A 68,845-nucleotide genomic window follows, 5' to 3' on the forward strand; every position below is an offset into this window, starting at 1 on the left:
CTTTCTAGAGAAGGAGTTTCTCTCAAAAGAAGTGAGTGGGAGGAAAGTAGAACTTGATGAGGTAACTGTACATGCTCCCTTATTGGAAAGTAGTTCATCACAGAAACCGGTTCCTGTGACACCTACACCAATTAGTGAGGAAGCTAATGATATTGATCATGAAACTTCAGAGCAAGTTACTACTGAACCTCGTAGGTCAACCAGAGTAAGATCCACACCAGAGTGGTACGGTAATTCTATTCTGGAGGTCATGTTACTTGACCAAGGCGAACCTACGAACTATGAAGAAGCGATGGTGAGCCCAGATTCCGCAAAATGGCTTGAGGCCATGAAATCTGAGATGGGATCCATGTATTAGAACAAAGTGTGGACTTTGGTTGACTTGCCCGATGATCGGCAAGCCATTGAGAATAAATGGATCTTCAAGAAGAAGACTGACGCTGACGGTAATGTTACTGTCTATAAAGCTCGACTTGTTGCGGAAGGTTTTCGACAAGTTCAAGGGATTGACTACGATGAGACTTTCTCACCCGTAGCGATGCTTAAGTCTGTCCGAATCATGTTAGCAATTGCTGCATTTTATGATTATGAAATTTGGCAAATGGATGTCAAAACTGCATTCCTGAATGGATTTCTGGAAGAAGAGTTGTATACGATGCAACCAGAAGGTTTTGTCGATCCAAAGGGAGCTAACAAAGTGTGCAAGCTCCAGCGATCCATTTATGGACTGGTGCAAGCCTCTCGGAGTTGGAATAAACGTTTTGATAGTGTGATCAAAGCATATGGTTTTATACAGACTTTTGGAGAAGCCTGTATTTACAAGAAAGTGAGTGGGAGCTCTGTAGCATTTCTGATATTATATGTGGATGACATATTGCTGATTGGAAATGATATAGAATTTCTGGATAGCATAAAAGGATACTTGAATAAAAGTTTTTTCAATGAAAGACCTCGGTGAAGCTGCTTACATATTAGGCATCAAGATCTATAGAGATAGATCAAGACGCTTGATAGGACTTTCACAAAGCACATACCTTGACAAAGTTTTGAAGAAGTTCAAAATGGATCAAGCAAAGAAAGGGTTCTTGCCTGTATTACAAGGTGTGAAGTTGAGTCAGACTCAATGCCCGACCACTGCAGAAGATAGAGAGAAAATGAAAGATGTTCCCTATGCTTCAGCCATAGGCTCTATCATGTATGCAATGCTGTGTACCAGACCTGATGTGTGTCTTGCTATTAGCCTAGCAGGGAGGTACCAAAGTAATCCAGGAGTAGATCACTGGACAGCGGTCAAGAACATCCTGAAATACCTGAAAAGGACTAAGGATATGTTTCTCGTTTATGGAGGTGACAAAGAGCTAGTCGTAAATGTTTACGTCGATGCAAGCTTTGACACTGATCCGGACGATTCTAAATCGCAAACCGGATACGTGTTTACATTGAACGATGGAGCTGTCAGTTGGTGCAGTTCTAAACAAAGCGTCGTGGCGGGATCTACGTGTGAAGCGGAGTACATAGCTGCTTCGGAAGCAGCAAATGAAGGGGTCTGGATGAAGGAGTTCATATCCGATCTAGGTGTCATACCTAGTGCATCGGGTCCAATGAAAATCTTTTGTGACAATACTGGTGCAATTGCCTTGGCAAAGGAATCCAGATTTCACAAGAGGACCAAGCACATCAAGAGACGCTTCAATTCCATCCGGGACCAAGTCCAGGTGGGAGACATAGAGATTTGCAAGATACACACGGATCTGAATGTTGCAGACCCGTTGACTAAGCCTCTTCCACGAGCAAAACATGATCAGCACCGAAACTCCATGGGTGTTAGAATCATTACTGTGTAATCTAGATTATTGACTCTAGTGCAACTGGGAGACTGATGGAAATATGCCCTAGAGGAAATAATAAAGTTATTATTTATTTCCTCATATCATGATAAATGTTTATTATTCATGCTAGAATTGTATTAACCGGAAACATAATACATGTGTGAATACATAGACAAACATAGTGTCACTAGTATGCCTCTACTTGACTAGCTCATTAATCGAAGATGGTTGAGTTTCCTAGCCATGGACATGAGTTGTCATTTGATTAACGGGATCACATCATTAGGAGAATGATGTGATTGACTTGACCCATTTCGTTAGCTTAGCACTTGATCGTTTAGTATGTTGCTATTGCTTTCTTCATGACTTATACATGTTCCTATGACTATGAGATTATGCAACTCCTGTTTACCGGAGGAACACTTTGTGTGCTACCAAACATCACAACGTAACTGGGTGATTATAAAGGTGCTCTACAGGTGTCTCCGAAGGTACTTGTTGAGTTGGCGTATTTCGAGATTAGAATTTGTCACTCCGATTGTCGGAGAGGTATCTCTGGGCCCTCTCGGTAATGCACATCACTATAAAGCCTTGCAAGCAATGTGACTAATGAGTTAGTTGCGAGATGATGCATTACAGAACGAGCAAAGAGACTTGCCGGTAACGAGATTGAACTAGGTATTGAGATGTCGACGATCGAATCTCGGGCAAGTAACATACCGATGACAAAGGGAACAACGTATGTTGTTATGCGGTTTGACCGATAAAGATCTTCGTAGAATATGTAGGAGCCAATATGAGCATCCAGGTTCCGCTATTGGTTATTGACCGAAGACGTGTCTCGGTCATGTCTACATAGTTCTCAAACCCGTAGGGTCCGCACGCTTAAAGTTTGGTGACGATCGGTATTATGAGTTTTTTGTGTTTTGATGTACCGAAGGTAGTTCGGAGTCCCGGATATGATCACGGACATGACGAGGAGTTTCAAAATGGTCGAGACATAAAGATCGATATATTGGACAACTATGTTTGGACACCGGAAAGGTTCCGGGAAGTTTCGGACATTTACCAGAGTACCGGGGGGTTACCGGAACCCCCCGGGGAGTTAATTGGGCCTCATGGGCCTTAGTGGGAGAAGAGGAGGGCGGCCAGGGCAGCTGCGCGCCCCCTCCCCCTCTAGTCCGAATTGGACAAGGAGGGGGGCGGCGCCCCCCTTTTTCCTTCTCCTCCTCTCTCCCTTCCTTCCCTCTCCTACTCCAACAAGGAAAAGGAGGAGTCTTACTCCCGGTGGGAGTAGGACTTCCCCCTTGGCGCGCCCTCCTCCTGGCCGGCCGCCTCCCCCCCCCTTGCTCCTTTATATACGGGGGAAGGGGGGCACCTCTTGACACACAAGTTGATCTGTTGATCTATTCCAGCCGTGTGCGGTGCCCCCCTCCACCATATTCCACCTCGGTCATATCGTAGCGGTGCTTAGGCGAAGCCCTGCGTCGGTAGCAACAGCATCACTGTCATCACGCCGTCGTGCTGACGGAACTCTCCCGTGAAGCTCTGCTGGATCGGAGTTCGCAGGACGTCATCGAGTTGAACGTGTGCTGAACTCGGAGGTGCCGTACGTTCGGTACTTGGATCGGTCGGATCGTGAAGACGTACGACTACATCAACCGCGTTGTGCTAACGCTTCCGCTTTCGGTCTACGAGGGTACGTGGAAAACACTCTCCCCTCTCGTTGCTATGCATCACCATGATCCTGCGTGTGCGTAGGAAATTTTTTGAATTTACTACATTCCCCAACAATTTCTCCGTGCCTCGTCCAAACATTATAGTGTGGCATGAAACCCTTATAAAGCAGGTGGGTGTGAAGGATTTTCCGGTCAGAGCAAGACTTCATATTCCCACAACTAGGGCATGGACAACACATAAAATCATTCTGCTTGTTTGCCTCAGCCACTTCGAGAAAATTATGCACGCCCTTAACGTACTCGGAGGTGTGTCTGTCACCATACATCCATTGCTGGTTCATCTGCGTGCATTATATATAATTAGACAAGTATCTATCTAAAGTAAGAATTATTTTCTTTCAGAAAGAAGATAAGAACAAGAGGCTCACCACGGTGGTGCCGGCGACGAGATCGGCGCGGGCGATCAACGGCGGTGAAGACGGGGACAGGACGTGACGAACCGCTAAACCTATGCAAATCTCGAGGAAAATGGAGCTTGGAGGTCGAGCTTCGAGAGGAGAAAGCTTAACTAGTGTGGCTCGGGCATTTCATCGAACACCTCATGTGCATAGGAGGTGAGCTAGAGCACCCAAATGCCTTCCCCTCGCCGGCCAGAAAAGCAGAGCACTGTGGAGTGCTCTGCCGCGGCGATGGGGTATATATAGGCAACTCATTTGTCTCGGTTCGTTGCTGGAGCCAGGACTAAAGCCCCACCTTTTGTCCCGGTTCAAGCCACGAGCCTATTGGTTCTGGTTCGTGCCAGGAACCGGGACAAATGGGTCCATACGAACCGGGACCAATGCCCACGAGGCCCCGGCCGGCCCCTTGGGCTCACGAACCGGGACGTATGCCCCCATGGGTCCCGGTTCGTGACTGAACCGGGACTAATGGACTTGCCAGGACCCAACCAAAGCCCTGTTTTCTACTAGTGTCTCTCCTCAATTAATTAAGGAACCCACATAGAAAGAAGTTGGCGAAGTGTTTTTCTCTACGACAGGCGATCACCCAGGCGACTAGGGTTTTGCCGGGCCGCCGTCGGCCGCCTTCCGGGCGGCGGCGCGGAAGCCGGCGCTACTTGTCCCAGACGGCGCCCTTGTGGTGTCGTGGCTTGTTTTCTCTCTCTGTTGTTTGTTCTGGCCTTGTTCTTGAACAACAGTAGATTAGTTCTTCTCTGTTCCACCGGCTAGCTCGGAGGAACATGTCAAGTAAGATCAGACGCTAAGTTTGGCAATATCTATCCAATCTATCACGGAGTTATCTGCTGTTGGTGGATTGTCCTAGATTCTGGATGTTTTGTTAGTTTGAGGTAAGAAGCAATGAAGCTACTGGCCTGGAACTGTCGGGGCCTTGCAAACGCCCCAGCAGTGCGTGCTTTGTTGGATGTTCAGCGTAATTGGGCTCCTGATTTGATGTTCTTGTCAGAGACTCATTTAGACAGCTATCCAGCAGAGTGTTTAAGGAAGATATTGAAGATGGATCAAAAGCTTGTGTGCCCTAGTGATGGAAGAAAAGGAGGACTGTTGATGTTATGGAAAAGGGAGATCGATATTCAGAGGCTAGACCTTGATCCTATGTACATAGATGTGGAAGTTAATGATGGGACTAATCAAACTTGGAGACTAACAGGGATCTATGGTGAATCCCGGTGGGAACATAAATATAAAACGTGGGATCGCATGCGCCAGCTTCACGGGGCGTATGATCTTCCTTGGTTATTGATCGGTGACCTCAATGAAATCCAATCGCTTGAAGAAAAGGATGGCGGTAACCCTCGGCCTCAACAATATATGATGGCATTCCAATCAGCAATTGAAGCCTGCGAGTTACGTGACCTCGGTTTTGTTGGGGATTGGTTCACATGGCACAGGGGAAGAATTAGGGAAAGGTTGGACAGGGGTCTGATTAATGAGGCGTGGTCAGTGCTATTCCCTGAAGCAGCTTTGGAGAATCTGTAGTATAATCACAGCGATCACCGACCTTTGCTAGTGAATACGGAGTATTACTCGTTACCGAGACAAGCTGGTCTAGGCCTGCCAAGGAGGTTCGAGGCAAGATGGCTTCATGAAGAACAATTTAATGAAACTGTGCTTGATGCATGGAATAAAGTTGGGACTGACCCGACAGCAAATAACATTTATACAGAGCTGAATCGTATGCATGCCCAATTCCATGACTGGGATCAGCGGGTCCTCAAGAAACCGAAGAAGAGACTAAAGAAGGCGCAAAAGGAACTGGAGAGAGTTATGGCGGGCCCAATAGATGATTCGTATGAGGAAAGAAAGAAAGAATTATCAGAACTTATTGAATACCTCCTAGAATTGGAGGAGATCCACATGATGCAGAATTCAAGAGTGGCATGGCTGAAGTATGGTGATCGCAATACAGGTTTTTTCCAGGCATACACATCGGCTAGAAGGAAAAGGAACTATATTAAGAAGTTAAAAGATAATGATGGTATTTGGATGGAAGGTACGGATTCTCTCCATCCACATATTCAGAGTTATTTTGCTAACTTATTCACGTATGAGGTGCAGCAAACCGATCCCTCTCTCCTGCAAAAAGTAGAATCAAAAGTCACCATGCAAATGAATGATATGTTACTGGCCCCTTTTACACCTGATGATGTTTGCAAAGCTGTGTTCAGCATTGGAGATTTAGAAGCACCTGGCCCAGATGGTCTTCATGCTATATTTTTCAAGAAGTATTGGCATATCTTAGGTGATGATATTACCCATGAGGTACTGATTGCCATTAACTCCAGAAAAAATCCGGCTGAATGGAATGATACCACAATTGTGATGATCCCTAAGATTGATACCCCAGAGCTGGTAACTCAATTTAGACCTATCAGTTTGTGTAATGTTTTGTATAAAACTATCTCCAAAATGTTGGCTGCACGTTTGAAGAATATTCTCCCTGGGGTAGTCTCCCCCCACTCAGAGTGCTTTTGTTCCTGGGAGACTAATAACTGATAACATACTCATTGCTTATGAGTGCGTGCATAAGATCAAGAATAAGCGAGCAGGAAGGACTGGGTTGTGTGCAACTAAATTTGATATGCATAAGGCCTATGATCGAGTTGAATGGGTGTTTTTAAGGAATATGATGCTTATGTTGGGATTCCATGAGCACTTTCTTGATATGCTGATGGCTTGTGTGAGTTCAGTGAGATACAAAGTCAGATATAATTCTCAGGAGACAGATTTTTTCACCCCCACTAGAGGTATTAGGCAAGGAGACCCCCTCTCTCCTTACCTGTTCCTACTTTGTGCAGAAGGGCTATCTAGTTTATTGCAGTTTGAAGAAGAAGCTGGTGGCATTGAGGGAATTAAAGTGTGCAGGAATGCACCATCAGTATCACACCTTTTATTTGCTGATGACTCTTTGATTCTCATGAACGCAGATGTGTTAAATGCAGCTTCCTTACAACAAGTTCTAGACACCTACTGTCAAAATTCAGGACAACTGGTGAGTTTGGCAAAATCAAGTATTTTCTTTAGTCCCAATACTAATGTTGTATCCAGATCTGAGATTTGCCAGCAGTTGCACATTGATACTGAAGCACTTTCTGATAAGTACCTTGGGCTACCTGCAATGGTGGGTGCTGATCGGAGTGATTGCTTTAGGCATTTTATTGAAAGAATCAAGCAGAGAATTCATGGCTGGATGGAAAAACAGTTATCTACTGGAGGTAAAGAAATCCTATTAAAAGTTGTTGCTCAAGCGATCCCTGTGTTTGCCATGTCAGTATTTTGCTTGCCAAAAGGAACTTGCAAAGAAATCACGGATGTCATTGCACAATTTTGGTGGGGTGACGATGAAGAGCATAAAAAGATGCATTGGTATTCTTGGTGGAAACTCTGTTACCCAAAGAGTGAAGGACGGGGTTCAGAGATCTTTACTCGTTTAATCTTGCTATGCTGGCCAAACAATGTTGGAGGCTTATCACAAAACCTGACTCCCTGTGTGCAAAGGTATTGAAAGCAAAATATTATCCAAATGGTAGTTTGCTCCAGGCAAGCTTAAAAAATGGAGCTTCCTTCACGTGGCAGAGTATCATGAAAGGGCTGGAGATGTTCAAAAAGGGATACATTTGGAGGATTGGAACGGGAGAGGATGTTAACATATGGAATGACCCAGGGATTCCATCAAGTCTGGTCCATCAAGTCCGGACCGGAAAATAATTACATCCAGAGGGCATACGGTGTTAACCAGTGTAAATGATCTTATTGACCCACATACTGGTTCTTGGGATGAAGAGCTCATAAGGACTATTTTTAATCCAGTTGATGTCCGCAGGATTCTACAAATCCCGTTGGGCAACCAAGGATTCGATGATTTTATAGCCTGGCATGTAGACAGAAGAGGTATTTTTACCGTTCGCTCGGCATATCATTTACAGTGGTTGTATACTTATCGAGCCCATGCAAATACCTTAGCTCGTCCGAGCGGCTCTAACATACCGGCGGTGTGGAGTACATTGTGGAAGATTAAGGTCCCACGTAAAGTATCAATTTTTGGATGGCGTATGCTTCACGGGATTATTCCCCTAAAAGTTATATTGGTGAATCGGCACATAGGTACAATTGGGTCCTGTCCTATATGCCATCAACATGCAGAAGATCAACCATCTCTTTTTTCAATGTATGCATGCGAAGGGTTTGTGGCAAAGTTTAGGCCTAAGTGATATGATTGCCACATCAATTATTGTGGATCGTTCAGGGTCAGATGTCCTGGAACATATTCTATTACTGCCTAATACACCACTACAGATCATGCCTTCTTTGGACATTAAGCAGGTGATTCTGGTTGGCTGTTGGTACCTTTGGTGGACTCGTCAACGGATCACTCACAATGAAGCGTACCCGCCACCAGAAAGATGGCATCTATCTGTACTAGCTATTGCATCTAATTTTCAGAGATCCAATACGAAGAATATGTCTACACTGGAGCATAAGTGGACTCGGCCAGAACCAAAATTTGTCAAAGTAAATGTTGATGCTGCTTTCTTTGCAGATGATGGAGCTCGTGCAACCGCGGCAATAATACGAGATGAGAGGGGAACTTTTCTAGCAGGTTACTGCCGATATATCCCCTTTAATTTGCAGCTGATGCGGTTACCACTGAAATGACGATGAGAGATGGTCTAGGGTTTGCCAACTCCTTGGGATTCCACCGTGTCGAGGCTAAATCAGACTCACAGGAGGTTATTAATTTCTGTACGGGACATAATACATGGTGGGATCCCGCGGCTGCAATTTTTGCGGAATATGTTGACATTGGAGTATCAATTGGGAAGGTCAATTATATGCATTGTTTTCGATCTGCTAATCAAGTGACGCATGTGCTAGCTAATTTTAGTTTTTGTAATAAGACTTCTACAAGTTGGTTGGACGAGCCACCAGTTTGTGTGGTGAATTCGCTCGTAGATGATGTTTTCGTTTTTTTGTCTTAATAAAGCCAGCCATGATGGCCTTTCTTTAAAAAAACTGCACTCTCTCCTCCGTAAGAGCGACTACTAGTATGAGAAATGCGGCTAATATTGTTTTCGGTTACTTCACTCTCCTCGGTATGATCCTGATCCAACGGCTCTGTAGATTTCTTTCCCCGCTACCACTTCTCCAAACCCTGCCTCTCATCAAGAGATCTCACTGGCGGTCAAAAATGAAACGCCCCACCTCCACCCTTTAACATTTTGCCACGCCTAGGCCGCAACTAGCCACATCTGCCCACCCGCCAAAAAGAAGAAGAGAAAACTAGCCACATCTCCGAAAATGTTGCAGCCACTACGGAAAAACACAGTCACCTAGTATCATACGGTAAACCGAGTGCTGAAACACGGGTTAATTTACGACTTATCTGCACCTAACCCGAGTATGCCCATGATGGCACACCACAAACAGGTGGTACTCGGCTTACCTACGTGTACGCCGTGAACACCGCGTTCAGGCATTTTCAGCTTAAACAGCGCACACGGCGTACACTCCGATAAGCCGAAGTTGGCTCTGCAAAGCACTCCAGGGCAAAGCGTACCTGCCACGTAGCCCGCTAACGGCTCGTTGGATGGCTGGGAAAATCGACTTAAGCCAAAAGAAAATTCAGATGCCCTGTTAAATAGGCGGCCCTTATAAATTCCGTTTATTCATTTTGGGTCCGCGTGTACACTCTATTCGTCCATGCACATATATAGGTCATGCATCTGACCAAGTGACGTTGTACTCGCCGACCTCCTCCCCGGTGATGCCCAGCGCGTCCCAGACCGCCTGGGAGGCGTCGACGACGTTGTTGCGGCACGGCGGCTGGAAGGCGTGCTCGCGGTCGCACCCGTTCACGGTGTCGCACTCGTCGACGACCTTGGCGAGCACGGACCTGCCGTTGGCCCGGATCCGTATGCTCTTGCCGCAGCGGGAGCCCCCGCTGTACCACCCCGTGGACAGCGCCGCCACGCGCTCCGAGCTGCGGTGGAACGCGCCGTCGCACTCGGACGGGTCCCCGCCGTCGCCGCCCGCGTCGAAGTCGTTCAGAGTCATGACCGCCCGGGTGGACGAGGAGACCGGCGGCGAGCACCTGTACGTCGGGTACGCCTGCCCGGCCTTGCAGCAGTCCTGGCACGCGTGGCTCTGGGTCGGCCGGAGCGTGCCGCTCGGCTCGCAGCCAGCGCCGGCGGCGGTGAGCAGCAGGTGGCTCGCCGCTAGCGCGAGCAGCAGAAGGCGGCCGGTGGACCTCAGCATCTTTGTGAAGTTACGGCTGAGCGGCGGGTGTGAGACTGTGAGAGTGTGCAGTGGCCAGCTCTCTATATATAGGCAGGCGGCGTGTTCGTCCAGTGCGCGTGCTCCGGTGTTTGTTTGCGACTCGTATTTCGTCCCGTGTGATCCTGCATTGCATGTGCTGCGGTTGAGGGTGAGGATTCGTGGACGAACCTCAGGCTTTTGTCCTTGCGATCGCAAAGAAAATGCCTCAAAAGTCAAACTGAGGCGGCGAAGGAGTGAGGGGAGGACAGTACGTAGATGGCGACGCGACATGGAAATGTCAAGAAGATGCGTAGCAATAGTAGCCGAAATAGGGAAGCCTGTCGTAAATGCTAGACGTGCCGTCCTGCTACGGGCACCTCGTGGCATGACATCCATACCGTGTCGCCTCTCTCTAACACCGTTGCGGACGGCACCATCATCTTCATCGAACACCGTCCAAACATCTTTTCAACAATTATTAGGCCTTAAGATTCGAATATCCAATTCTAAGCCCGGGATCATCTACACCCGGTCAAGAAAATTGGGTCAAAACAGAGCATGATAGATAATTTGGTATGTGAGGTGCGCTCCAAATTTCAGAGCATTTGGACATTTGAGTAGCTCTCAGCAAATGATTAAATTTGGACCGGACATCACGCACCAAATTATCTACCATGCCCAAAAAATTAGATTTTTTTTGAATTTTTCTAGTATTTATTTTAATTTTTTTATTCAACGCAGCTGCAGATGCTCCTGGGAGCCAGAACGCCTCACTCCTCAAGATTAACTTTCATAGAGGTAAATGCAGCATTGGCGCTTGAACTTTTCATGGAGGATCACTATGGTGCTTGTAGTTTTACACTACAGAAAAGTGGTTCAAAATCTTGGCACGCGGGTCTAATACAGACGTTAAATGTGATGGTGTGGCATCATATTTATGTTGCCATGCCCACATGGTGAGGGGCCCGCTTGCATCGATGGAATAGACTAGTTGGTCGTTGGGTCCCACCTGTCAGTGAACAACACCAAGAAATAATTCATATGAAAAATGAAACCGAAGACCACGCGCCATCCCTCCCGTGGAGCTCGACACTCAACCTAATGCGCCCATGATTATAACTAGATTTTATGTCTTGTAACCCAATGCAAGCGATGTTTTTTTTTGGACAAAAATGCAAACGATGCTATTACAACACATGGACTGAGCACAGGCTCATGGGGCTAAATGGGCTGCAATCAGGGTGGCCCATTTTACATATTAGTGTTTTCATTTTATAGAAATGTATTTGGACATTTATCAATAAAGCAAGTGTGTTTAGCACAAAAAATTTATTTCATTTTTTAGAAATCTGTAAAAACAACATGTAAATTAAAACCAGAGCAGTGAATTTGTATTTATGAAATAACGTTCATACAAATAAAATAACTTATTTTTTAAAATGTTTGTGTAATTATAAAAAATATATAATTTCAAAAGGTGTTCATGTATTTAATAACATATATTGGTGTAAGTATGAAAATCTCTTATGTATTTAAATAATTCTGTATATAATTTTAAAAATTCATGCGTTTAATAAAATATAAATGTGGTATGTAAAAGTGACATGCTCTAAGAAAATGTTTGTTTCGTTTTTAAAAGTGTTCACATTTTTTAATAAAGTTTGTATGTTTGCAAAAATTATTTTTAAATAAAATGAACAAGAAATTATGTACGGAAAGATAGATACGGTTCTAGTGTGATGCAGATCATCAAAAGAATATTATTTAAATTATAAAAATATTTTGGTAATTCATAAATATGATTTTTAATTATATGAATATTTCAAAATTATACATTAATACTTTTAAACTACATAAACATTTTTTAAAGAACATTATTTTATTTGTATGTATATCATTTATTTTTATTTTTATTAATGTGGTTATGATTTACATAATTTTTTAAAAAGGAAAAAGAAACTAACCTGTGGAAAATAGGCCATATTGATTGCAACCCATCTAAGCCCCACGAGTGTGTTTGGTTACAAGACATAAAGCCTAGTTATCATATCTATACATTAAAGACATTGGGTGGAGTGGCTAGCACGGGTGACGGGATAACGACGATGTCATCGGTTTGTCCCCCGGAGGCTACCATTTTTCATATCAATTATTCCTTTGTAGTGTTCACTGATAGGTGGGATCCAATGGTCATAGAGACGGATACTATGCGAGCCAGCCTGTCCGCCGCTGCAAGAGGGCCCGCGCCACACTGACACGCCAACGGAAAACCCGGTGCCATGTTAACGCAGCTAACATCTACGGATGACGAGTGCACTGTATTGCATATGAAAGCAAAGATTTTACACCACTTTTCGGTATTCTACAACTGTAAGCACCAAAGTGATCACTCGTGGCATGTTCAACGTCAATGGTGTATTAAAGGTTTCATGAAAGTATGTTATTTTGTTTTGGAATGCCAAAGAAGTTGAACACTAGTACAAGGAACTTTTCAGTTGTGAGTCGTGCTCACCTCCATTTTGATGCCTTGGTATCCCAGTTTTCTATCGTAGGCTCTTGAATAAAGAGTGGAAGTGTATTGATAATCGATTATAAAAAGAAACTCGATAGGTGGAAGAGCAAGCTCTCCTATGGGGGTGTTGTCCTTATCAATCTTGTTCATACCAGTTTTATTGATGTCTATGTTTTCCTTCTTTAAACTACCCAAGAGGGTATGGATTATTCACTTGGTGTGTGAGCTTCTAGCACTGGATATGTCCTTTACATATTCATTCTTTTGGCAATGTGATGAGTATAAATGAAAGAGAAAAGTATGTTTTTGGTCCCTCAAGATCCCAAAAAGTACATACTTGGTCCCTCAAGATTTTTTGGTATACATTTGGTCCCTCAAGTCTCAAAACCGGACAAGTTTGGTCCTAAACCAGATTTTGACCCCGTTGACCGGGTTTGACCGCCACAAAACCGCCCGATGAACAGTAAATTTGAGCTTTTAGAAAACAAATCTTCAAAAAAATCTGGAATTTTTGGGGTCAAATATGCTTACATGCACAAAGGTGCGACCAAATTTTCGTGGTCTTTCGGCAGTTGAGGAGCTCGTGGCAAAAAAAGAAAAATATCTACGTCCGATGAACAGTAAATTCGAAAATAAAATCAGAACAATTCAAAAATTCTGAAATTTATTGGGGTCTAATATGATTACATGCTCAAGGTTCGGCCAAAATTTGGTGGTGTTACGAGACTCAAGGAGCTCGTGGCAAAAAAAAAACAAATTTTCACTCACAAAAAATAGCCAAAATTTGTTTTTTTGCTAGAGCCCGTCCTATGTCATTTCATGACAAAGTGTTGGTCGCACCTTGCGCATGTAACCATATTGGACCCCAAAAAATTTCAGAATTTTTTGAATTTTTTTTACTTTTTTTGAATTTACTATTCATCAGACAGATATTTTTGTTCTTTTTGTCACGAGCTCCTCGAGTGTTGACAGACCACGAAAATTTGGTCGAACCTTACACATGTAAGCATATTGGACCCCAAAAATTTCCAGATTTTTTTGAAGATTTTTTTTAAAAAAACTCGAATTTATTGTTCATCAGGCGGTTTTGTGGCGGTCAAACCCGGTCAACAGGGTCAAAATCTGGTTTAGGACCAAACTTGTCCGGTTTTGAGACTTGAGGGACCAAATGTATACCAAAAAATCTTGAGGGACCAAGTCTGTACTTTTTGGAAACCTGAGGGACCAAAAACATACTTTTCTCTAAATAAAAATATCATCTAGCTATTTCTTTTATAAAGGGCACTTTTATTAACTCAAAATGTAGCATCAAGAAGATACTATGCCGACCTGCAAAAAAAAAGGATACTATGCCTACCAAGCGTTTGGTAAGCTAGCAACAAAAAACCAAAGAAGATACTATGCCTATATCGAGGGAGGTGGTGATTCAATATGAAGATTATGCTTACATCCATATTGGGTAAAAACCTCCCTAGCCCACCCGCTCTAACCGCATAAAAATCACAGTGAATGGTGGTTGCTACTCCATTCGATGTAGCGTAAACCAAATATGAAGCCAATGCATATGGCGGTAGAATGTTCTTTGTAGGCTGAAAGATCAAGGGTAACCTGGGATTGAGTACCTTGAAATCAAGGACAAATGCTTGCTAGAAAATGGTCGTTCAAGTTGCTTGCCGGGTAAGGTGGTTGGCAAGAGTTGCCGCAAAACAAATACATTCGGCCCAAGACCATGTCCCAAGTTTCAGCAAAGATGCTGAATTCTTCGTTCTAGAAAGGTTTGATGAGAGTTAAGGTTGAAATCTTTCGAGATGTTCTTTCTCGGTGGGCAATAACCTCAACACGAGATTTTGGAAAGACACCTAGTTTGGAGATGCACCGTTTGCCCTCCAATACCTGAGCCTTCTATATTATCGTGTAACGGAGAGACGTTTTAGGTTGTTTCGGTGTTAGGGTCAAGCCCACTGGATATCGAATTTCAACGTATGCTTACCGCGAGTGAATGGCATTTTTGCATCTGATCCATAGGTTGATTTTGAGCAAAACAGAAAGCCGGCAGAAAACAAAAAAAGCAGTCGTGATCTCACCTCCCGTGGAAGGAGGTTACGAAGATGCCAGCGTCCTTAACTCTGGCACACGTAGTACAAAAGACAAAAGACGGCGGGGACAACGATGATATTTTGGTTATACACAAAGCCTAGCTTTGTTCAACTTCCAACTGCTTCAAGGATGATCATGTAGTAGACGAAATGAAATAATTAATTGAATGCAGTTATGTTTATGTACGCCCAAACAAGCCCCTGCATCTGTATATGACTATCACCTCTATCTCTACAAGGTACAAAAGAGAAAGAGAAAGAAAAGAAAGAGAGGTGCGTCCGTCCGGTATTCTCCTCCTGTTTGTTCCTTCATTCATTCATCATCAGATAATATGCCAAGCCATCTCTTCTCTTGTCGTCTCCCACCCAATCGTGTTGTGGTCTGATCTCACACTCGGGGAGCCTTCAGGCAGCTATATATGATCTGCGCTGTCTACATCTATACCCGGACAGAACCTCCTGACTCTGAATACTTGTTAGGATCTCGTCAGAATGAGGCGCTCCAGATGGCATCGTCTCCTTCGCCGCACCTCATGTGCACGTCCTTGAGCCGCTCGACTGGGTTGCAGACCCCGCTGCACCTCCAGTCGAACGAAGCGACGCATGCGTTCCCTGCCTGCGCCTTCCACTCGCAGTCTGAGACCGAAGACGTTCCAGAAATGAAATGTTAGTGCCAAATCTTCAGAGACCATGCATGGTGTAGATAATAACAACTGAAAGGAACTGACCTGGTGGAGTTCCGCAGCACATGTCCCGGTCGTCGATGTGCTCCACATCTAGCCCGATGAACCATGCTCCGAGCGACACATCTTCGTTCGCGAATTTGTGCAGAAGGGGGCTGGGTGATACAACGAAAACACGGTGGCGTCAGTTGCTAGTCATCAAATGGAAATGTTGTCTGAATGAGCATTATCTGTTATCTAATCTTACTTGTTGACTGAGATGTAGGTGGCGAGGTCTTTTGAGATGGCGTATATCTGCCCGGTCGCATGCCGGAAGTACTTGTTCCCGTCTTCTCCGAACTTCCAGAACTCCGGCTCATGGTATTTCGAACTTCTGAACAAGTGCAGTGATATTCAGTACTTATAAAATAGTAGGATGCACTGATACTTGGACTGTAATAGCTAGATAGTGTTTTCAGAAGGTTTACTTGTCAGAAAGAACCGGTCCAGACTTCATACAGCCAATGTAGACACGGGGTTTCAATTTGTGCCGCCCGAGGGTTGTGAGGAGCATTCCTGTACAAAATACATCACTTGGTTAGTTCTCTTCAATATTATTGGGATTTCATAAGGTATATTTATATGTAACAACAGCATACCTAGGTTGACATGGACATCATCATCCACCTTGACATAAAAATCAGCATCCCATGAGGCCACAGCAGTGGAGAAGAATGTCTTGGTCTTTGCAGATAGCTTGTGGTAACCTTCAACATGGTCCTACACGCGCGGATGGATGTCAGAATAAAAAAAATTATCTTTGAGAGTTATATCAGAATTAACTTCAGTGTTGAACTGTTGACACCTCAAATCAATGATGTCAAGAAGATTTGGCTGATTGTCGTTTAACAGAAAGGGGAAAGAAATGATGCAATTCAGTGTTTGGAGAGTAACGCCATACCAGCCTAAGAAAGTCATGATGAATAGCATCTTCCACGTCAATCGCCTGATCAAGGGCGCTGTTCGATGCCGGACTGTAAAGCATAAACACAGGTTACTACATTTAGACTTATGGAAATATATATAGGCTGCACAGTATGTGTTCTGAAAAAATAGTAATACAATCTATTGAATCTTGAGTGAAATCTGTCTTTTGGAATTTGAGCAAGTGAATAACTACAGAAATCTCTGAAAATCAAAACAGAACAAGAAACTGAGGCTTTGCGGAATCCTTTTCTTGGCTAAAATATGTAAGCTTTCCATGGAGATATTTACAATATATCTGTTCTATGTTACGATTTTTCTTTTACGGAACCTCATCTTACGATATTTTGGCAACAAGCTATAAAATATTGTGTCCGTAACCTTACCTATGACCGATCATGAAGCGAATGACAACACCCTTTTCCTCTTCCAATTTCTTGAGTTTCTCACCTGATAAATAACGACGAGATATGTGTGGTGAAATAACTGTCAGCCAACTAAATGATCCACCCCAATCTAAATAGCTCAACTCTTAGCAGAAAGTACTCTGGCAACAAACTGTATGAGCTATGATGATAAATAAACCTATTTGATTAATCTAGTTGTCACGATGATAAATAATCACATTTAATTGATTCTATTTGCTATGATGATAGATGATCCTATTTGATCCCTTGATTCTGTACTTGCACATTTCTCTGTAATTTCCTCGCTAGCTGCACACCATCATCCCAGTTGATTAAATACACCTCTGCATCGGTTCTAACTGGGAACAAGAAAGCCAGCAAGCAACACCCAGACCAAAACAAGGGAGACAATCAGGTAGCATTTGCAATGTATGAACCTTGAGGCATCCAGGTCTCCCTGACAGAATCCCGGCGCTTCTTGCTACTGAAGGCGGTGTTGATCCCGATCACCACAAAAGCCTTCTTCCTTTCCTGCCTCACGCCATCCGCACTCTCAAGCAGCTCATGCCTGCTGCGCCGCGCTGCCAGCTCCATCTGTAGCGTGGCGATCGACTTGTCTAAATATCTACACACAAAAATGATATGTTCCCATTAGTCCCCCAATAGATAATGCAAAAATGCTAACAGATTCAGATCATTTTCCAGGATTCATGTCAACGTACTGTATGGCCTCATGAGTCTTGGCCACTTCTCCCATCACGTCCCTGTCGTCAGATGGTTTCTGAAATAAATAAATAAAGGTGTTCAGAGAATTACATACCAAAGGGGGAACAAGAATATCAGGATTTTCTCATTTAAATGACCATTTTCACTTGCAACTATTTCTTGTAAAAAAATAACTTGATTTATCTTATGTTGATAAACCATGTTTGTTCTTTTTTCTGAAATAAACCAGGTGCCAAAAACGGATGCTGCCGATCGAAGTACCAATGGGTGTTTACAGCGTTTGTACATTGATAAAATTAATGATGCCAAAGTTTACAAACATTTAATAGTACTTTTTAAAATGCAACCAAGCATAAGTACCATCAACATAAATAAGTAGAAGAGGTTCATTGATTAGTCAGCCGCCCTAACGTACCGTCTTGGCGACAAAATCTTCCGAAACGACCTGCAGCTCCTCTTCCTGGCGCCGCCGCTGCGCCACCACCGGGCTCTTCAAATCCGGCATCGCTCCGAACCTACGCCATAGAACACGCATCAGCCACAGGCCTACGGCGAGCATGGGCACCGCATCGCGCAACCGACGAGCAGATGCATCCAAGAACCCCGCCAGGAAGCGGGTCAGGCGAAAACCAATCTAGGGGGAGAGGAGAGGGGCTGACCGGTCGGTGAAGAGCATGCCGAGGCCGAAGCTGCAGGCGCAGAGGAGCAGTATCGTCCTCGACAGCACCGGCCTCCTCTCCCCGCCGGCGGCGCCGCTCTTGGCCTTCATCTTCCTCCCAGCCACCTCCGTTCTTCGAACTCTCTCCGTAACTGTGTGTCGCCTGGGGCTCTGGTCTGGTCTGGGGAACGCGTCGTGCCCTGCTGTGCTGTGCCGGGAGCGAGGAGCTGAGGCCGGCCTTTATGAAGGTTGGAAGTAACCGAAGCCGGGGGAGGGAAACACAAAGACGGAGAAGAAGACTAGTTTAATCTTCAATGGCCGGGTTCAGAAAAGAAATGCTACGTTCACAATGCAGGGCTGTGAACGGGGGTAGGGCGGCTGTTTTTCTTTTCTCAGGGACAGTGACAACCGGAGGCGATTGTTACGTTCGTCTTGCAATTGTTGGGGGGGTAATCGTCGTCACGAACACCTGCGGCCCTGCACCGATTCGAGTCAATTCATTCTCGCGGAAACAAAATACTTTTCCTTGTTCTCCAGAAAAAAAATCCGTTGAACATGGAGCCAATTTTGTCTTTTTTATGAATTTCATAGTAATTATAGAAATCCATGTCCTATCGATACATAATTTAGAACTTGTGGTATTTTTGCCTGATAGGCAAAAATTAACCTCTAGAAGGGACGTGGATTAATTGAGCTCGAGCTCCAAAACTTGTAAAAAAAACTGAACGTTTTTGTCGCAAACTTTGTCAGATGTTTTCAATGCTTGTAAAGTTCCATCATATAATAGCATTCATGGAAGTCGTGGCAAAGCAAGCAAAATCGATGCTCCAGAAAGTTATTTCAAGAGCATTTTGGAGTGCTAATTTTTTTTCATGACTTCCACGATGTCATTTAAGGATGAAACTTTGTAAGCATTGAAAACATTTGTCAAAGTTTGCCAAAAAAATTTTTTTGAGGGGATTTTACTGTTCGCCGGAGACTCGTATGAGCTCGAGCTGAGAAGGACACTTTCACTCTGGAAGATACTACTATAAATGCTGTCGAACAACTCTCGTCATAAATGACCGAGAATCGACGCCCCCATATTAGGGACATGTACCCCGCGGCAGGCATGGCGAACCATCTTGAAATCATTCAAATCGTTTGTATTAGAGACATGTGGTGCATTAATTGTTCAAGATACCACTGATGAGTCCTCTGCCGAGATAAATGTGATGACCTTTAAAATCAGGTAAAATGTTGAAATAAATACAACACCATCGAGGCGCATGCCATGTCTAATAAGTGTGTCCAAACATAGGAATCCGTTATTTACGGTGTTTGGTTGCACCTAGAAAAAAATAGGGGTTAGCCGTAGAGACCGGGTGTGTAATTATTGGCATAGACAGCAGATTTTCCTTTCAAGAGGTTGGATCCTTTTTCAGTAGAACTCCAATTGAATTATGGTGTAGAAAGGCAATCCATAGATATTTAGAAGGATTCCTTCATACATATTTTTTTTACGGATTAGAAGGATTTATTTTTATTTTTTATTTTTTATTTTTGCGGAAAAACTTCCGATCGACTCTACCCGCAAAAGAAAAAGAGCTACATAGACTCTAGACTTCTAGAGTACTCCTAAATATTTGTATGGACTGGAATCCTTTAAAGCTTTTAAAATAAAATGACTATTTTGAAATCAAATAGGCCTTGAAAAACGAGTCAAAATCGCCAGCTTCGGTACTTATTTGCAATTGCCCCGTGCCAGCCAGCCAGCCAGCATAGCAACGATGGGCGGAAAACTAAACGCACAAATCGCCGGCGCGGCCGACCGGTCGTGCCGTGTGGGCATCTGTGATCTGCACATCCACGATCCATCGCTCCGGCGGCAGGCCGCGTTGGCACCGAGGATCGGATCCCGGGCGCCACACGTCGCTGCCGTCCGGCGGACTTGCCGGGGGGTCCGTATCACGTTCGAGTATGTGGGGTGGGGTGGGGTGGGGTGGGGGGCACGCGACGACGCGGGGCCGTGTGGCGCCCGGTGCGCGCCTGGCTCGTGGTCTCCCGAGTCAACGCGGCACCCACCACGGCCAGCCGCTGGCGACGGCGACGGCGAGGCGCCGTGCGTTTCCTCGTCAGATTACTCCTTTCTTCTCACCGCCTCTGGCTGACGTGCTGCCGGTGGACTGCTCAGTGCTCATCATTAGCGGACGTTCTGCCGGAGAAAAGTGAGGATAATTCGGGAGCACCGATGAGAAAGCGTTCCAGGTCGTTTTCGGTACTCTTCCTTGGGCCATGGAAGTCGTTAAGCACGAACGGATGGTCGGCACTTCCAAGAGCGCGACGTCGACGCGTACCGGTCCCGGTCCGGTTAATCGGTTATTATGCTCTGCGCTTTGGGGAAAGCGATGAGGCTGGGCTGGTCTGGTCTGGTCCGATCAGGGGCTCAGCCAGCGGAGTCCTTGCCGTCTCCTCTGTTCTCGGCATATTTTAGGGCCTCGCGTCGGAGAGGAGTGCGCCGAGGATCGGGTCGGAGTGGCCCGGGCGTCACGTCGCGGGCGCAGGGGCGGGGGTTCTGCGGCGCGTTACGAGTTCACCCGCGCGATTACGTGTACGTGAGGGCGCACCAGGCGCGCACGTCGGCCGTGGGGCGCCCGTCACGCTGTCTATCCCCATCTGCTGGATCGCCGTTGTTTTATCGTCGCCCTTGGTAGACAGACTGCTCATCATTACTGACGGAAAAAAAGGGGGGGGACGATTTTGGATCGTCTGGCCGGAAAATCCACTCTGCATACGACGGATTTCCCGTGACGGTACTTACTACTCGTAGTGGCTCTCCGAGTAGGTTCGCTTCCTCTTTCCTTGCTCTAGATGGGAAGTTGGTTAGGAAGAAACAAATGCGGTTGGCACTACCAAAGCAACGCGATATCCCGGTCCTGGAATCATGAGCTTTGGGGAAAGCGACCAAGCTGGATCCGATCAGGGCTGCAGACCAAACAAAGCACACGAGACGCCACGGACGGATCGGCACTGGTGACATCACCGGGACGAGCGGGGAAACGCGACGGTGATCCAGCCGTGTCGATGGAGGCGACACGTGGGGGTCCTCGTCTTCTCCTCCGCCATCCTCGGCATATTTTAGGGCCAAGGGTCAGCCTGCCTGCCGCGCGATCCCGAAGAGCTAGCTGCACGAGCAACACTGGGCCGTGGTCTCGTCCGGCAGGGTGGGGGTGGGCGGCAGCCAGGCCCCACGCAATCTAACCTAATCTAAACAAGACGCCAGGCTAACTGCAAGATCTACTGCTGTTCAACGAGTCCGAAATGCGAATTTATGAGGGGCGCGCTGCCGGAGTACTACTACAGTCCAGTCCATTGGAAAGGCAAAACTGCACAGCACTGTTGAATAAGCCATCGTCCTAGACTCGTGAGAGCAATTGTCGTGTGTGAAGCATATTCGATTTATGAGAGTACATTCAGCACACCACCTCACACTGACGTCACACGATCTAGTCCTCTACTCTGCACGAGAGCCCAAGAAGCCGATGGAAAGAATATTACTGATGCTCTCACCCCAATCGACTGACCAACTTTGTTTACGGGCACCAAAAGAATCAGCCTGCAACGGCATCTGGTCTACTTACTGTCTTGCGATCACCAAGAAATAAGAATCTGCGAGCAGCCGCCCAGCAGCAGCTTTAATGGAGTCAACTGAATTTTCATATGGAGGTTTGACAGTAATAACGACTTGCTGCAGGCAGCTCGTGATCCAATCTCAATGCTAACCTCTCAAGCCACCAAGCACCACAATCTCACAACAAATTAGGATAATAAACACGTACGTACGTAGTACTGATGCTACGGATCCATTTCAGGAAGCGGTCAGCTATGCACACACGGACACCAAGTAATCCCGCCCTGGAATGAACATATTTTTTTACACAGGACCACACACGGGTATAGACTAAACGTCTTCGCGAGATTTGATATTTGACCCTTAATCCTCGGTGTGGCACGTCCAGTATGTCAACCCGCTGCAAAGACGACGCGACGTCAGGACACGTACTGGCCAAGTGAACGAATTAGGGAGCGAGCGAGAGACGAAGTTGATGAAGCATGCGGATATACCTTATCAACACAAAAACGCATTGCAGAACCCCGGCAACACCAGTCCACACAGAAGGGCCCTTGTCTGTCAGGGCGTCTTGCACCAACAAACCCACTGATCCCGCAAGGCAGACGAATGAAACGACGTAGGCGACAAAAAGCCAAAGCTTCACCCTGCGTATTAACAAGCCCATGTCAGAATAATACAGTGTAGAATCCTTCTTGCAGAGTAAATCCCATTTACTAGCAAATTCCTGTACCCAGCAGCACTCAATGGGACACGGTGGCACCCATTTCGCTTTACCAACCCCAGGGGAACCCCGCTACAGGCCTTCATCATCAGTAATACTGATTGGGTGCTAAGATCCATAGTCGAGAGGGAAACAGCCCAGATCGTACACTAAGCAATCACTCGGTGGAAAAGGAAGTGGTCAAGCACCATTGGTCTACTATACTCTTATGGAAGTCACAAAGAGGGAGAACGAATGTGACGATGCAATCACATAGTACAATGCTAGCAACTACAACGTTCTTTCGATCAAAAGCATTTCATCAGTTTGAGATTTTGCACAACATAAATGAATAGATGATCCATAAAATGAAAACCCTTAACCCTGCACTTGAACCTGAACAAGTAAATCTTCAACATTCCGGGTTTGCCTAGACTGTGCCTACATTTTAAGATTCATCTTGTTGCAAGATATCCGTGTGGCTTCATCTGCTAAGGCCTAGGATCCCACTTAGCGATTATATTTCCACTTATGTTGACAGTGTAATGTTCCTACTTGCTTTGTTCCTCTAGGGGCTCAACCCCATGTCGTAAATATCTTTACTTATATATATATCATACTCTCCTACTGTTTTTCTTCTTACAAAAAGCATGTGGCTTCTTTCAAATTTCTTGAAGCAGTTTTAGCTAATCCTTGCATTGGCTTTGTTATGTCTTAATGAAGCTTAAAATATTTGCAGAATGCGCAGCACATCAGTTGAGAAAAATTAAACACATTCCTTTGTCTCCAACATATAAAATGTTATACAAAGAGACTAGTTTTAACATATCGAAAACCTAGAGCCATAAAAATAACTTAATCAAGCATTCTAACTCTGATTTTGGTCAGGTTGCAACCATAGGTTTGGAATAAATTATTCTGATCGTTCCCTATGAATATATACAAACATAACTACATAGAAACTAACCACAATAAAATCAAAATGTGATACACGGGTCTAAAATTTTAGAAAAATGGGCTTCACAACAATTAGCATGCAGATTTAATAAGCCGAATCTGGCAGAACTATAGAACGGCCAAAGAGTGAAGTAGACACTTGAAGTCCTAACTTTCCACATCTACCAACAACAATTTTTTACACACGCATGATATTTAGAAGAAAATAGGTGAAACTGCACTTCTTTTTTTATCTTGCTCAGGAAGTCGCGCAGCAGAAAGTTGAACAGAGGAAATTAATGTATACAACTATAATTCAGAAATAAATCCAAATAAGCATAAGTTATAACTAGTTATTTTCAACCAATAAGAGTTTCACTTTGAACCCAACTGGAATGGTATCACATTGCCACATGGATTGTCATGGAAAAAGCTTGTCTTGAAAGGCAAGCCACAGTAACAGAAAGGTAAGAAAATATGTAGTAGGTGTTTGGCACATGTTAAATTAAATGTCAAGGAAAACAGGAATATGATAGAAACAGAGTAACATGCAATGAAGATCGAGGAGCAGTGCTAATAGGGAAATAATGAGGACCATTAGCAATAGAGAAACCAATGCTACCCTCATGAGATATACTAACTGTTTTGGCTGTCAGAAACATCAAAAAGAGAGGTCGCACTGTTGACTTACATACTTATTTGTCCAAGCACATCCATGACCACCCAAAGAAGCCTTAATATGACTTCTCTAAACCATTTAGACTCATATAATCAGATTAGTCAGCCCTTAACATATGGTCAGGCCTGAGATGACTTAAGAACCTAACCTAGGTCCAAGATATCATGGCTTTTCTCTTTTGACACAAGAATAGTCAAGGTACCTAATCAGTTTTGTTTCATCCAAAATCAATGGGTTATTAACTAAAATAACCCATCACAAGTTCAGTGTGTGAGATTATAATCATAAAATATAACTAACTTTTCAGTCGTGCAGTTAACGTGTATACAATATACATTCAGGGTTCAATTCAATCATCTAGATTACAGTAACCTATTCTTTGGTTGGTTAATATGCAGTAACTAGAATTCACTGATCAATTCGATAAACCGGTGCCAAATCGAGCAGTAATCTGACCTCCACTCGGAATCATCCCCGTAGGACGAGTAGTAGTCGTTCCCGATGGCATCCTTGTCGACGCAATTGAACATGAGCGCGGCCAGCGACGCGAAGATCCCTGCGAATCCCCCACAGAGACCCGTCAATTCCCGACCTCGGAGCCGCGACACGAATCGCCAAAAGCCTGGGGAAGCGGGAGGGAGGGGATCTGGTTACCGGGCAGGTAGTGGATGAAGGAGACCTGGACGGCGCTGCAGACGACGGCGTCGACCCAGAACCACCAGCCGGCGCCGAAGAGCGCGCCGGCGACGCCCGGCCCGATGATCCCCCACAGCATCGCCAGGTTCTCCATGGCCGCACCAAACCCTCGCCTCCACCAACTCCGCGGAATCCCCTCGCTTCGTTGCTTCCTTCCTTCTCGCCTTTTCTTTTCTGCCGATTTCCTCTCCTCTTCCCTTCTCTTTTCTTTTTGCGCCGAGAGGGGGTTGGATAGGTTGTTGGGCTTTGACTCGGACTCGGTTGATTAATCGGGCCCAATGGGGCCTCACATGTTAATGGGCCTGATGGGCCAACAAGTGATGGACCAATCGGTGGTGTTCCCTAAAAAAATCTGGGAGAGGAAGGAGGTTGTAAGTGTGAGCAGCAGGAAGAGGTGACAATGGCGCGAGGTGGCGCGTGGGCGGCGGCGGCGGCGGTGGTGCTGTGGTGGATGGCGGCGGGCGCCGGGGCGGTGTGGCTGGAGATCGCGCCGTCGGGGACCAAGTGCGTGGCGGAGGAGATCCGGTCCAACGTCGTCGTCATCGGCGACTACTCCGTCCTCTACGAGCACCAGCAGGCCCATCCCACCGTCTCCGTCAAGGTAATTCATTTACGTACATTTATTTACATACTCCGCCCGAACGATCGGTGCATAAATGCAATGTGGGAGGTTATAAAATGAAAGGATTTAACGTTCAACACTGCGAAATAAATGATGAGGGTTTGCCGCGGGTGAACCATCTCCCCCGTTTTTTTGGAAAAACATGGCAGGACTGCTGCCACTTTCATTGATAGCTTAAATTTACAGTGGCTGGATTGGGTTCGCATTCTAGTATATTCGATCGGAAAGGGGAGAAGGCAATGAATTTACAGAGACTGGGTTGATCTGTTAATGGTGAGGACCCTTTGCAAAGTTGCAGAGTGCAGATGTCATGGAGAATATTGAACGAGTCACCGGGGGTAGAATCGGTTGGTAAAATCGTCAGGAAGTTGTAACGAGTCATTGGTGGCTATTACCAATTGGAAAGTCATTGATTCATTGGGATATCTCTACATTGATCTGGGGCTCAGGTGCTGGTTGTACTGAAAAACATTTGGTACCTTTATTCATTTTCAAAGATACTAGTACATGTGATTATTTCACATTGTGCGTGTACACATAAAAGGAACAAGCTAGAAAACGTTTTGCTAGTGCAAATATATAAGGAATTTTTTAAACATTCTATATGATCCATAGTTTACCAGAGGTGTGTTTTTGCTTTCAACCAGGGCTCATTATCATCCTTCAACATTGAATTCACTGAAATAAAATACATAATGGGGCAGAACGATGATTCAATTTGTCCTGGCGCCTTATCCATTTTTCTGTTATATCTGGAGTTTTTACATCGACATTGAATTGTATGTGTTGTTTTGAAATTATCTTTGTTTGATTTTGGTTTTCACCTTGTATCCGTGAAAATTGGAGTTGATAGTTCAAAATTTTCCTTTTCTTGCATGTTCCATATCAAAAATACGTTGGCTAAAGGGGGAAGGACACCTCCTTTAACTGTCCACTGTTAGATAAAAGCGAGACCTCTCTGCAAATTAACGCGGATAGCAGCCCATCTGAGTCCGCATAGCGGACTCGGACACGGGTGGGTGGGTTCAGCACCTTGAATTCCAGCCACTAAGCTAGGGCTGAATTCTCAAGCATGTGCCATATCATGCCTTACAATCACATGGTTTTGATGTTTTAGTGCTTTACTGAAGGAAACAGAAGATCATAAATAGAGAGAATCTGCAGTATTTTAGTTCAGTCTGAGTCATAACTAGGAATAGGAAGAACTAATAAGGACTTGGGAATTGGGAGGCATTGGAATTATGATCCACCTTCTACTATTCTATTAGCTGTAACTTTAGTTCCATAGTTGCATCACATGATATTATTGCATACCTTATATTCCTGTACTTATGCAACGTGTGTGTGTGTGCAAGGGCAGTAGAATTCCAAAAAAAGTATCCCGTCACTAGGCTTCCTTCCACGTTTTATCATTCAGTTTTAACAGTATATTTATTTCCCCTTGTAATTTCTTGGAACTGACTCCAATTTCTGTTTTCTTGACTCATTTGTATCCGTTTTGATGTACATTATTCTTGCAGATCACATCCCCTTTTGGGGATACCATACACAAGAAAGATAAGGCTACAGTGGACCAATTTGCATTTACCACATCAGAAGCAGGAAATTACTTAGCTTGCTTTACAGTTGACAGTGATAACAAGGGTTTGGTGGTGAAACTAAATCTTGACTGGAAAATTGGTATCGCGGCAAAAGATTGGGATGCTATTGCTAAAAAGGAAAAGATCGAGGTGAAGTACATGAAATTATGATGGTATACCCATCATTTTTCAATTTCGTTGTTTTCCTCGTTTGGATGACAGTAACTTTCCTTAATAGGGAGTTGCACTAGAGTTGTTTAAGCTTGATGAATCTGTCCAAACAATCTACGAAAATCTGCTCGTGCTGAGGACCAAGTAAGTCAATGCACTTCTCCGGTCATGTTTCATCAATTTTGTTGATACCAAAAGGTTTAACTACTCCGTTTGATAATATTGTTCTTAATGCAGAGAATCCGACATGAGAGATGTCAGTGAGGTGACGAATGCTAGGGTCTTATGGTTGAGCATGATGTCGCTCGGTGTTTGCATTTGTGTTTCAGTTATGCAGCTGGTGCATCTAAAACGGTACTTCCGAAAGAAGAAGCTCATCTGAGATTATATACTCCTCTGCAGCATACATACATTCTATGTTCTATTTAGTACTAGCTGAAATATAATAATTTTGCCAGAATGGATGTTAAGCAATTATGTAATAGAATGATAGCATGTTCTCACCTAATCCCAGGTTCAGATAAGATGGTACTGCTGCCACTCTTCATGATCAACTTACCACTATTACAAAACAAAATGCAAGTACCAATTTTATGATGCTACTAGGCACTGGCCCCCTTGCCATAACCAAAGAAACTCTCTGTAATCACTCTGTGGTAAGCTTTCATGGATGAAATCTGCGAGGTTCTTTCCAAAGTTACTCTTGAACGCCAACTTGATCTCGTTTATGCCGACGTCGTCGCTGCCCAAGATAGCCCTCGTAACCAACCTTTTATCAGCTTCTGGGCGTTGCATACTCCTCTGCAGTAACTGACAAGGCCAAGAACAGAAGAATGAGTCAGGGACCAGCGATGTAGTAGTACAAATTCAAGTGCAGAACTGCTTGCTTTCTGTTATTCACCTTACAGTAATACTTGGAAGGAGTGTAGATGCACTTGACAACAACTCTCAGAGACTCTTCAAAATCGCCAGCCAAATTCTTCTTCAGTGCCTGCAGACATACACATTCATGATTGGCCAAGAGGTTCACCAGTGTTCTTCTGTTAAGTGGAGATCATCAGGCCAACCAGCCAGGCCATTGAGTCTGCTTACTTTGGTGAAGTCATGCCCATATATGTGCTTGTAGCTGCAGAGCGCCAGCCTGAGCTGTGGGATGCTCCTCTTGCTGAACATCTCGAGGATGGCGGCCTCGTCGACCGATCCCGTGCCGCCGCCGTTCTTGGCGTCGTACAATCGCCTGGCGTCGCATTTCGCGATGTGCCGGCTGGGTTCATCGTGGTGCGACTTGTGGGAGGTTGCCAGAGCTACCAATAGCTGCTCAGACCACGATAGGAAAACCCGGCAAGGAGTGAGCTACCTTTGCTAAGTAGAGACGGAAGAAAAGTGGCTGAAACTAGAACGAGAAGCAGGGGGTGGATAGGACAGGCATACTCTCTGATAAGGGTGCGAGGGGTCGGTGACCATGTCCTGCTCCAGGTTCTTCTTGAACCTGGCCAGGTACGCCTGCTTGGTGAAGAAGAGCTGGTCCTGCTTCCGCCGCGTGAAGACCTCGACAAGGGCGCGGTAATCGGCCGCCGCGCCGCTCTCGATGGCGTCCCTCGCCATGATCGCGTCTCGCTCCGCCAGGTCAAGCATCCACAGGTAGAGCAGGTTGCAGAGCTGGAGAGGGAGGCCATGCTGAGACTGAAAGCAGAGTACGTTGAGACGCCCTGCCTACCTGTTATGCCCTTTGTTTATCTTATTATTACCTCGTTGTCCTGATTGGCCGTGAGGGTTTTATGGAGCCTGCCGGCGAGGTCCTCGCCGAACATTGCGCGGTACGTCGCCTTGATCTGCTGCCTCTCCGACGCGCTCCGGTGAGCCAGGAGGCGGCTCAGGCGGCGCGGCTCGTCGCATGCTCCGTGGATCTCTCTGCACTCGTTCTCGAACCCTGCGGCGGCAGGAGAACGGGCAGCCATGCTCGGCACTTCAGCGCCGTGCTGAGGCTTTCGATGTGTGAACCACGGCTAGTGCAGAGATGCATAAGGGAGAGAGGGAGAGAGAGCCATGTTGTTCTTGGCTTCCTTTTAATGGAGGAGGGGAGGAGAAAGGAAGAAAGTTATCTGGAATTGGCCAGAAAAGGGAGCAATGGAAAGGAAAGGGGAGGGAAATGTGTGTCCTACTCAGCATCGGTTTTGAGCGCAGGGGCAGGATTTTGAGTGATCATGGGGATATTGACTTTAAGGCCTTTTGAGTGCAGTGAGAGGGTTTTCGGCGCTCATGCGGATCTTGACTTTTAAGCCCTTGTTAGCTTCTAGGGAATGCAGGTAATTAAATCAATCTGAACCTAGGCCATATGATGATCCAGTTAATGAGTGTGTAATCCTCTTAGTCCAACTTAGTCTGGGACAAAGACCATGTTACCTTGTACAAATTCCAAAGAAGAAAAATTACAGAACTAGTACATTGTAGGATGAAGTATGGATGCAATACAAATTTCCGTGGCAACATTTCCATGGTGTCTCTCAGAGATGCTCAAAGGGATAGGATTGCGTGCATGTGTTTACAAGTATATGAGTGTGTGCGCGTGTTGTGAGCGTCTACGTATGTGCTTTGATTCTCAGAAAGAATAAGCCGGAAGTTACGCATACAGTTTTTCATTTTCACGGCACAAAAACCGACCTTTTGTTTTCTCCTTGGACAGTTGCAGTTCATAAAGAAAAGGAAACAGGGAGAAGCAAGTCCAGGATGTGGAGGGAGCAAAGGGCAGGCCGGTTAAGTGGTTGACAGCAGAAAAGATCCTACGTGCCAAACTGAGCAAGACGTAGTAGATGGAGATGTCGTAAAGTTGGCTTGGCGCACAAAGGTTTTTCAGAGAAAGGAAGACGCTCCTCCTTTTCTATTTTGGTTTGGTTTCTGAAGAGAGAAAGGATCGGATGGCGCTGCCTTTGGTTGCCGCTCGACATAAAATTCGTCGCCGAGGCTGCTTTTGCGGCCGAGCCGACGGTGACTGGCCGTGTGGTGTGGTGGTATATCTGGTGGCACCCATGCCCATGGGATAGTCGTTCGTGGACTCCCACCCGGTGGGCGCTGACTCGGAACCCCTCGCTGCCTTCCGCTCATTTCTTTTGCTCTTGGCCGAATTTTCGTGTCCTCATCACGGAACTGGGACGCGCCACCTCTTTCTTTCCAGCTCCAAGTCGGTGCGCCACGTTTGGTTTGTTTTCTTTTTCTTCGGAAAGCACGACCCGCCTATAGCAACACTGGATGACTGGAGGGTGTCACGGTTTGTATCCATCTTGCCGCCGTGGCCACAAGTGCAGCAGAGTGTGGTGCTTTCTGTCTCATGGTCACGGCCACCACCGGACGAGACGAGAGGACGCCAACTATCTGGGCTTCTGGGGCAGCAAGGCTCCACCAAGAACCTGCATCTTTGCATGTCGGGCTGCAAGCAACTCGTTGCCTACGTGGGATTTAAAACATGGTCGCAATATGGAGCTTGACAACCTTTGCCCTGTTTGCCGTGCGGAACCAGAGGATACATTTCATGTATTGTGTCGCTGCCCCGATGCCAGGGAACTATGGCTTGCTATGCCAGATGTGTGGCCCTTGCCGAAGCTCGGTAGTATGCATGTCAAACTATACACGGGGTCGGAATAATGGTTACTACGTACGCCATGGAGCTTGCCAGTGAACCACCGGATTTAATTTTATCATGCTATTATGGAGGATTTGGTATATACAAAATGAAAGCACGATAAGCTAGCTTCCCCGATTCAAGTATCGGTCAGATTTCTTCGAAGCTATGTCCAGTCTATCTTAATGATTGCACATGAGCTAGAGAGAGGCCCTTTGAAAGGAAAGTCAGTGGCTGTGCATTACCAACAGGAAAGAAAGCTTTTCTGTTGCTAATATGACACCGGGGAAGGCCCAATCTCCAGTGGCGGTGCCAGGAATCATATCATGTGTAGTCAATTGGGTGTTGTGTAGTCAAATGTAGTATGTATTTATAAGATTTTGTTGCCTGATTTCTACTTGTTGTATGATGTATTTACAGAAATATGTGTAGTCAATTGACCTCACAGGTCAAGTGTGGCTTCGCCACTGCCAATCTCCATGGACTAGACCTAAAGAAGGATGGCCGAAACTAAATAGTAAATACAGATGGATCCTTCGCGGCAGCGGACGAAACAGGAGGAAGCGGTATTTTGGAACGGATGGAGTACGTCGTAGTCAAAATAATGTCAGCCATTTGTTGGCGGCTTTTGGCAGGACTTCGGGTTGCACTATGGTGTGGCTAGGTTCTGGACCTGATGAGGTGGTTAATCTCTGTATCTTTGATAGTAGTTTTGCTACGTGAGTAATACAAATATTTCCCGCAAAAAAAAGAGAGGATGTCCTTATTGTCGTGGCGGCGTGGGAGAGGGGTGGTTCCTTGATTGCGGATAAACGGGACGTGCATGTGCTCGTCCGCCTCTCCGCGGCACGGCGTACGGCTGTCGGCCTGACCATTTCCTCTTTTTTTGAGGATTGCCTGACCATTTCCTATATGCCGCATAAAGCATTTGTTACTTCGCATCTCGTAGCAAAAGCCCCCCCCCCCCCCCCCCCTTTGCTGGGCCGGCCCATTTTTTTAGTTTTTCCTTTTTCCTGCTTCCATGCAGAAAAGTCAAGCGTGAGGTGATTCAAACTCACGACCTCCTATTTGTGTCTAAATTGCACTAACCACTCATGACAACTCACTTGTCGTGTCGTGACTACCTACATCATTTTTTCTCTTCTCTTCTTTCTTTTCTTTAATCTTTTTCTATTTTTCTTTATTATTATTTTTGTTTTTTAAATACACGAACTTTTTTAAATCCGATGATATTTTAGCAAATTAGTGAACTTCTTTAAAAAATCTGTGAACATTTTTTAATTCATGATTTATTTTTTATTTTTTGTATTCTTTCAAAAGTTAATATTGACCGGTCAAACGCGATCGAGTGACCAGGAACCCAGTCGAGCGCTTGCCTTCTTCTCCACGAACGGGGGCGCGTGAGCGCCAGGACCTGTTCGGGCGTAAGGTGCCGAACGGGAGTTCCCATCGGTCTCGGCGTCGCGAGTGCCGCATGCGTGTGCTGACTATGAAGAAGGATGAAGTGCGGCAATGCGGCCGAAAGTCAGGCCGGGGGTCGGGTCCAGGGATGGGAATGGGCCGGCCCTCTGTTTTGCTCGAGGGCATGGAGTTGGCCCAATGGTCCATTGGTAACTGATCTCATGTCCCATTGTGTAACATTTGATTCGACTGGCAGAAAATAGGGAGTAGTAAACAACAACATTTTTTCAAATAACATCATTCAACGGTAGAACTTTTTTTTAGCATTTTAGGATGTCAAGAGTTTATTTGTTCAGATAAAAACAAGGCATATATGAAGCCATTTCTATTTCTACCATGAACACGTTAGCATCACAAGTTATCATATTTGCAACTAATCGTTGGTTGCGGCACAACTCACGCGATACTAAAAGAGAATGTAATTCTCATTAAATAAAATAGAGAATGTAATGACTCACGCTAAAAGAGTGCAGTAATTCGCTCGTGATTCAGATGAAATTCAGACTTCACTACACTTTGGAGTAAGATTTATGAACTGTTCCATGAATGTGATAAGCTTTTGCAAGTTTATGATCGACCATTTTTGTATTCTAGTCATTGTGGACATTACACAACGCTTGTGGTTTTTCTATAGCAGGGTAAACAAACAGTCAGCTTCGGATTCTCAAAATCCATAGCCACAACTGATTCTCAGAATCTCAGCCATAGCTGATTCTCAGGAATCTCAGCCATAGCTGATTCTCAGGAATCTGTAGCCCAAACAAAGGGGGCCTAAATCACAATGCCAACTCAGTTTTGACAGTAAGCAAAAAAAGCTGTTTCAGTACACACACAGAGCAGCTGGCCATTGCATTTGCATTCGTCTTTTTTTTTAATACACTGTACCTTACTTTTTTTTTCTTTTTTTAATATACTGTGCCTTACATCTCCCAGCCAGCTTGCTGGAAGCAGAACAAAAATTGTCCAGCTCTGAAGCAAAATGAATGAATGAATGCTCCCTCAGCAGCTGCTCTCTACACATAACCAAGCTTTTCGTGGTTTTTAACAAGCGCCTGCCAGTAGGCAGCGAAAATCGAACGGAACAGGAATTCATCCACGGTTCTAAATACAAACTCTCAATGAAACAAGAGGACTGAAACTCGGCACATCGGCGGAGCGCATTGGTTGCCACGGCATCGCCAGAGGCACGAGTCGTCACGACATCCCCACCGCGTAGAGTGCCGCGTCGGGTTGGTAGTATCTTGTATCCGTTATCTTCGACGGTGGCCAGTACCGGAACACAGATCTCCCAAGTATGTTCCTCACCGGGAGCGGCCCCCTGAAACATCACAGATCACAAAAGAAATCAGACCTGGATTCTATGCAGCTGAAGCTTATAGGATGAAAACGGAGCTTGGTTCGGAAGCATACCAGTTATGGGAGTCCAAGCTGTTGTTACGGTTGTCTCCCAGCACAAACACATACCCTTCCGGTACAAGCTGCAAGAATAACAGCAGCAATTAGCTCGCAGAAATCGGAAAGGCTGACATCTCTATAGGCATTGTCATGTATGAATATGCAAGGAGATATGCAACGCTGGGTGAGATATTCTCTGCTACTAGTGGGCCGGTATGCGGCGCAATTGATACTTTTAATGCCAAATTCATTCCAAAATTTCAGATTCTGTTTGCTTTGAGCAAATATCAAACATTTCAATGGGATCATGTCAGCTAAGGCTCGTTTTGTCATCGCGGTGGCTTTTCATAAGCGCTTATTTATTTATATTCGCTCGTAGGTACAACAGTTGGTTAGAAAGATTTCTTCTTTAGACACTAACAGAAAATTCTTACTTGCATTAGTAAATATCCCCTAAACTAACTACAGGTCCCAGAATTCAGCTCAATTCAGCACAGCAACCGCAAAAAAAGCCTAAATGTTCATAGATCATACAATGTACAATGATGGCACAGCTCACAGCATACAAAATACGTAGTGGTAGAGACACTAGGGACCAGACACAGAGGATAAACATACCAATGGTTCCATCTCATAGTTGTGTGCCTCCAGCACAAATTCTTCATCTTGAAGTACCCCGTTGACCAGTAACTTGCCATCGCGCACCTATCAAAGAACCAAGTGAACAACTGTTATAGCTCGGCTCGAGCAAAGGATCAAACTTTTTGCAGCACAGCAATTACTGGTAGCAACGCAAAGAAACAAACACAAGGCACTACCATTGGGATAAAAGCTTACTTCGACGTAGTCTCCTCCCTTGGCCACAACCCTCTTGATGAACACATCACTGGAGCTGTAGCCCATATCCTGCCATAACATTGTACTCAAATTAGCATCAAATTCACTGGCAGTATGAATCATGGAAACACTGAATTGGAGAGACTGGAAATCATCATACCTGAAGAGCTGGGGGAGCACGGAAGATCACAATGTCCAAGATTTCCGGTTCCCGGAACACATATGACACCTGTGGATCACATTATTACAACAAAGATCAGAAACCAAGTAGAGCGAGCAAAATGACAAACTAATCATCAGATAATCCTCCGTAAAATGTTTTACCTTCTCGGCGAGAATACGGTCCCCGACGTCGAAGGTCGGGTACATGGACTTGGACGGGATGGACCTCGGCTCGGCAAGGGAGGAGCTGTAGAGCAGCGGCACGGTCACGGCGGCGAAGGCCGTCTTGGCGTCGTCGGAGCACGAGCTCACCCACTTGGACAGCCAGTTGCTCCTGCTCATTGTGGCGCTAGCACCGATGTTCCGGGCAATTGCGCCAGAAGCAGAAGCAGAAGCTCCGGCGGTTGGAACACCGCTGAACGTCTTCCTGGAGGGACGGATCGAAGGCAGCGGTGGCGTGGGAGGAGGGGACGAGGGCGCCGAAGACGACGAGGGGGCAAGGTCGCTGCAGGGGAGCCACCTCGCGGTCTGCAAGAACGGGAGGAGGTGCGCCGGGTTGAACAGCCCGATCGAAATCGACGACGAGCCGGCCAGAGACGCGGCGCCGGAGATTCCAGCCGTCGACGACCCCGCCGTCGAACCCTGGGCGAGCACCGACAGCAACCCCACAGCGAGAGGCGGCGGCGGCTTGGAGGAAGAGTACGTCCTCGAAGGGAAAAGAGAGTGGCTTCCGGAGGCGGCAGCGGCGGTGGCGGCGAGGGCCTGGGGCTTGGGGTGGTTGTGGTCGTCGGCGGCGTCATGGCCGTCACCGCCGCTGGCCCGGAGGCGCTCGGGCTGGTGGCGAGAGGAGGTGAAGATGCAGAAGGGGCGCCAGGATCCCTCCTGGAGGAACCGGCACCCGGCGGAGGCGGAGGACCCGCAGCGGAGGCCGAGCGACGCGGCGAGGTTCTGCGCCACGTAGCCGGAGTAGGAGACGGTGATGCGGATCGCCATGGCGAGCAAGCAGAGGAGCCGTAGTGTTACCAAGAAGAGCTGGATTGGGCGGTCGGGGGAGAACGAGCAACGGGAGACGCGATCGGCTACTGATTGCAGACCATACCGGCGGGGTTCGACTGGCGGGGCGGCTGGGCGGGGGATGGCGAGGCCGCGGCGAGCCGGGGGAGAGGCCGGTGGATCGGGCGGCGCTGGGTCGGGGGAGGTGCGGCGGGGTCAGGCGGCGGCGGCGGGGGGGTTAGCTCCCGGCGAGTCGGCCTCGCCGGAGGGCGAGGTCAACGGGGGCGGTCAATGGGGTAGGCGGCGGTGTGGGTGTTGCGGGGGAGGGAAAGCGCGAGGCCGACGGGCGGGTGGTGTATATAGACGCGTGCGTGCTCAGTGTTGACGGTGAGGTGGACATCCCCTGGCCCCAAGCATTTTTTAGAATTTTCCCGGTAATTACTATTGGAAATGGGTTCAACGACAGAGGAAAAGAGTGAGGAATGAGCAAACTTAGGGCATGTTCGGAGTCTCGCCACTCCGCACGACTCCGCTCCCGGAGTGGCCCGAGCTTCAGTTGAAAACACGGGGTGGAGAAAGAGATGCTTCACAGATTCTCGTATTTCTCGAAGCGGTTGATTGCCGAACAGACCTTTATTACTAACTGAATCTTACTATATCGAAATTTTGGTTCTAATAACTCTAGGAAGGTACATTTCCACTATGCAAAACCGCGAGAAGAAATAATATGGATGTCTTTGCAATCGTGTATTGAGGTTTTTTACAAGATCGCATGGTCGAGAAACGTAAGAAAGCAAGAAAACACAATAATTTGATAGCAATGCAACTTAAAGCAGACAACTACAAAATATGAAAAGTGTAAATAGTTGATTCGAGTAACTCTTTAGAGTCATAATGCATATGAGCTTTTTTTTTACATCACTTTTTTGTAGGAAGTCTATGGAATGCATGGTCGAGAAACGTAAGAAAGCGAATGTATGTGAAGCAGACAACTGCAAAATATGAAAAGTGTGAATAGTTGATTAGAGTAACTCTAGTAGAGCCGAACCATCATCATAATGTATATATGGAGTGGGCTCCACGTGCATACGAAGACCGTCAACGTAATGTGCAAGCTCAACGCCTTTGTATTCGTTGCATCCGTGTCATGGGACTCACTCGTCAATGAAACGTCAGTTTCCTTCGTGTTAAAGTATGACTTTGTATAGCTAACACCGCGTATTCCCGTTTGCATACGGATGTACATATACGCGTATAGGTTTCTTTCTTGGTCTTCAAGACTTGTAATCTTGTTATAAATATATGAGCCGATCGTCCCTTGAGAGGCGTCTTCCCTCAAACCAATTCTCGTTTATATGGTATCAGCCCTTCTTTCCTAAAATCCTAGCTTCCGCCGCTCCAACCCCATCCACCGCCGCCCCAAACCCTAGGCGCCGCCGCGGTTCCGCCTCCCCTCCCAGATCGCCGCCATGTCCACCTCCGCATCCTCGTCGTCCATGCTCGGGGCGCAGACTTCCGGAGCCCTCACCAACTCCACCGCCGCCGCCGCATCGCCCGCCCTCACGTCGCCAGCCTCTCAGGCCGTCCACGTGACTAGCGTCAAGACGCACGTTCCCGTCGTCCTCGACCTGCAGTAGTCCAACTACGCCAAGTGGCGCATGCTCATCACCGTCCTCCTCGGCAAGTACGAGCTCATGGACCACATCTCCGTCGTCACGCCGCCGGACGCTCGCACCGCCGAGTGGCAGCGCCAGGACTACGTCGTCTGCTCGTGGCTCTACGGCTCCATCAGCGACGACATCCTGGACACCATCATGGCCCAAGATCAGACCGCGTATGACGCCTACGCGCTGATCCGGAACCTCTTCCTCGACAATCAGCTCACCGGGCCGTCTACCCCGAGGCACAGTTCCGGGCCCTCGTCCAGGGCGACCTCACCATCACCGCCTACTGCCATCGCCTGAAGGCCCTCTCCGACGCGCTGGCGGACGTGGGGCAGCCCGTGACTGACCAGACCTTGGTCCTCACCTGCCTTCGGGGTCTGAACCCGCGCTTCTCCGACATCACGACCCTCGTCACGATGCAAGTTCCGGCTCCCACCTTCCTGCAGATGCGCTCCATCCTCCTTCTGCGCGAGAACCAGCTCGCCAACGCTGCTCCCGGTGGCTCCCTCTTGTCTCAAGTCGCTCTCTATGGCAATACCGCCGGGTCCTCCACCGGCGGCAACCCGGGCGGCCGCTGGTCGAAGAAGAAGAAGAACGCCGGCGGGGGTGCAGCCAACTCCAACACCACTCACCCCCCCCCCGGCGGCACCTGGCCCGTGGATTTGCTTCAATCCATACACCGGCCAGACCCAGCAGATGCAGCCCGCCTGGCGCCCTCACGCCGCGCCGGTTCCTCCTGCCGGGGGCGCTGGTCTCCTCGGGCCGGCTCCGCGGTCTGCCTCTCCAGCGCCGCCGCCCCGTCAGTCTACCTGGGTGCCCCCAGGTCAGGTCACCTACACGACCCAACTGGCACTGCTGCATGGCCAGGCCTGGGGCACTAACCCGCCCCCACCCGCGGTGCCCTACACTCCCGGCCCGGCATGGGACTGCTCCGCCCTCGTCGCCGCCCTAAATGCCACTGCCGGCCCTCCAACCGCCGGCCCTTCCACACCGGGCGCATGGGTCATGGACTCCGGCGCAACCTCGCACATGGTCTCCGACCCTGGTATACTCTCCACTCCCTCCCATCCTCCTCCTTCCCTTCGTGTCACCGTTGGCAATGGCGATCCACTTCCCATCACCGCCACCGGCCACGTTACTCTCCGCACACCTAGCCACACTTTCCATCTTAACAATGTTCTAGTTGTCCCAGATATCATCAAAAATCTTCTTTCTACTCGTCAGTTTACCATTGATAATTCAGTTTCTGTTGAATATGACCCGTGTGGTTTTTCTATTAAGGATCTTCACACTCGGCGCGAGATTATTCGCTGCAGTAGCCCCGGTCCACTCTACGAGTTCTTCGCCAACACCAACCCCACCACCTCGCCGTTTGGACTCGTCGCCACCACCACCGCATCGGAGCTCTGGCATCGTCGCTAGGACATCCAGGTCGTGACTCTATGTCACATTTATCTTCAGAATTTGCTATTCCATGTAATAAAAGCACTCAAGTGTGTCATGCATGCCAACTTGGCAAGCACGTGCATCTACTGTTCTCTAGATCATCCACAGTTTGTGTCGTTCCGTTCCAATTGCTTCATTGTGATTTGTGGACATCACCTGTTGCTAGTAACTCTAGCTTCAAATATTACTTGGTTATTGTCGATGATTTTTCGCATTTTATGTGGACCTTTCCACTCCGTCGGAAATCCGACACATGTGATATCCTCGTTAACTTTGTAGCATACGCACGCACACAATTCAATCTCCCGGCCGTGTCCTTCCAAACCGACAATGGCACTGAGTTTGTTAACTCCATCTTTGTTGCGTTCCTTGCCCGCCACGGCATTCACCTACGTATGTCTTGCCCGTACACTTCTCCTCAAAACGGCAAGGCTGAGTGTGCTCTTCGCACACTTAACGATATCACTCGCACCCTCCTCTTCCAAGCTTACATGCCTCCTCCCTACTGGGCCGAGGCTCTCGCTGTCGCCACCTTCTTACTAAATCGCCGCCCCAGCCAAGCTTTGCACTTCCGTATCCCATATACCCTTCTCTACCAACAAAAACCCTCCTTCTCCGACCTTCGTGTCCTCGGGTGTTTGTGCTACCCAAATCAATCCGCCACGGCACCTCACAAACTCGCTCCGCGCTCCACCGCGTGTGTGTTCCTCGGCTACCCCACCTCACATCGCGGCTATCGATGCCTCGACTTATCCACTCGCCGTGTCATCATCTCTCGCCATGTCATCTTTGACGAACACACCTTTCCCTTCGCCACGAATCGCACTGATTCTTCTCCGGATGACCTCGACTTCCTCCTCGACCTGGCCGCCACGCACTCGGCTCCCGCGGTCATAACACCCTTGGCAGGTCAGCCCAGCATGGTGTAACACCCCGAGAATCATGCTACAGTAACTCTCTGAGATTAGGCTAATCATGTTGCTAAACAGGGCTTGATCACAATTGCATCACATTTCTTTTCAAACTCCTAGTTCAAACTTCAATTAAAATCAAAGTGGAAAATAAAAGTTTTCAAAAATTTAAACAAAAATGTTCGGTGGGTGCCAAATAATACACTGGTAATTATGGTGGAGAAAACACATTTTTATAAAATACCTAAATACTTTTAAATGAAATAAAACAGAAAAGAAAATAAACCAATAAAAAGAAAATGCAAAAGAACACAGACAAAGAAAAAAGAAAAAAAGGGAGAAGGCCCTCCCCCCACTGGACCCCTGGCCCGACTGGGCCGACCCCCCGGCCCAGCCCACCTCTCCCGCTCGCCCCCTCCCTGTTCCCCCGACCGGGGTCGGAACAGGGGCAGTCCCCGCCGCACCACCTCGCCGGTGACGGGGAGGATAAGGGCGCCAGCACCCCCGCCTCCTCGGGCCTCTCTCCCACTCGCCCCGCTCTCCTCTCGGCCCCTGCGCCTCTCTCTTTCCCCCCCAGATCCGCGCCGCTCTCTCCTTCCCCACGCCCGACGCGGTCGCCGCCGTTCCCGTCGTTCACACGGCCACCGTGCCCACCTCGCCGCCCCACGTTGTCTCCAAGGACCGCCGTCGCCCGCTGCTTCGTCTGGTGCAGCCCGTTGGAGACCGGAGCCCCTACAACGAGCACACCGAGCTCGTCTTCAACTTCGCACGCCGGCGACCCCCTTCTTCCCCGGCGCCGACCTGCTGCTCCTAAGCCTCTCACCGGCCTCCGTGTGCCGCGCGGTGAGCCTTCCCCCCTCCTCCCCTGTCTTTTCTCTCTCGCGCGCCCCCTAGCTGCTTCCCCACGCGCGCCCGAACGCCGCGCCGCGGAGCTCGCCGCCGGCGAGGCTCCGGTGACCTGTTGGTCACGGGCTCAAGCCCGTTGCACTCCCCACCTCGCGTAGATGCCCCCCAGCCCCTCCGCTTGCTCGATAGCCCGCCGTAGCCTCGTTTCCTTCGGGCACCCGTGCGCGCCGCCGCCTCCGCCGCTCGCCGGCGCCGATTCCGGCCAAGTCCGGCGAAGCCCCGGCCACCCCTGGATGCGGCGCTGCGAGCCCTTTCGAATGGGCCTAGCCCCGCTCCTCCCCGAGCCCCGTAGCGCGATTCCGGCCAACTCCGGCGAGGGGCCGCCGCTGTTTTGGTCGCCGGAGTTGCTCCGGCGCCGGCCGCCGACGTGGCCGGCCTGGGGCCACCCCAGGGCCACTGCCAGTGGGCCCCGTGGGTCCCAGTTGACTGGGTTGACCCAGTCAACTGCTGACTGGGCAGGCCCAGCCACTGACATGCGGGCCCCGCCGCAAAATTAAAAAAAAGGAGAAAAAGAAAAATGTTTTATAAATAAAAATAATTAGATTAACTAATCACTCACTGACATATGGGGCCCACCCCTCTAATTAGACTGTTAGTTTAGTTTAAATTAATATTAGACTAACAGAGGCTGACATGTGGGTCCCACTGGACCCACCTGTCTGGTTTGACTGGTCAGCCGACCTGCTGACGTCAGCATTGCCTCATGCTGACATCATAATTCATTTTTGCTTAATTTAAATAATTCCAGAAATTCAAATAAACTTTGAAAATTCATATCTTTTAAACCGTAACTCGGATGAAAATGTTTTCTATATGAAAGTTGCTCAGAACGACGAGACGAATCCGAATACGCAGTCCGTTCGTCCACCACAACCCCCTAACCTATCGAACTAGCAACTTTCCCCCTCCGGTCTGTCTGTCCGAAAACGCGAAACATTGGGAATACCTCCCGGATGTTCCCCCCCTTCGCCGGTACCACCTACTGTCGCGTTAGGACACGCCTAGCACCGCTCATTGTCATGTCACGCATCGTCATGCTTATGTTTGCATTGTATTTACTGTTTCTTCCCCCCTCTTCTCTCCGGTAGACTACGAGACCGACACTGCTGCTGTCCAGTTCGACTACGGAGTTGACGACCCCTCCTACTTGCCAGAGCAACCAGGCAAGCCCCCCCCCTTGATCACCAGATATCGCCTACTCTTCTCTATTCTGCTTGCATTAGAGTAGTGTAGCATGTTACTGTTTTCCGATATCCTATCCTGATGCATAGCCTATCCTTGCTACTACTGTTGATACCTGTACCTGCAATCCTACATGCTTAGTTTGATAGGTTAGGGGGATGCTAGTTTTCCATCAGTGGCCCTACATTCTTGTCCGTCTGCTGTGCTATACTATCGGGTCGTGATCACCTGGGCGGTGATCACGGTATATACTTATATACTATATGCATGACACATGTGATGACTAAAGTCGGGTCGGCTCGTAGGAGTACCCGCAAGTGGATCTTTGTGGCGGAGCGACAGGGCAGGTTGAGACCGCCTAGGTGAGAGGTGGGCCTGGCCCTGGTCGGCGTTCGCGGATACTTAACACGCTTAACGAGATCTTGGTATTTGATCTGAGTCTGGCCATTTGGTTTATACGCACTAACCATCTACGCGGGAGTAGTTATGGGTATCCCGGCGTCGTGGTATCAGCCGAAGCCTTCTTGACGTCAGCGACTGAGTGGCGCGCGCCGGATTGGACTGGAACGCCACTAGGCTAGGTCTGCTTCCGGCCGCGTACGCAACGTGCAGGTGTGCATAGGGCGATGGGCCCAGACCCCTGCGCGCATAGGGTTAGACCGGCGTGCTGACCGCTCTGTTGTGCTTAGGTGGGGCTGCGACGTGTTGATCTTCCGCGGCCGGGCATGACCCAGAAAAGTGTGTCCGGCCAAATGGGATCGAGCGTGTTGGGTTATGTGGTGCACCCCTGCAGGGAAGTTTATCTATTCGAATAGCCGTGTCCCTCGGTAAAAGGACGACCCGGAGTTGTACCTTGACCTTATGACAACTAGAACTGGATACTGAATAAAATACACCCCTTCCAAGTACCAGATACAACCCAGTGATCGCTCTCTAACAGGGCGACGAGGAGGGGATCGCCGGGTAGGATTATGCTATGCGATGCTACTTGGAGGACTTCAATCTACTCTCTTCTACATGCTGCAAGATGGAGATGACCAGAAGCGTAGTCTTCGACAGGACTAGCTATCCCCCTTTTATTCTGGCATTCTGCAGTTCAGTCCACTGATATGCCCCTTTACACATATACCCATGCATATGTAGTATAGCTCCTTGCTTGCGAGTACTTTGGATGAGTACTCACGGTTGCTTCTCTCCCTCTTTTCCCCCTTTCCTTTCTATCTGGTTGTCGCAACCAGATGTTGGAGTTCAGGAGTCAGACGCCACCGTCGACGATGACACTTACGACACTGGAGGTGCCTACTACTACGTGCAGCCCGCTGACGACGATCAGGAGTAGTTAGGAGGATCCCAGGCAGGAGGCCTGCGCCTCGTTCGATCTGTATCCCAGTTTGTGCTAGCCTTCTTAAGGCAAACTTGTTTAACTTATGTCTGTACTCAGATATTGTTGCTTCCGCTGACGCTACTGTGATCGAGCACTTGTATTCGAGCCCTCGAGGCCCCTGGCTTGTATTATGATGCTTGTATGACTTATTTATGTTTTAGAGTTGTGTTGTGATATCTTCCCATGAGTCCCTGATCTTGGTCGTACACATTTGCGTGCATGATTAGTGTACGGTCAAATCGGGGGCGTCACAAGTTGGTATCAGAGCCGACTGCCTGTAGGAATCCCCCTTTCCACACTCCTTGGCCGAAGTCGAGTCTAGACATTACAAAACTTTTACTAACATGGCTGTGTGTCTTACGGGCCCACGTCGCCATTGGGTGGTACTAGTATCTTTTACTCCTCGACCTTTACTCTGGGACTCTGAACTCTCTTCTACTCGGGTTAAACGAATTTACTAGCTTTAACACTAGGATCCCGTGACCGCATTCACCCCAAAGTTGGATAAGCCATAGTTGTTTCTTAGAATAGTATTTTGAACAATTCACACACTGTCATTTGACTCCTTTGAAACGTCTTTGCTTTCAGATGGAACCCACGAGGCAGGTCGTTCGCCACACGACGGCCATTGGTGCCTCGGGATCACCTGCGGTGCTAGCTGAGATGATGACCTATCTGGGTTATCGCTGGCACCCTGAGTACACCGTCTACGAGGAGTACCAGGACTTTAACCAGGAGCAGTACCGTGCCATCGTCCACCTCTACTCTCGGGAGTATGACTCCACTACTGTGCTTCACACCGCACATGGAGTTGGTGTGACCATCGATATGGCTGTCCACGATGCTGCCTATGCTGCTCTGACACGTCTTCGTGGAGAGTATCGGGAGTTGGACACCTCCCCTTTCAGGCACATTGCTATCGCATCCGATGATGGTGCGGAGGGATACTATACTGCTGCCTACTCCACTGTCACCCGAGATCCCTTCTACCATCAGAACCTGGTTCTGCATGCTGATGGGCTGGATCGAGCTAACCGAGCTCTTCGCCACGAGATGTACACCACCCGTCAGCACCTTTACCGTGCTCTGACGCTGCTGCACCCCTTTGTCCGATCTGGACAGGTACCGCGTACTGCGATCTACCCAGCCAGGACCGTGATGCCCCACGGTGTCGGTTGGCCAGAGGTGGGAGGCTACTCCCCCGCACTTGGTCCTCTTCTGCCACCTGAGCGTCGGGCTCTACACCTGAGTATCCGCGGCCCCCAGTCTGCTGACGTGGAGGGCTATCCGTTGCCTCACTACCAGCTGTCGGGCTACGATTACCTCCACAGTACCTCTTGGGACTGATGTAGGCTTGCTAGTAGTATTAGTTGCAGTCGCCGCGAGCCTGTGTGCCGCCTATGATGTATTAGTCTATGTACTGAACTCTATGTACTGAACTCTGTGCATGACCCCTTTTGTAAGCTATGCCGACTACTATGTAGTAGCTATCGTGCTCCTTTCGTTATGCATGTTTCATCATGAATGATTCTTGTCTTAGCACATATTCTCAATGCTGATCTACCCCGGTTATATATTAGCAGGATGGTTAGACCAGGTGGTCGTGGTCGTGGTGGCGATGCCCCACCACCACCTGAGTACATGGCTGGTATGATCCAACAGTTTGAACTGAACCGCCAATTCATGGAAAATATGATGGCCCAGTTTCCTCGCCCCAATATGAACCAGCAGCCAGCTCAAGTGACTCTTCAAGATTTCATACGCCTCAACCCAACCATCTACCGCAGCTCAACTCAGCCTCTGGATGCTGATGACTGGCTCCGTGACATCACCTATGAGATGGAGTCTGCTGATGTAGCCCCTGCCAGCTATGTCACCTTTGCTTCCTTCTTCTTGAAGGGACCCGCAGCTCAATGGTGGGACAGCCACAGGCGTACTCTGCCAGCTGGAACAATCATCACATGGCCAGACTTCCAAGCTGCTTTCCGTGCCCGCTTCATTCCTCAAGGAGTCATGGACCGGAAGAAGCGTGAGTTCCGCAACCTCACCCAAGGCAACAAAACTGTCGAAGCTTATCAGCGGGAGTTTCTGGACTTGTCCCGCTATGCTGAAGAAGACATTGCAACTGATGCACGCAGACAGGAGAAGTTCCGTGATGGCCTTCAAGCTGACATCAAGCTCGCACTTCTAGTGCATGACTTTGCTGATTTCTCCACCTTGGTGAACAAGGCCATCAATGTCGAAACTGGTCTGCAGGAATACCAGAGCTCTCACAGGCGCAACCGTGACACGGGCTCATCTTCGGGCTCGCCCGCACAGAAGCGTAAGATATGGATCCCGAACAGCATGTACCGTCCAAATGCATCTGCCCCAAGGCAGACCTATGCTGCACCTCGTCTGCCTCCACCACCATCTAGGCAGTCAAGACTTCCAGCTCCACCATCCCAAGCTCCTGTTCCCACTCTGAATAATGGCTTGTGCTTCAGGTGTGGTCAACCAGGACACCGTGCTAAAGAATGCAACCAGAACCAGAATCAACTGGCCCTTCCAGCAACTGGCCGTGGTAACAATCAGCCCCGCAACAACAATGCTAAGTCTTATGGTCGTGCTCATGCCAACCACGTTGATCTCAGCGAAGCTCAAGACCAGCCTGCTACTGTGATGGGTACACTCCTCGTAAATTCAGTACCAGCATCCGTTTTATTTGATACAGGTGCATCGCATTCATTCATGTCAGAAGATTTTGCATACAAGCACGACGTTAAATGTGAGGAGATGAACACCTCTGTATTGGTCAAAACCCCCGTGGGACAGTGTCAAACCTCCTTGGTTGGCATCGATGTCCCCGTGGAAATCGAAGGGCTGGAATTCTATGCCTCTCCCATTATCCTGAAGTCGTCTAACATCGACCTCATTTTGGGTATGGATTGGTTGAAAGCGCATACTGCTTCTATAGTTTGCGCCACTAAGACCGTCCATCTACTACACCCTTCAGATGAAATAGTTGCTTACCAAGCTCATCTGGTGCAAAATGCCGAGGCAAGGCTCTATGCATTGAATGCATTGAACGCTGCACCACTCGAGGGCATTGAGAACATTCCCGTCGTGCGTGAATTCCTCGACGTCTTCCCTGAAGAACTTCCAGGGATTCCCCCTGCTAGAGCTGTCGAATTCATCATCGACTTGAAACCAGGCACCACTCCTATAGCCAAGCGACCCTACAAAATGCCGCCGCATGAACTCCTTGAGCTTAAGGAGGAAATCGACAAATCTCTTCACAAAGGATTCATTCGCCCAAGTTGCTCTCCTTGGGGAGCACCTTCTCTCTTTGTCAAGAAGAAGGATGGGACAAACCGGTTAGTTCAAGACTACCGTCCTATAAACCAAGCTACCATTCAGAATAAGTACCCTCTTCCTCGGATCAATGATCTGTATGATCAACTGGCGGGTTCGTCAGTGTTCTCTAAGCTCGACTTGAGGTTGGGCTACCACCAGATCCGTGTTCGAGAAGAGGATATCCCAAAGACCGCCTTCGTGACTCGCTATGGTTCATACGAGTACACCGTCATGTCTTTCGGTTTAACCAATGCTCCAGCCACCTTCTCTCGTCTGATGAACTATATATTCATGGATTACCTCGACAAGTTCGTCGTGGTTTATCTGGATGATATCCTGGTATTTTCCAAGAACGAAGAAGAACATGCCGAACATCTTCGACTTGTGCTGGAGAAGCTACGAGAGCATCTACTATATGCCAAGTTCTCCAAATGTGAATTCTGGCTACCGGAAGTAACCTATCTTGGGCATGTCATCTCTAAGGATGGTATTGCCGTCAACCCCGAGCGAGTTCAGGCTATTCTTGATTGGACTCCTCCCAAGAACGTTAAGCAAGTCAGAAGTTTTCTCGGTCTCGCCAGCTATTGCCGTCGATTCGTCGAGAACTTCTCTAAGATCGCCAGGCCTCTGACTAACCTGTTGCATAAGGGTGTCAAGTTCCAATGGACAGACAAATGTCAGGAAAGTTTCCAGGCACTCAAAGACAAGTTGACTTCTGCTCCAGTTCTAGCTCCACCTGATACTAAGAAGGACTTTATCATTTACTGCGACGCTTCCCGTCAAGGATTAGGCTGTGTCCTAATGCAAGACCGCAAAGTGATTGCTTATGCCTCTCGGCAATTGCACCCTCACGAAGAGAACTACCCAGTTCACGACCTCGAACTTGCTGCTGTCATTCATGCACTGAAGCAGTGGCGACATTACCTTCTCGGTAATCGTTGCGAGATCTTCACTGACCACCAAAGTCTGAAATATCTGTTTACTCAGCCAGATCTGAACCTCCGTCAACAGAGATGGATGGAGCTTGTTGCAGACTTTGACTTGGGTATTTCCTATACGCCAGGCAAGGCTAATGTAATGGCTGATGCCTTGAGCCGCAAGTCTTACTGCAACCACCTCCAGGTTCATAAAGTTCAGCCCTCGCTTGTTGAAGAATTCAGGAAGCTGAACCTCCATATTGTTCCTCCGGGTGCACTCGCTCCCCCTCCTAAGGAGTTTGGCAAGGTGAACCTCCACGTTGTTACCCAGGGTTCCCTCAATACCCTAGTTGCTAAACCAGATCTCGAGGACAGCATCAAAAGGCTACAGAAGTATGACTCTGAAGCCCACAAGATTAAGCGCTACCTCGCAGAAGGAAAGCCCTCATTCTTCACTATTGCTGAAGATGGCACCTTATACTTCAAGGGCCGCCTAGTGGTGCCATGTGCAGAGAAAAACCTGGATATGACACAGGAAGTTATGAAAGAAGCTCATGATACACCTCTGTGTATCCATCCTGGTAGTACAAAGATGTACCAAGACATCCGTCAGAGATTCTGGTGGTCTAATATGAAGCAAGCCATTGCTCGTTATGTTGCTGAGTGTGACGTTTGCCGTCGTATCAAAGCAGAACATCAAATGCCTGCTGGAACTCTGCAACCTATCTCTATTCCTGAATGGAAATGGGAGCATGTTGAGATGGACTTTGTCACTGGATTTCCCAAATCACAGAAAGGTAATGATGCTATTCTTGTCGTCATTGACCGACTTTCCAAAGTTGCACATTTTCTGGCAGTCAAAGAAACGATCACTGCTAGCCAGTTGGCAACGCTCTATATGTCCAGGATTGTTTCACTCCATGGTATTCCATTGGTTATCAGCTCAGACCGTGGCAGCTTATTCACTTCAAGATTCTGGGCAAGTTTCCAAGAAGCTATGGGAACTCATCTGTCATTCAGTACTGCGTTTCATCCTCAATCGCAAGGACAAGTTGAACGCGTCAACCAAGTCCTCGAAGATATGCTTCGAGCTTGTGTTATTTCCTTCGGCAAGAAATGGGAGGAATCTCTCCCGTATGCTGAGTTCTCTTATAATAATAGCTATCAAGCTAGTCTGAAGATGGCCCCCTTCGAAGTGTTATATGGACGAAAGTGCCGAACCCCTCTGAACTGGTCAGAAACTGGGGAACGTCCACTCTTCGGTCCGGATATTATCCAAGATGCCGAAGAACAAGTCCGCATTATTCGTGAGAATCTCAAGACTGCTCAGTCACGTCAGAAGAGTCAGTATGACCGTCATCATAAAGACATGGTCTATCAACCTGGCGAAAAGGCTTATCTTCGAGTCACACCTATGAAGGGTGCTCACCGCTTCGGGATCAAGGGCAAACTAGCTCCTCGCTATATTGGCCCATTCACTATTCTCGAAAGGCGTGGAAAAGTGGCATACCAACTGGAGCTACCGCCGAACCTTTCTCAGGTTCACGATGTGTTCCATGTGTCACAGCTCCGCCGTTGCTTCAAGGACCCAATCCGAGTTGTGGATCATGAAGTGCTCGAATTGCAGCAAGACCTCTCCTATAAGGAGCATCCGGTCCGCATTCTCGACCAAGCTGAACGCCGCACACGTCAGAAGGCGATCAAGTTTCTCAAAGTCCAGTGGTCGCACCATTCTGAAGATGAGGCCACTTGGGAACGAGAGGATCGTCTGCGCGAAGAATACCCCGCACTGTTTCTTTCTACCTCCTAAATCTCGGGACGAGATTTCTTGTAGTGGAGGAGATTTGTAACACCCCGAGAATCATGCTACAGTAACTCTCTGAGATTAGGCTAATCATGTTGCTAAACAGGGCTTGATCACAAACATCACATTTCTTTTCAAACTCCTAGTTCAAACTTCAATTAAAATCAAAGTGGAAAATAAAAGTTTTCAAAAATTTAAACAAAAATGTTCGGTGGGTGCCAAATAATACACTGGTAATTATGGTGGAGAAAACACATTTTTATAAAATACCTAAATACTTTTAAATGAAATAAAACAGAAAAGAAAATAAACCAATAAAAAGAAAATGCAAAAGAACACAGAAAAAAAGAAAAAAAGGGAGAAGGCCCCCCCCCACTGGACCCCTGGCCCGACTGGGCCGACCCCCCGGCCCAGCCCACCTCTCCCGCTCGCCCCCTCCCTGTTCCCCCGACCGGGGTCGGAACAGGGGCAGTCCCCGCCGCACCACCTCGCCGGCGACGGGGAGGATAAGGGCGCCAGCACCCCCGCCTCCTCGGGCCTCTCTCCCACTCGCCCCGCTCTCCTCTCGGCCCCTGCGCCTCTCTCTTCCCCCCCAGATCCGCGCCGCTCTCTCCTTCCCCACGCCCGACGCGGTCGCCGCCGTTCCCGTCGTTCACACGGCCACCGTGCCCACCTCGCCGCCCCACGTTGTCTCCAAGGACCGCCGTCGCCCGCTGCTTCGTCTGGTGCAGCCCGTTGGAGACCGGAGCCCCTACAACGAGCACACCGAGCTCGTCTTCAACTTCGGACGCCGGCGACCCCCTTCTTCCCCGGCGCCGACCTGCTGCTCCTAAGCCTCTCACCGGCCTCCGTGTGCCGCGCGGTGAGCCTTCCCCCCTCCTCCCCTGTCTTTTCTCTCTCGCGCGCCCCCCTAGCTGCTTCCCCACGCGCGCCCGAACGCCGCGCCGCGGAGCTCGCCGCCGGCGAGGCCCCGGTGACCTGTTGGTCACGGGCTCAAGCCCGTTGCACTCCCCACCTCGCGTAGATGCCCCCCAGCCCCTCCGCTTGCTCGATAGCCCGCCGTAGCCTCGTTTCCTTCGGGCACCCGTGCGCGCCGCCGCCTCTGCCGCTCGCCGGCGCCGATTCCGGCCAAGTCCGGCGAAGCCCCGGCCACCCCTGGATGCGGCGCTGCGAGCCCTTTCGAATGGGCCTAGCCCCGCTCCTCCCCGAGCCCCGTAGCGCGATTCCGGCCAACTCCGGCGAGGGGCCGCCGCTGTTTTGGTCGCCGGAGTTGCTCCGGCGCCGGCCGCCGACGTGGCCGGCCTGGGGCCACCCCAGGGCCACTGCCAGTGGGCCCCGTGGGTCCCAGTTGACTGGGTTGACCCAGTCAACTGCTGACTGGGCAGGCCCAGCCACTGACATGCGGGCCCCGCCGCAAAATTAAAAAAAAAAGGAGAAAAAGAAAAATGTTTTATAAATAAAAATAATTAGATTAACTAATCACTCACTGACATATGGGGCCCACCCCTCTAATTAGACTGTTAGTTTAGTTTAAATTAATATTAGACTAACATAGGCTGACATGTGGGTCCCACTGGACCCACCTGTCTGGTTTGACTGGTCAGCCGACCTGTTGACCTGCTGATGTCAGCATTGCCTCATGATGACATCATAATTCATTTTTGCTTAATTTAAATAATTCCAGAAATTCAAATAAACTTTGAAAATTCATATCTTTTAAACCGTAACTTGGATGAAAATGTTTTCTATATGAAAGTTGCTCAGAACGACGAGACGAATCCGAATACGCAGTCCGTTCGTCCACCACAACCCCCTAACCTATCGAACTAGCAACTTTCCCCCTCCGGTCCGTCTGTCCGAAAACGCGAAACATTGGGAATACCTCCCGGATGTTCCCCCCCCCTTCGCCGGTACCACCTACTGTCGCGTTAGGACACGCCTAGCACCGCTCATTGTCATGTCACGCATCGTCATGCTTATGTTTGCATTGTATTTACTGTTTCTTCCCCCCTCTTCTCTCCGGTAGACTACAAGACCGACACTGCTGCTGTCCAGTTCGACTACGGAGTTGACGACCCCTCCTACTTGCCAGAGCAACCAGGCAAGCCCCCCCCCCTTGATCACCAGATATCGCCTACTCTTCTCTATTCTGCTTGCATTAGAGTAGTGTAGCATGTTACTGTTTTCCGATATCCTATCCTGATGCATAGCCTATCCTTGCTACTACTGTTGATACCTGTACCTGCAATCCTACATGCTTAGTATAGGATGCTAGTTTTCCATCAGTGGCCCTACATTCTTGTCCGTCTGCTGTGCTATACTATCGGGTCGTGATCACCTGGGCGGTGATCACGGGTATATACTTATATACTATATGCATGACACATGTGATGACTAAAGTCGGGTCGGCTCGTAGGAGTACCCGCAAGTGGATCTTTGTGGCGGAGCGACAGGGCAGGTTGAGACCGCCTAGGTGAGAGGTGGGCCTGGCCCTGGTCGGCGTTCGCGGATACTTAACACGCTTAACGAGATCTTGGTATTTGATCTGAGTCTGGCCATTTGGTCTATACGCACTAACCATCTACGCGGGAGTAGTTATGGGTATCCCGGCGTCGTGGTATCAGCCGAAGCCTTCTTGACGTCAGCGACTGAGTGGCGCGCGCCGGATTGGACTGGAACGCCACTAGGCTAGGTCTGCTTCCGGCCGCGTACGCAACGTGCAGGTGTGCATAGGGCGATGGGCCCAGACCCCTGCGCGCATAGGGTTAGACCGGCGTGCTGACCGCTCTGTTGTGCTTAGGTGGGGCTGCGACGTGTTGATCTTCCGCGGCCGGGCATGACCCAGAAAAGTGTGTCCGGCCAAATGGGATCGAGCGTGTTGGGTTATGTGGTGCACCCCTGCAGGGAAGTTTATCTATTCGAATAGCCATGTCCCTCGGTAAAAGGACGACCCGGAGTTGTACCTTGACCTTATGACAACTAGAACTGGATACTGAATAAAATACACCCCTTCCAAGTACCAGATACAACCCGGTGATCGCTCTCTAACAGGGCGACGAGGAGGGGATCGCCGGGTAGGATTATGCTATGCGATGCTACTTGGAGGACTTCAATCTACTCTCTTCTACATGCTGCAAGATGGAGATGACCAGAAGCGTAGTCTTCGACAGGACTAGCTATCCCCCTTTTATTCTGGCATTCTGCAGTTCAGTCCACTGATATGCCCCTTTACACATATACCCATGCATATGTAGTATAGCTCCTTGCTTGCGAGTACTTTGGATGAGTACTCACGGTTGCTTCTCTCCCTCTTTTCCCCCTTTCCTTTCTATCTGGTTGTCGCAACCAGATGTTGGAGTCCAGGAGTCAGACGCCACCGTCGACGACGACACTTACGACACTGGAGGTGCCTACTACTACGTGCAGCCCGCTGACGACGATCATGAGTAGTTAGGAGGATCCCAGGCAGGAGGCCTGCGCCTCGTTCGATCTGTATCCCAGTTTGTGCTAGCCTTCTTAAGGCAAACTTGTTTAACTTATGTCTGTACTCAGATATTGTTGCTTCCGCTGACGCTACTATGATCGAGCACTTGTATTCGAGCCCTCGAGGCCCCTGGCTTGTATTATGATGCTTGTATGACTTATTTATGTTTTAGAGTTGTGTTGTGATATCTTCCCGTGAGTCCCTGATCTTGGTCGTACACATTTGCGTGCATGATTAGTGTACGGTCAAATCGGGGGCGTCACACATGGCGCCGGCCTCATCGGCCCAGCCCGCTATGCATGGCACTGCCTCCGCGTCGCCCACGCCCATCCACGACGCACCCGCCTCACCTGCGCCGACTCCACCCGCGTCTCCCGGCCGGTCCCCTTCTCCTTCACCACCACCGCCGCCACCCCCTCCACCTCCTCGTCGCTCTCGTAGCAGCACCGCTCCCGCCACCAACACCCACCCCATGCTCACACGCGCCAAGCGTGGCATCGTCCAGCCGATTGACAAACTTAATCTCTCGGCCGAACACTCCCACATCTCTCCCATTCCCAAAACCTATCGCTCCGCTCTTCAGGACCCTCTTTGGCGTGCCGCCATGTCCGAGGAGTACGGCGCCATCATTCAGAACCGCACTTGGTCTCTGGTTCCTCGCCCGGTTGGCGCTAATGTTGTTTCCGGCAAGTGGATCTTCAAGCACAAGTTTGGTGCTGATGGCGGTCTTGCTCGGTACAAGGCTAGGTGGGTCGTACGTGGATTCTCTCAGCAGCCTGGTATTGACTACGATGAGACTTTTAGTCCTGTTGTCAAACCGGCTACGATCCGCGTTGTACTCAGCATTGCCGTCTCCCATGCCTGGCCGGTTCATCAGCTGGATGTCAAGAACGCCTTCCTTCATGGTGATCTTGATGAGGTGGTTCATTGTGAGCAGCCACCTGGCTTCATCGACCCTACGCGCCCCCAGCACGTCTGCCTGCTTCACAAGTCCCTCTATGGACTTAAGCAGGCGCCCCGCGCATGGTACCAGCGGTTCGCTCATCATGCTCATCGCCTTGGGTTCGTGGCGTCCCAGAGTGACGTGTCTCTCTTCGTGCTTCGGCGCGGTACAGAGATGGCCTACCTGCTCCTCTACGTTGACGACATCATCCTCACCGCCTCCAGCACCGGGCTTCTCCAACACATCACCGACCAGCTCCACCGTGAGTTCTCCATGACCGATCTCGGGGACTTGTCCTACTTCCTCGGGATCTCGGTTTCCCGCTCTACTTCGGGGATGCTTCTCTCGCAGTGCCAGTACGCCATCGACCTTCTTCAGCGCGCCGGTATGATGGACTGCAACCCGTGTGTGACGCCCATCGACACACGTTGCAAGCTCTCTGCCGATGAGGGACCACTCGTCTCCGATGCTACTGAGTACCGGAGCTTTGCCGGGGCGCTTCAGTACCTGACGCTTACCCGTCCCGACATTGCTCATGCCGTCCAGCAGGCGTGCCTCTACATGCACGCCCCTCGGGAGCCCCATCTCAACCTCGTCAAGCGGATCCTCCGCTACGTTCGTGGCACCCTAGACCTCGGTCTTCAGCTCCACTCCACGCTGGCCACCTCACTCACTGCCTACTCCGATGCGGATTGGGCCGGCTGCCCCGACACACGCCGCTCAACATCTGGGTACTGTGTCTATCTCGGCGACAACCTGGTGTCTTGGTCCTCCAAACGCCAGGCCACAATGTCTTGCTCCAGTGCCGAGGCGGAGTACCGAGCGGTGGCGCATGCCGTGGCCGAGTGCTGTTGGCTTCGCCAGCTTCTTCTTGAGCTTCATCGTCCCCTTCCGTCAGCGACCGTTGTCTTCTGTGATAACGTCAGTGCTGTTTACATGGCTTGTAACCCGGTCCAGCATCGCCGCACGAAGCACATCGAGATCGACATCCACTTCGTTCGTGAGAAGGTGTCTCTCGGTCAGATTCGGGTTCTTCATGTGCCGTCTTCACAGCAGTTTGCCGATATCATGACGAAGGGTTTGCCGTCACACCTCTTCGAGGACTTCGGTACAGTTTATGCGTTCGACCGATGCACAAACTGCGGGGGGATGTTAAAGTATGACTTTGTATAGCTAACACCGCGTATTCCCGTTTGCATACGGATGTACATATACGCGTATAGGTTCCTTTCTTGGTCTCCAAGACTTGTAATCTTGTTATAAATATATGAGCCGATCGCCCCTTGAGAGGCGTCTTCCCTCAAACCAATTCTCGTTTATACTTCGATCTCCCTTCGATTCCCACGTGAAATCCCCTTTGCGCCAAACAATCGGGCCGGATGACGTGCGCCTCAAAGGTTGGCTCCGAGGCGTAAATTTGAAGACTGAGAGGCCACATATAGAGGGCGCTTCATAAATTACGATGATTTTGACAGGCATGATGATTATGTTTTCGTGATTTTCTTTTTACCAAAAGCACATTAACAGTTATTATGACGATTTGTCAAGTATAAAGACTCTGTTTCCCATGTTTCCGGGTTTTTATAATTTTGCAAACCAAAAGGAAGCGCAGGGGAGAATGACGAAGATCGAGATCCTTCGAAAAAAAAACAAATCCTTTTTTCTTTTCTTTTAGAATCATCCGAACCCTCCCCCCCGGTGGCCAGTTTGAAGCTGCCATGGCCCATGGAAAGGCGATGGCGACTCGAAAATTTAACGGAGCCAAATTAGACCAGACAGGGCAGGCCGCGACTGCTGCCTCCCACCGCCACCTCCCGCAGAACGCCACTGTACAAATGTATGTTTATCTGTAGCTCCGTTGACGGTAACGTAACGCAATGTTTTATGCATAGCGGCTTCGTCGCTCTATTACACCACGTGATCGGTATAGCTGCGCTGCTTCTCGGCAACTTCCGCTGCCCCAGTGACAGTGAGTGAGGCCTGGCCAGTGATTGGTTGGGCACGGTGGCAACCAGAATTGCGTGCTCCGAATCGACCGGATAACTGGAACAGGGAAAACGGGGAGCTGCGCGTTCACATACATGATACTGGTGGCTGAGAACTATGGATATGATCGTCGCAGAATAGTAAGTAAAACAGAAGCCGAGAATTATGTTGTTGTTTTTTCAACCACCCCACTGTACTTACTTATGTGTTTGACATGCGGAGAGGGGAGAAAATTCTTTGTGCCCCAAAGGATGCGATGGTCAAACAGCACAACATGCGTCGGTTCGGCTAAACAAATTGGCGGACAGAAAGGAGTCACGGCGTGTCAGTAAAATATACCGTAACCGGTGAAATTCGAACTAGAATGCTCGAACATGTCAACAAACAAATCGAGCCGATCCATCCGAGAAGACCGGTACGGTCGCAGACACGCGGGCCCGTCGACGTGTACGCGACCCGCCCACCAGCGAAAAGATTCCGGGGAGGGAGCCACGGATGTCGGGGCGGGCAGGCAGCCGTAAGCGCTGACGATTCCCAGTTCTGGTATCTCGTCTCGGACGATGAAGGATCCGTCGCGATCAGGTGACGACCGTGCCGGTGCTGCTACAACGGCGTGTCAGTAAAAATCTAGACGTGTTCGGATTTAGTGAAACGTTCGACGCACCAACAAGAGGGATGGGATGAATCTTCCTTTCCCTGGATGGAAATGGCCTATCAGAACTTACACGGAAGGAACAGGAGCGGACCTTTTCCCGGTCGCCGAGGGTTTCTACATTTGTCCCGCTCTACGTGGCGGAACTAATTAACCGTGCGTGTTGAAAACTAACTTGTCAACCCTCCTCTCCCTGTGTGCACAGAGCGGGAGCTTCTTCACTCATCATGCCACAGTCAAAACGAGAAACAGAACAAAAATACGTATATGGGGGAAGTCAGCGTCCCATCCCTTTCTTCGACCAGAAGGAGCCTTCAGTTCAAGTGTTGGTGCCGTGCATTCATGCATCTATATCCATGCACGCCGAGTGGAGAGACCTCTCCGCAGTGCCATACATTAACATAGAACCATCTTTGACCTGGCGTGCCCGTTCCCCCGAACGAGACAAGTCGTAGCAGCTTCATCATCATCATAACAATATGCAATGAGAATCACTAGGAGGAGCATCAATTTTCTCCTAACCCAACACCCAACAGCCAAGAGCCCGACTCGAAAAGAAACCCCTGAAAATTATGCTCCAGTGATAAAATAAAAAATAAAATAGACAGGCTGCAAGACCAAGGTTCTGCAATGGCAATCACGAACTAGTTGTACTATTACAAGTTTACAACCTTTGCCTCTAAAAATAGGAACGATTAGCTCTGTTAGCACCGAGGAGGTCCACAGGCAGAACGATGCTAACAACAAGCGTTAGACAAATGAATCTGGTACCAGGCAATTGACAAGATGGATAGATAGTCACTCAAGCTCCACCGGTAGAATTGCCTGGAAAATTAATTACAAGTTTTTTCTTTCCTCAGTAGACAGGAGATACAAGAGGCGCCCGCCCGCATTTCACGGCCGATCCAATCATTGTCAACTTACATCTAGCGCCGGCCTCGCGCCTTTGACCTCCCTTTCTGCACCGCACAAAAATAACAAGGTGTGAGAAGATTGTCGATTTGATAGCTTACTACATCGTGTGTGAAACAAAAACAAAAACACTTGTGCTTGGCATTGTCATATCATTGTCGAACACTGCTAATGAACAAAGGATGCTGTCGTAAGATGATGGGAATTTTACTCACAGATGTGCCACCAAAGCTGGACCCTGAAGCTGTAGCCCCACCTGTGGGTAGGTAGGTAGACAAATGGAATGTCATACAAATCACAGAAAGAAATGAATTGACAAAGGAGAATATTGTTTAGTTCTAACTGAAAGTATGAATCACAACATGGGCAGTAACGATACTAACAAATCAAATCAAAAACCGTCGTAAAGTAAAGCAGTCACAGTGTATGTACAGACATGCTAGCTTTATTGTAACTAGCTGAAGTAATAATGCACAGATCACGTACACTAGTGCTGTCATCGACATATTGCACTAAAGTATTACAGTAACATTTAGATGACACAGTTAATTCCATTGCAGCTACAATATGCCATAAAGAAACAAAAATGCAGACACGCCAAAACTGCTGGGAATCATCATAGGGATCCAGCATTCAACTGAGAACATGTCACCTCAAATAAAAAGATTAGCGGTTTTGCAGCATGTACTGTACAAGACTTTTTAAGATCCCGATGGTGCTGACACTAACAATTTGTAGCAAGGATACATTCAGATGCAATTGCAGCTACAAAATGTGAGTCATCAAAGTAATGCAAATTTCTAAACACTTCAAACCATTCGGATCTGGGAGAGCCATCAAAGTAATGCAGTACAGCACATAAAACGATCATCGGTTTTTACTGTGTGTAACTGACATTTCTCATAGAACCTTTACCCTTCATGACCAGAGATCAATTAAAATGAACATCAAGTAACGTACATCACAAGGAAGTTTGAGTACCTCCAAATGGCGTAGAGAATAGTGAAGTTCCAGTTAAAGCAGGCGTTGAAGGAAAAGATGGGGTGATACCCCCAAATCCAGACGGAGTTGGTGTTGATCCAAGGGTAGGAGTGGAGGATGTCCCAAATGGTGTGGACAGCGAGGCTGATCCAGTTGTACCGAAAAGGTTAGTTGTGAGACTTGAAGTTGTTGGTGTTGAAAAGAGACTTGAAGTGGATGGAGCAGAGGCCGGCATGCTAAAAGCTGTGAAGGCACTCGAGGAAGTTCCTCCAGAAGGGAGCAAAGATTGCTGTGGTTGGCTTGTTGCTGGTGCAGCAATTTGTGTTGTGGGCTGTACAGGAGCAGGCAAATGCAATGTCGGATGGACCCTTTTGGCAGCTGCTTCTTCTTTGGCTGCTTCTCTTCTATTTGCCTCTAGAAATGGATCATTTGCATTGCCCAGACGGCGCTGACCGTGTAGATATTCAGTTTTCATCGACACAACATATTGATGAAGATTTTCCACCTGTACAGAAAGTAACATCAGATATTCAGTTTTCATCGTCATAATAACAAAAACTTTTCCCCCTCTTATATTGTCCATATACTATTTGATTTTACTAGAAAATTCATCAGTTAACTGCTTTATATATAGGCACTAATAATCAACAATAAATGACAGATATCATGGTCGCAACTTCAAAAATACTAATTTGAACAGTACATGTTAGATTTCTCATTTCCATATAGACAAGGTGTCACCATAGAAGTAACATAGATGAATAATAAGATGTTACCTTTGAAGCGACATAGATGAAATAGTCATGCACATTCGACATAACTTTTGGTAGAGATTCCACAGAAGATGATGATCTTTTATTGCTCTCGATTTGAACCAGCTGCTCTAGTTCAGTAATCCACTTGCAGCATTCGTCAAGATACTTCTCAAACTTGTTGACAGTTTGCAGCATAAAAAGGGAAGGCCTCTTTGGGACGCCACTATAGAAATCATTGGTTGGTCCAGGCTGATTGGGCAGAGCTCCAGCAGGTCCAGAAGGATTTGAAGAACCTGTGGCTGATTTGAGGAACCTTGGTCTCAACATCATATATGAGCGAATAGCAAATTCTGTGTTCCACATCATTTCATTGACAACAGTCATCAACTCCTGAACAGATGCCTTCTCTCTCTCAATTATGGTTGCAGTCCCTGCGAGTTCCTGTTAAAGCAAATGAATATTTATCCGCCCAAGGAAGGATGTTCTAGGAATAGGTAGCATGTGCTTTATGAATGTATGTATATTACCCAATTAGGAATAGATATCATGTGGTCATGAAATCTTCCTAGTACTCAATAACACTCCCTATTTCCCAAATATCCTTACAGTTATGGATTACTAAAAAAGATGTCATTCTGGAGGACCGAGGCCGAATCAGAACTCCCAATATCTTCTAAATTATTCAGATTAGATACTTGATGAAAATCGTATGTGTGAATTTGTCATGAAAAGGTACTTCCATAATATGAAATTCTGTGGGGTGTTACAACTATATTATGATAAAAAAAACAGTGGGAGAAGTTGCATTTGGAGACCATGCCAGTGTCCAAGAGGACTGCTTTCATAGAAATGAGGGAATACAAGGACCGTTACTTCGAAATAAAATAGTCAATGCTACATGGGATATTAACTTCATGTTTTCCTCTCTTTCATTTTAAATTTTTTGGCAGAACTCCAAAAATATAATGGCTGGCCCAATCTTAAGGTATACCCTTAGCCTGCACTGTTTCACAAACTTATTAACATTTCTGTGCTAATATATTAATTTAGCTGTATAAACGTCCTTTTTTCTTTCACAAGAAACAGTTTAGTCACTATTCCTGACAGAGGAATTTGTGATTGTGAACTAAGCTTTACCATCTAACGATTAAATTGCATATCTTACAGTCTTGCTAATATTGCTTACTGAGAAAATTCCATTACAGAATACTCTGTGCTAAGACGATACATGTCCATCCATCATTCAGGGAACTACAAAATAATACGCAACATTCAGGCTACTCTGTTCCAGTGGGGAAAAAAGGAATGCCTACGCGCTACTAGGTGACAACATACCGCCTAGCGCTTAATCATGCTATGCATGCGCTCAAGTGAGATAGGCACTAGGCAGTGACAAAACACACAATTATCTTCTTGGGTCAAGTTTATGATATCAAAGATGCAGACGCATATCTTTTCCAATTGAGTGTTGAAGGTGAATGAGCACAATCCTATTTGTCTCCATTGCACTTCACTAGCTCATTGATCTTCCAGTGGTCAATGTGTGAAAGTTCATTGCTTCAGAACAAGACAAAAACAAAGATACATACACTCCATGCAATGAGAAACTTGAGCAAGGGAAATAGTCGAACCTGAGCAATGTGACTTGCATCGAGCTCAAAATTGACATTCGAGATTGAGGAGTCATGAAGGCGACTGCACTGATCCAACCTTTCACTCTCGTCCTTGTACTCCCGTATTTTATCCCTACAAGATTGATTGTTAGCAAACCACGTTCTAGGTATTTTCAGCACAAAAATCTTCCAAGTAATTCAGAGTGTAAACTGCGGCTGTATGACAACAATTGCTAAACAGGTAATGGAAGGATACAAACTCTGTAACCCTAAGCTCATAAAATTGACCCCTCCATGCCAATAGAAGCAGCAGCTTGACAACCCAGCTTAACTGGCAACACCAAAAGCACCTGTCTTTCGCCCAATACCTCAAATCAACACTAAATGGACACTACTAAACCACCTCAAACAGAAACCCTCAACACCAGTAGTACAATAATTCAGCAAATTAAGAAAATCGATGCCTGGGAAACTTGAAAAACGTAATCTTATCGCACAATGTCTTAATTTGAATCCCACACGCGCATAAAAACTACTCCACTCATCCAACCCAACGACAGTGCATTTCACTAAGCTGACCTAGTATAGCAGTATGGCACAATAGGGTAAACAACAAGGGGTGAGATTCCAATCAATTGGAGCAAACCAAGAGATTAACCAAAACAACTGTAACCAATGACGCCCCAACTCATCACACAGAAAAGAAGCATGCTTTTTTGACCGGAAAATAGAAAGAAAAATTAGGGAAGCCATACTCGATCTGAAGCAGCGCCTTCTGCGAGTCGGCGTGGAGCTCATCCCACTTCGTGTTGTACCCTGCGGGCTTCCCCTCCTTTGTGTACAGCATCAGCTGCTGCTGCTGCTGCTGAGGCTGCGCCGTCGGTGCGGCCAGTTGCTGCTGCTGCTGGGGTTGCTGGAAGTTAAACTGGAACGGCGAAGGCGACTGCGCCGGCGCCTGAGTCTGCGCCGGCGCCTGAGTCTGCGCCGGCGACGGAGTCTGAAACGGGTTCTGCGGCGCTGGGGTTTGGAACGGATTCTGCTGCGTTGGCGTCTGGAAAGGGTTCTGCTGCGCCGGCGAGGAGAAGGAGAACGCCATTGCCGCGGATGGCGGAGGGGCTCCTCTCCGGCGAGGGCGGCGCGGGGAGCCGGGGATACAGGGACGAGGAGATCGAGACGGAGTTAGTGGGCTCTGGGCCGCGTGGGCTCGGCGAGTTCTTTAAACCCTAGGAGACCGGAAAGAGAATCGGGAGCGGAGTGGACAACTTTACGGTTTTGCCCCCGGGTAGAAGATTCAAAAGCGATTTTTTCCACGAATACGCTAAGGATACGTATCTTTTCATCGATAGAAGGAGAGTGTTTACAGCATGAGATTAAGACGACACACTATGCCATGTACACAAGGCATGGAAGTGGTCGTCGAGCAAACAGATGGGGTTGCTCATCCCCTCAACATCCTATCCTAGGTCTCTCGGATGATGTTACCAATCACGGCGGCGCCGGCCCGAGCCCACAGGCGCGCTTCGTCTTTGAGCGTGGAGCATAGGTGAGAGACGAAGGGTCGGTCATCGTCGAAGGTGCAGCCATTCCGGTGCTTCCAAATCCACCAAGCGGTGAGGATGATGAGGGAGGACAATCCTTTATGCGCGGCAGCGGGCGCGAGGGCGCAAGAAGATGCCCACCACACAAGGAAGTCGGTGTCTACGGTCGGCGGGTCCGTAGGAGATCTAGCCCAAGCAAGAATATCATGCCACACCTGGCGGGAGAAGGAGCAGCCAGCAAGCAAGTGCTGCATCGTTTTGTATTCTTGATCACAGAGGGCACAAGCGGGTTCATGAGGCAGGCCGTGTCTAGCAAGACGCTCCGCCGTCCAGCACCGGTTTTGCAGAGCTAGCCAGATGAAGAACTTGACGCGAAGTGGTGCCCAAGATTTCCATGTGAGCTTCCAATGTGGTTCCTCGCAAGCTCCAAGGAAGAGGGCCTGGTAGCATGAACTGGCAGAGTAGATGCCCGAGGTAGTCCATCGCCATCGGATGGTGTCTGGGGAGTCGGTGAGCTGAATGTGGCGCACCGCCCGCCAGAGCTGCACGTATTGCACCATGGCGGCAGGGCCAAGAGCGCCATGGATGTCCTGCACCCAGGAACGCTGTGATAGGTAGTCTCTGACCGTGCAAATCTTCCGCCGCCTCTTCGGGATCATTTGAAATAGTTGAGGAGCGATCTCGGCCACCGATCGTCCGTCGATCCAGTGGTCGGTCCAGAACTTGCACTTGTCGCCATTGCCAACGCTCCATGTGGTTGAGGCGCGGAAGATAGCGCTGACATTTGCATCATGCTGGATGTGCAAGTGGCTCCAGGGGCGCGAGTGATCGGTGAGCTGGAGCCAGAGCCAAAGCATTCGGAGGGCGATGCTCGCGCGATGCAGATCACGGATGCCCAGCCCGCCAAGATGAAGTGGGCGGCAGACTGAAGGAAATATGCCCTAGAGGCAATAATAAAGTTGTTATTTATATTTCCTTATATCATGATAAATGTTTATTATTCATGCTAGAATTGTATTAGCCGGAAACTTAGTACATGTGTGAACATATAGACAAACAGAGTGTCCCTAGTATGCCTCTACTTGACTAGCTCGTTAATCAAAGATGGTTAAGTTTCCTGACCACAGACATGTGTTGTCATTTGATGAATGGATCACATCATTAGAGAATGATGTGATGGACAAGACCTATCCGTTAGCTTAGCATAATGATCATTTAGTTTTATTGCTATTGCTTTCTTCATGACTTATACATGTTCCTCTGGCTATGAGATTATGCAACTCCCGAATACCGGAGGAACACTTTGTGTGCTATCAAACGTCACAACGTAACTGGGTGATTATAAAGATGCTCTACAGGTGTCCCGATGGTGTTTGTTGAGTTGACATAGATCAAGATTAGGATTTGTCACTTTGAGTATCGGAGAGGTATCTCTGGGCCCTCTCGGTAATGCACATCACTATAAGCCTTGCAAGCAATGTGACTAATGAGTTAGTTACGGATGATGCATTACGGAACGAGTAAAGAGACTTGCCGGTAACGAGATTGAACTAGGTATGATGATACCGACGATCGAATCTCGGGCAAGTAACATATCGATGACAAAGGGAATGACGTATGCTGTTATGCGGTTTGACCGATAAAGATCTTCGTATAATATGTAGGAGCCAATATGAGCATCCAGGTTCCGCTATTGGTTATTGACCGGAGATGTGTCTCGGTCATGTCTACATAGTTCTCGAACCCGTAGGGTCCGCACGCTTAACGTTTGATGACGATTTGTATTATGAGTTATGTGTTTTGGTGACCGAAGTTTGTTCGAAGTCCCGGATGATATCACGGACATGACGAGGAGTCTCGAAATGGTCGAGAGGTAAAGATTGATATATTGGAAGGTTATATACGGACACCGGAATGGTTCCGATAAGGTTCGGGGATTTTTTGGAGTACCGGGAGGCTACCGGAACCCCCCGGGAAAGTTATTGGGCCTAATGGGCCATAGTGGAGGAGAGGAGGCAGGCCACGGGAGGAGGCGCGCGCCCCCCTTGCCCCAATCCGAATTGGACAAGGGGAGGGGGCGCGGCTGATACGTCTCCAACGTATCTATAATTTTTGATTGTTCCATGCTATTATATATTCTGTTTTGGATGTTTAATGGGCTTATTTATAAACTTTTATATTATTTTTGGGACTAACCTATTAACCGGAGGCCCAACCCAAATTGCTGTTTTTTTGCCTATTTCAGTGTTTCGCAGAAAAAGAATATCAAACAGAGTCCAAACGGAATGAAACCTTCGGGGACGTGATTTTGGAACAAACATGATCCAGAGGACTTGGAGTGGACGTCAAGCAACCAACGAGGCGGCCACGAGGCACGGGGGCGCGCCTACCCGCCCCCTCCCCAGGCGCGCCCTCCACCCTCGTGGGCCCCTCGTGGCTCCACCGACCTACTTCTTCCTCCTATATATACCTACGTACCCCCAAACCATCAGAAGCGCCCACGAAAACCTAATTCCACCGCCGCAACCTTCTGTACCCGTGAGATCCCATCTTGGGGCCTTTTCCGGCGTCCTGCCGGAGGGGGCATTGATCACGGAGGGCTTCTACATCAACACCATAGCCTCTCCGATGATGTGTGAGTAGTTTACCTTAGACCTTCGGGTCCATAGTTATTAGCTAGATGGCTTCTTCTCTCTCTTTGGATCTCAATACAAAGTTCTCCTCGATTCTCTTAGAGATCTATTAGATGTAATCTTCTTTTGCGGTGTGTTTGTCGAGATCCGATGAATTGTGGGTTTATGAACAAGATTATCTATGAACAATATTTGAATCTTCTCTGAATTCTTTTATGTATGATTGGTTATCTTTGCAAGTCTCTTCGAATTATCAGTTTGGTTTGGCCTACTAGATTGATCTTTCTTGCAATGGGAGAAGTGCTTAGCTTTGGGTTCAATCTTGCGGTGCTCGATCCCAGTGACAGTAGGGGAAACGACACGTATTGTATTGTTGCCATCGAGGATAAAAAGATGGGGTTTATATCATATTGCATGAGTTTATCCCTCTACATCATGTCATCTTGCTTAAAGCGTTACTCCGTTCTTATGAACTTAATACTCTAGATGCATGCTGGATAACGGTCGATGTGTGGAGTAATAGTAGTAGATGCAGGCAGGAGTCGGTCTACTTGTCACGGACGTGATGCCTATATACATGATCATACCTAGATATTCTCATAACTATGCTCAATTCTATCAATTGCTCGACAGTAATTCGTTCACCCACCCTAATACTTATGCTCTTGAGAGAAGCCACTAGTGAAACCTATGGCCCCCGGGTCTATTTTCCATCATATTAATCTCCCGTTATTTCCATTACTGTTTACTTGCTTTCTTTACTTTTACTCTTTATCATAAAAATACCAAAAATATTATCTTATCATCTCTATCAGATCTCATTCTCGTAAGTGACCGTGAAGGGATTGACAACCCCTTTATCGCGTTGGTTGCGAGGTTCTTATTTGTTTGTGTAGGTGCAAGGGACTTGAGCGTGACCTCCTACTGGATTGATACCTTGGTTCTCAAAAACTGAGGGAAATACTTACGCTACTTTACTACATCACCCTTTCCTCTTCAAGGGAAAACCAATGCAGTGCTCAAGAGGTAGCAAGAAGGATTTCTGGCGCCGTTGCCGGGGAGGTGTGCGCCAAGTCAAGTCAAGACATACCAAGTACCCATCACAAACTCTTATCCCTCGCATTACATTATTTGCCATTTGCCTCTCGTTTTCCTCTCCCCCACTTCATCCTTGCCATTTTATTCGCCCTCTCTTTTCTGTTCGCCCTCTTTTTCGCTTGCTTCTTGTTTGCTCGTGTGTTGGATTGCTTGCTTGTCACGATGACTCAAGATAATACTAAATTGTGTGACTTTGCCAATACCAAAAACAATGATTTTCTTAGCACTCTGATTGCTCCTCTTACCGAAGCTGAATCTTGTGAAATTAATGCTGCTTTGCCGAATCTTATCATGAAAGATCAATTTGCCGGCCTTCCTAGTGAAGATGCCGCTACCCATCTAAATAGCTTTGTTGATTTGTGTGATATGCAAAACAAGAAAGATATGGATAATGATATTGTTAAATTGAAGCTATTTCCGTTTTCTCTTAGAGATCGTGCTAAAACTTGGTTTTCGTCTTTGCCTAAAAATAGTATTGATTCTTGGAATAAGTGCAAAGATGCTTTTATCTCTAAGTATTTTCCTCCCGCTAAAATCATCTCTCTTAGAAACGATATTATGAATTTTAAGCAACTTGATCATGAACATGTTGCACAAGCTTGGGAGAGAATGAAATTAATGATACGTAATTGCCCTACTCATGGTTTGAACTTATGGATGATTATACAAAAAATTTATGCCGGATTGAATTTTGCTTCTAGAAATCTTTTAGATCCGGCCGCGGGAGGCACTTTTATGGAAATCACTTTAGGAGAAGCTACTAAACTCCTAGATAATATTATGGTTAATTATTCTCAATGGCACCCTGAAAGATCTACTAGTAAAAAGGTGCATGCGATAGAAGAAATTAATGTTTTGAGTGGAAAGATGGATGAACTTATGAAATTGTTTGCTAATAAGAGTGTTTATTCTGATCCCAATGATATGCCTTTGTCTACTTTGATTGAGAATAATAATGAATCTATGGATGTGAATTTTGTTGGTAGGAATAATTTTGGTAACAACGCTTATAGAGGAAATTTTAATTCTAGGCTGTATCCTAGTAATTCCTCTAATAATTATGGTAATTCCTACAACAACTCTTATGGAAATTTTAATAAGTTGCCCTCTGATTTTGAGACTAGTGTTAAAGAGTTTATGAATTCGCAAAAGAATTTCAATGCCTTGCTTGAAGAAAAATTGCCTAAGATTGATGAATTGGCTAGGAACGTGGATAGAATTTCTCTTGATGTTGATTCTTTGAAACTTAGATCTATTCCACCTAAGCATGATATCAATGAGTCTCTCAAAGCCATGAGAATTTCCATTGATGAGTGCAAAGAAAGAACCGCTAGGATGCGTGCTAAGAAAGATTGCTTTGTGAAAGCGTGTTCTTCTAGTTTTTATGAGAATAAAGATGAAAATCTAAAAGTTATTAATGTGTTCCCTATTAAATCTTTGTTTTGCAATATGAATCTTGATAATGATGGGACTGGAGATGAGTCAACTTTAGTTAGAAGGCGTCCCAAAAATTCGGAGTTTTTAGATCTTGATGCAAAATTTGGTAAAAGTGGGATTGAAGAGGTTAAAACTTTAGATAGCAATGAACCCACTATTTTGGATTTAAAGGAATTTAATTATGATAATTGCTCTTTGATAGATTGTATTTCCTTGTTGCAATCCGTGCTAAATTCTCCTCATGCTTATAGTCAAAATAAATCTTTTACTAAACATATCGTTGATGCTTTGATGCAATCTTATGAAGAAAAACTTGAGTTGGAAGTTTCTATCCCTAGAAAACTTTATGATGAATGGGATCCTACAATTAAATTTAAAATTAACAATCATGAATGCTATGCTTTGTGTGATTTGGGTGCTAGTGTTTCCACGATTCCAAAAACTTTGTGTGATTTGTTAGGTTTCCATGAATTTGATGATTGCTCTTTAAACTTGCATCTTGCGGATTCCACTATCAAAAAACCTATGGGAAGAATTAATGATGTTCTTATTGTTACAAATAGGAATTATGTGCCCGTAGATTTCATTGTTCTTGATATAGATTGCAATCCTTCATGTCCTATTATTCGTGGTAGACCTTTCCTTAGAACGATTGGTGCAATCATTGATATGAAGGAAGGGAGTATTAGATTCCAATTTCCGTCAAGGAAAGGCATGGAACACTTCCCTAGAAAGAAAATTAAATTACCATATGAATATATTATGAGAGCCACTGATGGATTGCCTACCAAAGATGGCAATACCTAGATCCATCCTTGTTTTTATGCCTAGCTAGGGGCGTTAAACGATAGCGCTTGTTGGGAGGCAACCCAATTTTATTTTTAGTTTTTTGCTTTTTGGTTCTGTTTAGGAATAAATCTTTGATCTAGCCTCTGGTTAGATTTGTTTTTGTGTTTTAATTAGTGTTTGTGCCAAGTTAAACCTATAGGATCTTCTTGGATGATAGTTATTGATCTTGCTAAAAAATTCAGAAACTTTCTGTTCACAAAAATAATTGTTAAAAATTACCAGAACGTGATATAATATTGATTCAAATTGCAGCAGATCAATAGACAAATTATTTAGGTCGTCCTATTTTGGCAGAATTTTTAGAGTTCCAGAAGTTTGTGTTGGTTACAGATTACTACAGACTGTTCTGTTTTTGACAGATTCTGTTTTTCGTGTGTTGTTTGCTTATTTTGATGAATCTGTGGCTAGTAAAAGAGCTTATAAACCATAGAGAAGTTGGAATACAGTAGGTTTAACACCAATATAAATAAAGAATGAGTTCAATACAGTACCTTGAAGTGGTGTTTTGTTTTCTTTCGCTAACGGAGCTCGCGAGATTTTCTATTTGTGTTGTGAAGTTTTCAAGTTTTGGGTAAAGATTTGATGGAGTATGGAACAAGGAGTGGCAAAAGCCTAAGCTTGGGGATGCCC

At 47.5% G+C, this 68,845-nt stretch overlaps 7 protein-coding genes across 8 annotated transcripts; 1 reads left to right on the forward strand and 6 right to left on the reverse strand.

Annotated features, from left to right (window-relative positions):
• Window positions 1-9,662: 9,662 nt before the first annotated feature.
• Window positions 9,663-10,336, reverse strand: LOC109785419 (putative ripening-related protein 2). The gene has a single exon (XM_020344026.4). The coding sequence runs from the start codon at window positions 10,276-10,278 to the stop codon at window positions 9,739-9,741; it is 540 nt and encodes a 179-aa protein (XP_020199615.1). The 5' UTR covers window positions 10,279-10,336; the 3' UTR covers window positions 9,663-9,738.
• Window positions 10,337-14,950: 4,614 nt separating this feature from the next.
• On the reverse strand, window positions 14,951-18,688 carry LOC109785418 (beta-1,3-galactosyltransferase 7). The gene is made up of 11 exons (XM_020344025.4): window positions 18,325-18,688; window positions 18,081-18,180; window positions 17,662-17,720; window positions 17,377-17,564; window positions 16,919-16,982; window positions 16,510-16,582; window positions 16,208-16,328; window positions 16,037-16,124; window positions 15,817-15,942; window positions 15,615-15,724; window positions 14,951-15,522 (listed from the first exon to the last, which is right to left on the reverse strand). Exons 1-11 carry the CDS (start codon window positions 18,432-18,434, stop codon window positions 15,374-15,376), a joined length of 1,188 nt encoding a protein of 395 aa, XP_020199614.1. The 5' UTR covers window positions 18,435-18,688; the 3' UTR covers window positions 14,951-15,373.
• Window positions 18,689-21,996: 3,308 nt separating this feature from the next.
• On the reverse strand, window positions 21,997-25,172 carry LOC109785417 (uncharacterized). The gene is made up of 4 exons (XM_020344024.2): window positions 24,906-25,172; window positions 24,708-24,807; window positions 22,428-22,580; window positions 21,997-22,333 (listed from the first exon to the last, which is right to left on the reverse strand). The coding sequence occupies exons 1-4, from the start codon at window positions 25,039-25,041 to the stop codon at window positions 22,297-22,299; spliced, it is 426 nt and encodes a 141-aa protein (XP_020199613.1). The 5' UTR covers window positions 25,042-25,172; the 3' UTR covers window positions 21,997-22,296.
• A 9-nt stretch (window positions 25,173-25,181) lies between these two features.
• On the forward strand, window positions 25,182-27,846 carry LOC109785416 (transmembrane emp24 domain-containing protein p24delta3). Its single transcript, XM_020344023.4, has 4 exons — window positions 25,182-25,548; window positions 27,090-27,299; window positions 27,388-27,464; window positions 27,558-27,846. The coding sequence occupies exons 1-4, from the start codon at window positions 25,348-25,350 to the stop codon at window positions 27,700-27,702; spliced, it is 633 nt and encodes a 210-aa protein (XP_020199612.1). The 5' UTR covers window positions 25,182-25,347; the 3' UTR covers window positions 27,703-27,846.
• LOC109785415 (uncharacterized) lies at window positions 27,679-29,469 on the reverse strand. Of its 2 annotated transcripts, none has more exons than XM_020344021.4 (5): window positions 29,069-29,469; window positions 28,752-29,003; window positions 28,413-28,634; window positions 28,222-28,311; window positions 27,679-28,130 (listed from the first exon to the last, which is right to left on the reverse strand). In XM_020344021.4, exons 1-5 carry the CDS (start codon window positions 29,276-29,278, stop codon window positions 27,912-27,914), a joined length of 993 nt encoding a protein of 330 aa, XP_020199610.1. In that variant the 5' UTR covers window positions 29,279-29,469; the 3' UTR covers window positions 27,679-27,911. The 2 variants fall into 2 exon arrangements, with proteins under 2 accessions (XP_020199610.1, XP_020199611.1); XM_020344022.4 differs by having other exon boundaries at window positions 28,752-28,979; window positions 29,069-29,466.
• A 3,912-nt stretch (window positions 29,470-33,381) lies between these two features.
• LOC109785414 (probable thylakoidal processing peptidase 2, chloroplastic) lies at window positions 33,382-36,155 on the reverse strand. Its single transcript, XM_020344020.4, has 6 exons — window positions 34,954-36,155; window positions 34,790-34,858; window positions 34,630-34,698; window positions 34,411-34,497; window positions 33,808-33,875; window positions 33,382-33,715 (listed from the first exon to the last, which is right to left on the reverse strand). Exons 1-6 carry the CDS (start codon window positions 35,782-35,784, stop codon window positions 33,592-33,594), a joined length of 1,248 nt encoding a protein of 415 aa, XP_020199609.1. The 5' UTR covers window positions 35,785-36,155; the 3' UTR covers window positions 33,382-33,591.
• A 20,858-nt stretch (window positions 36,156-57,013) lies between these two features.
• Window positions 57,014-61,920, reverse strand: LOC109739625 (nuclear pore complex protein NUP58). The gene is made up of 6 exons (XM_020298697.4): window positions 61,416-61,920; window positions 60,679-60,793; window positions 59,069-59,488; window positions 58,293-58,797; window positions 57,527-57,567; window positions 57,014-57,358 (listed from the first exon to the last, which is right to left on the reverse strand). The coding sequence occupies exons 1-6, from the start codon at window positions 61,754-61,756 to the stop codon at window positions 57,326-57,328; spliced, it is 1,455 nt and encodes a 484-aa protein (XP_020154286.1). The 5' UTR covers window positions 61,757-61,920; the 3' UTR covers window positions 57,014-57,325.
• Between the last annotated feature and the right edge of the window lie 6,925 nt (window positions 61,921-68,845).

Source organism: Aegilops tauschii, chromosome 5, assembly GCF_002575655.3.
Source record: "Aegilops tauschii subsp. strangulata cultivar AL8/78 chromosome 5, Aet v6.0, whole genome shotgun sequence".
Taxonomy (NCBI): Eukaryota; Viridiplantae; Streptophyta; class Magnoliopsida; order Poales; family Poaceae; genus Aegilops; species Aegilops tauschii.

What these genes read in the sequence shown, in the direction of transcription:
- LOC109785419 (XM_020344026.4), bottom strand. Translation starts at nt 10,278, where the DNA reads ATGCTGAGGTCCACCGGCCGCCTTCTGCTGCTCGCGCTAGCGGCGAGC.
- LOC109785418 (XM_020344025.4), bottom strand. Translation starts at nt 18,434, where the DNA reads ATGAAGGCCAAGAGCGGCGCCGCCGGCGGGGAGAGGAGGCCGGTGCTG. An exon ending in GGAGACCTGGATGCCTCAAG is followed by an intron (nt 16,983 to 17,376) that starts GTTCATACATTG and finishes GTTATTTATCAG; the next exon opens with GTGAGAAACTCAAGAAATTG. An exon ending in ATCATGACTTTCTTAGGCTG is followed by an intron (nt 16,329 to 16,509) that starts GTATGGCGTTAC and finishes CCGCGCGTGTAG; the next exon opens with GACCATGTTGAAGGTTACCA.
- LOC109785417 (XM_020344024.2), bottom strand. Translation starts at nt 25,041, where the DNA reads ATGGAGAACCTGGCGATGCTGTGGGGGATCATCGGGCCGGGCGTCGCC. An exon ending in CTTCATCCACTACCTGCCCG is followed by an intron (nt 24,808 to 24,905) that starts GTAACCAGATCC and finishes GGGGATTCGCAG; the next exon opens with GGATCTTCGCGTCGCTGGCC. An exon ending in GGGGATGATTCCGAGTGGAG is followed by an intron (nt 22,581 to 24,707) that starts GTCAGATTACTG and finishes GTTAATACGCAG; the next exon opens with GGTGAAGCTTTGGCTTTTTG.
- LOC109785416 (XM_020344023.4), top strand. Translation starts at nt 25,348, where the DNA reads ATGGCGCGAGGTGGCGCGTGGGCGGCGGCGGCGGCGGTGGTGCTGTGG. An exon ending in CTAAAAAGGAAAAGATCGAG is followed by an intron (nt 27,300 to 27,387) that starts GTGAAGTACATG and finishes TTTCCTTAATAG; the next exon opens with GGAGTTGCACTAGAGTTGTT. An exon ending in CTGCTCGTGCTGAGGACCAA is followed by an intron (nt 27,465 to 27,557) that starts GTAAGTCAATGC and finishes TTCTTAATGCAG; the next exon opens with AGAATCCGACATGAGAGATG.
- LOC109785415 (XM_020344021.4), bottom strand. Translation starts at nt 29,278, where the DNA reads ATGGCTGCCCGTTCTCCTGCCGCCGCAGGGTTCGAGAACGAGTGCAGA. An exon ending in ATGGGCATGACTTCACCAAA is followed by an intron (nt 28,312 to 28,412) that starts GTAAGCAGACTC and finishes GTATGTCTGCAG; the next exon opens with GCACTGAAGAAGAATTTGGC. An exon ending in CTTCCAAGTATTACTGTAAG is followed by an intron (nt 28,131 to 28,221) that starts GTGAATAACAGA and finishes TGGCCTTGTCAG; the next exon opens with TTACTGCAGAGGAGTATGCA.
- LOC109785414 (XM_020344020.4), bottom strand. Translation starts at nt 35,784, where the DNA reads ATGGCGATCCGCATCACCGTCTCCTACTCCGGCTACGTGGCGCAGAAC. An exon ending in ACTATGAGATGGAACCATTG is followed by an intron (nt 33,876 to 34,410) that starts GTATGTTTATCC and finishes TTATTCTTGCAG; the next exon opens with CTTGTACCGGAAGGGTATGT. An exon ending in AGCTTGGACTCCCATAACTG is followed by an intron (nt 33,716 to 33,807) that starts GTATGCTTCCGA and finishes GTGATGTTTCAG; the next exon opens with GGGGCCGCTCCCGGTGAGGA.
- LOC109739625 (XM_020298697.4), bottom strand. Translation starts at nt 61,756, where the DNA reads ATGGCGTTCTCCTTCTCCTCGCCGGCGCAGCAGAACCCTTTCCAGACG. An exon ending in ATTCTCTACGCCATTTGGAG is followed by an intron (nt 57,568 to 58,292) that starts GTACTCAAACTT and finishes ACCTACCCACAG; the next exon opens with GTGGGGCTACAGCTTCAGGG. An exon ending in CCAGCTTTGGTGGCACATCT is followed by an intron (nt 57,359 to 57,526) that starts GTGAGTAAAATT and finishes TGTGCGGTGCAG; the next exon opens with AAAGGGAGGTCAAAGGCGCG.